Source organism: Capra hircus, chromosome 9 (assembly GCF_001704415.2).
Source record: "Capra hircus breed San Clemente chromosome 9, ASM170441v1, whole genome shotgun sequence".
Classification (NCBI taxonomy): domain Eukaryota; kingdom Metazoa; phylum Chordata; class Mammalia; order Artiodactyla; family Bovidae; genus Capra; species Capra hircus.
In genome coordinates, this window is record NC_030816.1 from 26,149,157 (window position 1) to 26,202,731 (window position 53,575).

Genomic DNA, 53,575 nt, shown 5'->3' on the forward strand with positions numbered 1-53,575 from the left:
AAATGAACTCGAGGACATGAAAAATGCAGCCAGAGGAAGACTGTGTGTGTGTGTGTTTTCTTAAAAATAGTCACTTTTTCATGCCTGTGGATGGGGTAAGGAATGTGTGTGTTGGGGTGGTTGGGGTGGGGTCGGGGAATGGGCAGTGAGTTCCCCCTTTGTGATTAAGAGCAGTAAATACAGTTAGAGACAGTAAGAAGTTTTGCTCCATACTCCTCCCCACGATCTGCCCCACCCGTTTCCTGCTCTGGAGCTGCTAATGAGTAACCCATCTTACCAACCCTCCCCGGGCACCGTCTCAGGCCTGGGTGCTTCGACAACCCTGAGGTTCAGGGAACATTCCTCAGCAGTTACTTAGCTGGGTGATGGGAAAAAAAAAAAAAGCAGCCTAATTGGCTAGTGGCCTTTTCTAGTGAATGAAGGTTTCTGTTTTAAGAAGTAAAGTGACTTCTCAGCGGCTGTTGATTCACTGCCCACAGGGAGATTTTTGAGCAGAGGCTTCCTAGCCTCGGTAGAAATTTGCATACAGCTTCCACTTCCTGCTTCGGAGCCTGTTCCACGGCTTACCTGGGCCGGGAGAGGGTGCAGGGAGGCCTGGAGCAACCCAAGGTAGAGAGACCCCGAGAAGGAGAGAGCGTGACCACCCGTGGCCGGTCTGTCTGTCCTTGGCGGCTCTAAGGTAAGTGGTTCAGTTGTCACCTGACCAATCTTACTTCTTAACTTCTGATCCATTTTCCAAAACAATGTTTTCTCCTTTACCGAAAGTGCCGTCTCACTTTCCTCCGCCTGCCTCTCCCCACCTTTCATTTGTTGGTTCGTGTACAGAGACAACTCCAGCTTAGAACATGACAGCTACGTGTCGGCTGTGAGACAGGGCCAGTGGTTTAGTATTTCAGACGGGAGAGCGAAGATTAACTCTTTGAGGAATAGACATCCACACCCACACACACACCCCTGTGTTTGAGGACTTAGTGTCCCCACAAGTTTTGATGAAGAAGACGTCCCCCCCTCTCCCTCCCTCACCCCCCTTCTCCAGGGAGGGATCCGGGGAAATAAAAAATGAAGAGTTTGGCTTCCAGCCCCACGATGCATCAGTGGCAGAGGTGGAAGGAGAACTCCCGAGTTTTCTTGATCCCTCTTTCACTCAGGGGAAAAACCAACACCCTGTTCTTGAGCCAGGAAGTCCAGCCCTGTTCCGTGCTGGCCGTGGCTCTGCCAGCCCCTCTGCCCCAGCCCTCCACCCTCCCATACCACCCAGGCATTTGCTGGCACAGGCAGCCGGCCTGAGCCTTCAGGAAAAAACAGGGAGAGAAGTGCTATTATTTGCTCTTAGAAGCTTATCAAGCTTCATGTGACTGTCAAGTTCAAGATGGTCTCTTAGTATGGGGGGATATTTTTAAATGAACAGGAAAAGAAATAATAAAAACAGAGGACCTGAAACTTGGTTTCAGATTCTCCCTTCTCTGCTTGCTGACTCTGTGCTGCTGCTGCTGCTAAGTCGTTTCAGTCGCGTCCGACTCTGTGCGACCCCATAGGCGGCAGCCCACCAGGCTCCCTGGGATTCTCCAGGCAAGAACACTGGAGTGGGTTGCCATTGCAACTCTGTAACTTAGGCAATTTACTTTTTTTTTTTTTTTTGACTCGGGCCTGGATTTCTTCATCAATAAAATGTGGATGGGGGTGGTGAGCTAAGATTATGTTGAAATTCACTTCTAAGAAAATAAGGCGACGGTGATGACAATCCCAGAGGGGCAGCCATAGTGGGCGGTCTCAGAAGATATGTGTTTTTTTTACTGATGATTCAAATATATGAATCTTACCTATCCTACTAGATAGTCCCTGGAGGAAAAGGACTTAATCCTTCTTTACCCTCTAGCACTCAGAATACTATCAGACACCTCAGGGGCGCTCAGGTTTCTTCCACATAAACTGCTCTGATTCGTTTCACTCATCTATAAAAGGTGAAGCCTTAGCCTGGGTGAAAGGCTGGGGGTGGGTAGAGGAGGGTACTGGGCAGCCGCATGGCTCTGTGGGAGAGCTGCCTGGAATTTAGATATTATTTTTGACTCTAGTTAAATAGGAGAACACAGGGGGTTTCTTGAATTAGTTTATGTCCCATTTGGGTTACCCAGGAAGAAATGGCCTGTGCACTTGCCCACAGAGTCCAGGCAGCGCCAGAGAGCTGGCACACAGGCCTGGCTCCAAAAGGCTGTGTTACTGACTTAGCTGGAGCTGGAAATGACTCCTTGGCTAGACCAGTCACTTTGTGTGGGGCCTTTAATGGGAGGTGAAAGGAAGCTCTGAGGCACATCCTGATACCATGTAAGGGTGATGACTAGGATCAGACACATTATTAGATGGTAAACACCCTGAATTCTTAACCTTTTCCAAACCAATACTTTGTTTAAAAAAAGAAATCGTTGTTTCTTTTGAGCTAATTCTCTCCCTCCATACAGTTCACACAGGCCCTGGCTGAGTGGGATGGGCTGACTCAGGGCTTTTGGTTTTGCTCAGCTGCTTCTGTGGAATATGAAGGCCCTGCTATGGTCCTCATCATGCTTTCAGATAGCTATCTCTCTCATCCTGGGATGAGAGGACAGGAATTTCAAGATGTTTCACCTGTGATGCGTTACTGATTTTTATTTTCAAATAACATGCACCATTATCTGAAATCAAGCCAACTGTAGTTTGCTGCCAGCCAAGCTTTGACCCAGAAAGACCACCCACAGACATTCTTCATCTTGTGTCATTTGTGATGGAGCGGCCCCTGCTTCGCTCGGTGCTTGGGGTGAGCTGACTAAGCGTGAAGTCTGGGCGTGTTGGGGAGAAAACGGTTAACTCAGGATACTCACTTTGGGAGGGTTCAAAGATGGAAAATATTTAAGCCTGCTTCTCAAAATTAAGGAGCTAGTGACTTTCAAATGCTCTGAAAATAAGAAGGCAGTCATAACTGCAGAAATTCAGAATCATAGTTGCAGGCACTCAGAAAGATCAGCTATGAGGGTAGTTTGCCTAAATTAAGTCTATGTTTTGAAGAGTTGAAATCTTGGAAATATCCTGAATTCGGATCATTTTTCCACGACAGACAATTTTCGATTAGCCTTTCAAAACACATATGAATTGCAGGCAACTGCTGCATGGGAAAAAAAGAGCATACAGATGAGGCATATTAAACTTTAAATTCCTTTCAGATCCAATGAAATGACCCCTAATGTTTGATCATATTTCCTTATCAAAACAACCCTGCAGTCCTTCCGTGAGAAAGCATCTGAGGATCAGAGTCAAGCAGCTATCCCCCGGGCCCCTTATGTTTCTCCTAGTGCATTGTCACCAAGGTATTTTTAGTTCTTGAAGCCCAGGCTGTCCCTCTCCCTCAGACATTCGGCATTCTTTGCGTCTCTTGCCCAGCAGGCCTCCTACTCACCCACATGTGCGTTGATGCCTGAGAGTTAAGCTCGCTCTGTGCCTCTGTGCATGTGTGTATGCAAGTGTGTTTGTGTGCATGTGTGTGTATATGTGTGTATACACACAGAACTTCCTGGAGACTTGAAGCTATAAACTGGCTGTGGGAGGAAGGTGAGCTTTCATCCCCCTCGTGACCTGCGAAGCTGCGCCAGTCTGGAGTGATTTCCTGACAAGGCAGCTGAGATCAAGTCGCTTGGGACCGAAGGGAGCCCCAGCCCGCATGACGCCCTTCCTTCACCCTGAAGACCCAGGCTGGCTGAGGTCTGGGCAGCTCCTCCAGTGATGATGGGAACTTGGCTTTTCCCACCTCCCTGTTTTTCCTTCTTCCTCTCCCAGGCGGGGTTCCCAGGTCTGCCTGCCATCACCCTCCCTCCTCTGTGCTGTTGGCCCGACTCTCCCAGGCTCAGCAGCCCCCCTCCAACACTCTTGCCTTCTACCTGCACTCATTCTCTCCCTCCCCTTCCGGCTGCCCCCCGTCTTACCCAGCAACACGTCAAAATCACAATTTAAGTGAGCCTTTGTCCTCCACCAGTAAAGGACAAAGTTTTTTAACTTTTCCTTCAGAGTTTCCCACTCTTCTGGCTTCTCTTCCATTTTCCTTTCCTCCTTTCCATCCCTTCTTCTCCCTCTCCGGATTCTTTCCTTTCTGCACTTTCTTCTCCTTCACTCTGGGGTCTGGACTGAATTAAGAATCACAAATGTGTGTTTAGAGAAACCGTATCTGAAACAAACAAACAAAAGAACCCATGGGCTGGTTTGAGGTTGTTCTCTAAACGGTTTTTACCAGCTTCCAGCACGGTGGAGTCAGTCCATTCCACTAGCCCCGTCAGCCAGTTAAGCAGCTCAGAGGAGTTCCAGGGCGAACTTGTAATCAGGTCAGGTCACGCTGCACTGCCTTCAGCCTGCTGTGAGCTGTACTGTGCAGGACACCTACAAGGGCCAGTAAACGTTCCCCCATCTCCAGGGCTCACCACTGCTTCCAGTCCTCTGGCAAACTAAGTGGAAGAACTTCTCTGTCTGGGAAATTCTGCAAGTAAACTTGGAAATATTTACTCACTGGAATTTGAACCTGAGCCACACAGTTCACTCAAAACCAACTTCCACTAAGCCAACTGACGTTGGGAAAGTTTGCATGCATTTGGGTAGTAAATGAAGAATGTTAATGAGTTTAAAGTTTTGTTGTTGTTTTTTTTAATCCAGAACTTTCAGACACTTATGAAAAAAAAATTACTCCCTGGAGAATGAAGTAAGACCTTGAGAATCTGTGATTGCAAAGATCTGATCCAAATTGGATCTGAGGCTCTTCCTAGCTGTAAATTTATATATTTATTAATATATCCCCCCAAAATATTCATGCTATGTGTCTCTAGGGCCTTTCAACCCTATGGTTGACCCAAAGAATGCTTTAAAAAAAAATCCAAGCAGTTGGTAACAGCAAGACTTGATCATTTAGGAGCTAGTAATGTGGGTTATTAATTACTCAGGCTGCTCACTCCTGCCCTTCCTCTGCTTCTTGCTCTGCTATTTGTCTTCTTCCAGGGACATAACACCTTCATTAAATCCCATCCGTCCTTGCCTCAGAGGCGTCCCCTGGAAAATATCCCTTCTCTAGATGCATCGCCATTTATCATCACCCTTTGTTTGTGCTCTGTCAACAAGTTTTCAATTTATTTTGAATTCAGTTTATGATTAAAATTTAATGAGATCCAATCAAGTGCTTTTCTCAAATCAAGATGCCTCGGCAGTCTCACCCATATCCTCTATTGTAGTGGCATGAAGGAAAGCCATCACAGGTTTCCAGCCTGGCCATTCTTCATAAAACACAGGTGGCAGGTATCCACGCCTCCTTAGCTTCAAGGTGAATGGTTCTGAAACCTATTTATTCCAGAAGCTTCTAAGGTTTACTCAGTTCCTGCCATCCCCTTTCTCTGCTGCCTCCAAAAGCTGTGCAAGTCCATGCTTCCAACCAAGAATCAAGAGGATTCGGTGCACAGGCTCTGGTGCTGAACTGCCTGGATGTGAACCCTGGCTCTGCTCTTTACTAGCTCTGTGGCCTTGAGAAAGTTACTTAACCTCCTTGTGTTTGGTTTCCCCATTCCTAAAATAGGGCTGACAGAGTGCCTACGAATAGGGTGTCTGTGAGGATAAGGTAATACATCCAAAACACCTGGAACAATATTTGACCTGTAGGAAACATTTGACAGATATTAACAATCATTGTTAGGAAGGGTTGGCTTTCTTAAGTATATCCATTTCATTAAGTTTATATTGATATATCAGTAAAATGTGTATCAGAGGTTGATAAACTAAAACCCTTGAGCTGTAGGTGGCCTATGGTCTATTTCTATACCTGCCTATTGCTAAGAATTTATATTTTTAAAGGGTTGTGTACAAATGAGCTAACTAAAAAGAAAGTATGAGACAAAGACAGTTTGTGGTCCACAGGGTATGAACTGTTTACTGTCTGGTTCTTTACAGAAAAGGTTTGCCAGTGTCTGATCGATGTGGTTTAACGGAAAGAGTTTGGAGATCTATAGGCTGGAATTGGCTGTGACTTTGAAAAAGCCGTGCCTAAGGCTCTCTATAGTAGGAATGGTAGTGATACCACATATCCCTCCTCTGACCCAGCTGTTTCAGGACCAGATGAGATGACGTACACCGAATCTGCCGAAAATACACATGTTGGTTAAAAAGACACAGACTCCATACACTTTGTTGTTGTTCGGTCACTAAGTGGCATCTCTTTGCAACCCCATGACTACAGCACGCCAGGTTTATGTAATAGTTTTAGCATCCAAGTATAAAACAAGCAAGCATGGTCTAGAAAAACAGTTCCAAAGCCAACTGTTTGTTGTAAAGATAATAACAAAATAACCGTTGTTTTTTGAGAGCTTGATATGGGCCAGACTCCACAGTCAGCACTTTATTTACACCTCTTCTTTTATCCTCGCAATACCCTCCTGTGGGGCAAATGCTGTTATCTCCCCTCCACACACTTTACAGATGAGAAAAATGAGGCCCAGAGAAGTTCAATAATTTTCTCAAGATCACACATCTGATCCTGCCACTTCAGTTTAGTTCAGTCGCTCAGTCGTGTCCAACTCTTGCGACCCCATGAACCGCAGCACGCCAGGCCTCCCTGTCCATCACTAATTCCTGGAGTTTACCCAAACTCATGTCCATTGAGTCGATGATGCCATTCAACAATTTCATCCTCTGTCGTCCCCTTCTCCTCCCGCCTTCAATCTTTCCCAGCATCAGGATCTTTTCAAATGAGTTAGCTCTTCGCATCAGGTGGCCAAAGTATTGGAGTTTCAGCTTCAATCATGCCACTAGCAGAGAAAGAATCCAATCATAGGGAGCTTGACTCTAGATCCTGTACATCTAAGTCCCGCATATTTTCCACATCATAGAAATATGTATTGATTCAGGATAAGCCTGTCTGGATGGCAGAAGCCATAGTTAACTGTGAACATGGACATCAGATCTGAAGGTGTGTGCTGAAAGAGACTTGTGTTCTATGCCCAGCAGGGTTAGGGTCTAATCTAACAGACCTGCAGAAAGACAGGCAGACATGATGGGAGGAAGAGAAGTTTTGGATGAACTATGAGAGGAGAAAGGTGGGACTATGAGATCAGACAGACTGATAATTGGAGGCAGAATGTGCTGGAGGAAAGAAAGGTTGCTGGGAACAGACGTGAGCAAAGACTTAGAGGCAACGAGAGAGAGAGAGAGAGACAGACAGACAGACAGACAGACAGACAGAATGAATGAATGGGAAATTCTATGAATGGGACACCAGGGAGCATTGCCACAGGGGATGTCAAAGCTGCTGATGTCTTGATAATTATCTGCAAACCGGGCTACTCAGGAAGGAGAGAAAGCAGAGAGGAAGCCAGAGAGACTGGGACAGAAAAACTGACAGATTTGAAGAAAGATGCTGGTCAGAATCTAAGGGCTAGAACCACAGCTCACAGTCCAAAGGGCAGTGAGATTCCAGAGAAGGAAAACTGCTGTCTCTTGAGTCAATCAGATTAAGAACCAGACCCACGTGCATCACTGGTTCACCTGGTTGTATGCACCTGGCGGCAGGGAGCGGCTTTCCAGGCGGCATGAGTGGTAAAGAACCCACCTGCCAATGCAGGTAGACATAAGAGACCTGGGTTCGATCCCTGGAATGGGAAGATCCCCTGGAGGAGGGCATGGCAGCCCACTCCACTACTCTTGCCTGGAGAATCCCATGGACAGAGGAGCATGGCGGGCTAGAGTCCATGGGGTGACAAAGACTCGGACACGACTGAAGCGACTTAGCGAGCACACACGTGGACCTGGAGCTAGTCTTCCGTTCCTAGCTCGTGCCACTCCAAGTCCACCCATCCCCACTGCGGACAAACATCTTCACCCTCTGCTGAATGGTCTTCTGTATTTAAAGGAACAGTTTACTCTCCCCTGGGTGGTCAGCAGTGCTTCTCTCTCACTGACTCTTAATCTTTGTGGACATCAGAATCACTGGTGGAGCGTTTCCTTTCCCTTTTTTATCCTGTAAGTAGATATACAGGCACTTGGTACAAAACTTAAAAGGTAAAAAATGCTCTGAAAAGCAAGTCTCCCGCCCGCCTCCACTCCCAGTCACCCACTTCCCTTCCTGGAGGCACCCTCTGCTCCAGCTTTCTGACCACCCAGCCTGGGCACAGACAGACTTAGATTGGACAAAGGGTAACATATACTCTACACACTGTTTTGCTCCTCCCTTTTTTAACTTCACGATAAATTTTGGAGATAGTTCCAAATCAGTTCACACAGCACTTCCTCAGTCTTTTCAAAAAGTTGCGGAGTATTCATTGCAAGGCTGAAACACAGTTTTTAAAAAGCAGAAGCTTTTTGGACGGGTGAGTCAGTTGCAGTCTTTGCTGTTACAAACTTTGCTGCATTGCCTATCTTCAGAGCCTCTTTGTTTTAACAAAATAAGTGCATCTCCCTATAGAGGAAATTCTTGGAAATGAAATTACTAGGTCCAAGGACATTAGATTTAAAAATCCCAATAGTCATGGCCAAATCATACAGATGACACTTCCCTTAGTAAAACATGAGAGGACCTATTTACCTGTGGGACTTGGTGGTGGTGGTGGTTTAGTTGCTCAGTCATGTCCGACCCCATGGACTGTAGCCCTCCAGGCTCCTCTGTCCATGGGATTCTCCAGGCAAGAATACTGGAGTGGGTTGCCATTTCCTTCTCCAACCTGTGGGACTTAAAAACAAAAGGGCTCCCTGGCCTTACCTCAGAATCTCAAGGGCTGGGGCCTGGGCATCTGAATTGTGAGCCTCAGAAAGCGCTTCTGAGTCAGAAACTCTTCTGAGGGCCATGGCTGGCCAGCCGCTCCCTTTCTCCAGTGATCTGAAGCCATGAGCTAGACTTGTCTGTTGCCTGCCTCCCCAACAGCCTCAGCCACTGCTGACTTTGTGAGCTCAGTGTTGTGCTGATGAGCTGAGACTGCCCACAGCACGACCACAAGTGGGGTTCATTGGTGGGAGGTCTTCTAACTGGGAGGTCTTCTGTCCCCCTGGGGTCACAGACTTCTCTAGATCATGGCTACAAAACAGGGCTTTTTTGCTTAAAGCCAATTTGCACCCTCTGAGGAAGATGGGAACATGGGCTGTGCCAGGGATACAACCACCTGGATAGCATATAGAAGAGGTCTGGAATAAAACAGGGGAAATGGAAATGGTTAGGAGAGGTGGGATACTGAGTTAATTTTTTTTAATGTCTAGTTATCTTTTTTATTACAATATTGACATTAAAGACCAAAAAATAAAACTGCCACTTCCGACCCAACCCACTGATCTGCTCATGGCCCTCTGACGTGGCGTTGTATTCTCCGTGACACCCTCAGGAGGGTGGCAGGGTTGTTCTGTCAGTTCTGGCTGAGGTCTAGGGCCAGAGGGGCCCTTGTGGTGACCGCAGGCCTGCCCCACCTGTGCTGAGGATGTAGGAGGAGGCCAGGTATCCCGTGTCTGAGCAGAGAGAGCAGATACCCCACCATGCTGCGGGGTAGGCTCACTGTTACGCTGCCAGCAAGGGTTCAGGTCAGCCCTGTCGTGGATGGGACCTCTTCAGGCCTGGCCTCAGGGCCTGACACTTAGTGGAGCTTAATACATATTTGAGAGGAAGAGGGAAGGGTACCCATGTGGTCTAATTTCAAGAACTTTGAGGACTTGGCCCACCAAATCCTCCCCGTCACCCTTCATGGACCTGACTTCCTCACAGTCAGGGATCCTTCCAGCTCCATGGATCTGTCTCCTCTCTATAACAGGCATTGGTCCTTCATTCATTCAACAAATAGTTATTGAGTGCCTGCTAGGTACCAGGTATAATTCTAGATGCTGGGAATACAGTTGTGAACAGAAGAGTCGAAAATCACACCCTCATGAAGCTTACATCCTGGAGGGAGAGGAGAGACAACACATAAGGAATATTGTAGTAGGTATTAGAATTGATAATGTCTCTTATAGTATATACAATGGTGACAATTGCTGAGAGAAGGATAAGGCAGGGAAAGGGAGACGGAGTGAGAGGAGCATGTGAAAATTTTAGAGGGTGACCAAGGAGCCCTCACGGAGAAAGTGAGAGCTGAGTAAAGACTTAAAAAAGAAAAAGAAAGCCATACAGATATGTAGGGGAAGAGTGTTTGAAGAAGAAGAAATGACAAGTGCAAAGGCCCTCGGTTTGTATTAGTGTGATTTCCTGTACTAGTCATTTACCTTCGGCTAGATTACAAACCACTTGAAGGTAGGAATAATGTTTTATGTCTCCAGAAATAATTTTGTTTACCTTTTACTAGATACCCTTTTGGACCTCTTGAGTTATGTGTCACTTGTAGGTATCAGCTGTAAAATAATTTTAATTGAGCTTATGCTTCAGAAGAGGGGGTTCACAGCACAGTGTCAGACACACAACAGGGATCAGTAGTCATTTGCTGTTTGAATATTTGTGGTGACAAATTTAAAACATCAGTGTTCACTGTGTTTGTTAAAAATTACTAATCCCATAGTTTTCCTGAAAGGCTGTTCATTGCCATGCCAGGTTTATTCACTGTCATCCAAGGAACCACTTGTTCTTTTTCAGACCAGTTTCAAATCTAGAATTCCCCTCCCTAGGACACGACCTCAGAATTCCAGTTATGTGACCACACTCCGGAGACAACCACACTTGTCACCCATTTTATTAGCTTCCTCCAAGTCCTTGAAATCTCCTCAGCTGGAAGAGAATTTGCAACTTTTTGAATTTAATTTTATAAGTTTTAGGGAAGCACTTCTAAGGCATTCACATTTGAAACCCAGGGAGAATATAAACAATTGTACCTGAAGTGTAGAAAATGAAAATGAATCGCATACCAAGAAATAGCCGGCAGCATTTAGTTCTTTTGCTAGCTGGTTCTCTGGCAGCTTCTCCACCCTCTCCCCGGTCCCCCTCCCCGACCCCCATCATTCAGCTGTGGGTCCACAGATGCTTGCTGAAGATTATGTAACATGCAGCCAGTCCTTTGGAAAATACTTTTGCTTTCTGACCAGCTGAAGAGCATGTTGTATGGCATATCCAATTTCAGAGCTGTAGAAAAACTGTGAGAAAGGAAGGAAAACAATGGTGAACATTTTTAAATGCTCAGTAGTTGAAATATGTGTGTTTTGGGTAGGTCTAATCAACTGATATCAGTGGAAAGGTGTGTGTTTTTCCAGGGTCTAATCCGTTTCGTTGATGAGGTCTCTTCTCTGCAGAGCCGTGGGGCAGAAACACACCCAGACTAGACAGCAACCTAGAAAGCCCACGGCAAGGATGGAGGGAAGGCTGGCGGGGACTTGGAGCCTGAGGGACTTTTCTCTTCTGAGAAAGTGGTACGAAGGTTGTTTGGAGCAGATGGGTAAGTCTGATACCAAGTGAGGGTCAGAGAAGTGTTAGCGGACATTCATTTGGCAGGGAGTGCAAGGAAAACTGGGGATTTCCTGATGGGTCAAGCGGTAAAAGATCCGCCTGCAATGCAGGAGACAGGTTCAACCCCTGGTCCAGAAAGATCCCCTGCAGAAGGAAATGGCAACCCACTCCAGTATTTTTGCCTGAGAAATCCCATGTGTCCTCCATACATGTTTATACACATCTGTACAAGCAGATGTGCACGCACACACACACACGCACAATCCAGGGCTACAGTCCATACAGTCACAAAAGAGTCAGACACTACTGAACACACATAGCAAACTGACGTCTCTATTTATAGGCCAGGAGGAAAAATGTGGGAAACCACTGATCCCACTTCTGCTCTGCGGGGCAGCGTTTTAAAATGCATGTGACTTCCCTAGTGGTCCAGGGGCTAAGACTCCAGGCTCCCAGTGCAGGGGGCCCAGGTTCCAACCTTGGTCCTTGTCAGGGAACTAGACCCCACACGCCGCAGCTAAGACCTAGTGGCAGCCAAATAAATAAAAATATTTTCTAAAGCATGTCACTTAAAATGCATGCAGTCATGTTGCCATTGGGTTGGGTACTAGGCTCAAGAGAAGGGGAATTCCTATTTTTCCGACTTGTCTTAGAGCAGGAACTGATGGGCATCGTGCCTTGGGGCACAGTAAGCCCTCAGTGAGTGAGTGTGGTTGAAATTCTACATGGATGAAAGAGGAATTTAAAGATCCAACCACCAGCACCACTCCTTTTCTCTGTATGGCATTTGAGGAATGTTATGTACGAGACCCTCGTGGAACAAACCGCTGGGGTCTTTTCTTGTGACTCCTTCACTCCCACTCTCCCTGCTCTGGCTCCCCATCCTCACTTCAGAGACGTCTTTTCCCCTGACCTGCCTCCTTCCTTCCCCTGGAGCCTAAGTATTCTGGGGCATCATTGCAACCAATCTAATGATAAGGGGAGGCCAATTTTCCTTCCCATTCTGTCATGCTGGTTAAGAGTTCTATTTCTATGGGTAAAACAGTATTCCCTGGACTATGGGCTGACTGCTGTGGGCTAAAGGCTAGTTTATTGAGCCTTGCCCATGGAGCTGCTACATCACAGGCCAGATGGTCTTGCAGGCATCATGCAAGAGGGAATTAAGTCCTCCAAATAACCTATAGCTGTAACTGGAAAATGTCACTATGACCTTTTTTCCAGTGCTTTTTAAACTCGGGCTTTAAAATTCTTTTTTTCTTTCTTTCTTTTTAAATTAGGCAATAGGTCACATGGAGCAATAGTTTAAAAGCTCAGAAGGTGAAAATTCTCCCTCATCCTCCTCTCCCTCAGCTTAGCCCCATTCTCGGAGGCAACCAATGCACCAATGTCTTATGTATCCTCCATACACATTTTATACGTGTACCAGCAGATGTGCACACACACACACACACACATACTCACACATTCCCTACTTCTAATATTTTCCCACAAAATAGCAGCACCATTTACACATTGGTCTGCATCTTGCCTTTTTTTTTTTTTAATCACTTAAGAGTGTATTTTGGAGGTCATTCCACATCTGTTACTGATATTTCTTTCATCATGGATTCCAAACACACACGAAGCAATCCACGTTCTGATCATTTCTCTTTCCTCGGAAACTGGCCATTGGTTTTCATCTGTGTCTTCCCCTTGCTGGTGTATGACTTCTACCACACGATGGTCCAGTCACATGCTTTGAATAGCCTTCCAGAAAAAATGATCTTAATAAGTCTTAGTGCCTTTCCCTGGAGGATAAGCAAATGATTTTACATGACTGGGGGCTCTGCCAGCACGTTGGTGTCACACTACTGTTAGTTTAAACCACATCTTGAATGGGGTCCCTTAAGGTCATGAAGTGGGGACTTCAAGAACTGACCTGACTCCTGAGGTTGTGGCATGTTTTCTCTTGTTCCAGACACTAGAATGAACCGAAGCATTCCTGTGGAGGTGGATGAATCGGAACCATACCCCAGTCAGTTGCTGAAACCCCTCTCAGAATATTCCCTGGCAGAGGAGTCAGAACCGCCTGCTCCAGATGCAAGGAACGCGGCGCCTAACAACTTGTCTGCATCCCCGACTGCTCAGTCTTCCTCCATAGACTTTCCTCAGGCTCACCCGCCCCTGCAACTATCAAATCTCCAGCAGCCTGTGTCCCCGAGGGTCACCTGCCTGCGCGCCAAAGTCTTGGCAGAGAGTGAAGACAGCTTGTGGAGGAGACACCTGGATCCCAGCAAAGACTTCCCCTCAGGCTCCTGTGCAGCCGGGGAGCCCGAGACTCAGTCTGTGGCTGGAGCCTTCCCCCAGGAGCACCAGTTTTCCGTTACGGAAAAACGTAGTCAATGGCTGGGATCTTGGCTTTCAGCAACTTCCCCCGACACCGGCCATGACTCTGAAAAATCCGACCAAAGTGTACCTAATGCCTCAGCAGCCCCCCAGAGTGGTAGCCAGGAGATGGTGCCCCGGCCCCACCGGAGCCGAGCAGCCCCAGACCCACCTACAATAGACACGGGGTATGATTCACAGCCGCAGGACATCCTGGGCATCAGGCAACTGGAAAGGCCCCTACCCCTCACCTCCGTGTGTTACCTCCAGGACCTCCCCAGACCTCTCAGATCCAGGGAGTTCCATCAGTATGAACCTCAGAGATACCCAGCGTGTGCACGGATGCTGCCCCCCGAGCCCTCCGGGGAAGCTCAGTGGAACTATCACTACTATTGTCCTGGAGACCCTGACCGCCAGGTGCCATGTAAGTGAGTTGCTCTCCTCTGGATGTCGTGGCCCAGGTAACTGAGTAAACGGGAGTCTCGTGTCAGTGTCTCGCATCGCTAGACAAGTACAGGCAGGTCAGAAGGCAGGGAGGGCATTCTGCTTCCTATGGGGCCCTCCATGTGTGTTTGGATTTGCAAGGGGCTTTAGAAATATGCTTTATCTTGGCCCAGAGCCTGTATCACTTGGAACCTGCCTCTCTAGGAAACGTTAAGAAGAAAACAGACTGCTCTCTAGGGTAGCTGAAGTGAAACTTAGCTAGAGGCAGGGAGCCATCCCAAATGACTTCTAGAAATTTTTGTTGTCCAAATTCTTGGGCATTCCTTACATGCTTGTTCTCCACCTTAGATTTTCCAGAGAAAAATCTCTGAATTTTTTTGCCTTCAGTCAAAAAAATCAGAAGGTGCCCAGAATGTCATTGAGCATTCAAATTCATGGCATTACATGAAGGTCCCATCATTCCTGTATTTCTGTTGCTTAAAGCCCTTTGGAGGTTGAACCATCCACACCTACCCTACGATCCAGCCACACTCAAGGACTGGCAGCCCCCTAACATGTCGAGCTCTTTCATAGACTCCTGCATTGTCCACATTCTTCTGTCTACCTAAGATTTTTCCCCTTCTTGTATACATTTGAACCAGTTCTATACCTTTTAGCTGTTTTCTCAAGTTCTAATGTGTATTCTGTAAAGTTTGCCCTTCCTCATTCATTGAAGGGTAGTGTATGTAGCCATCGCTACATACATCTTTTAAGACTTAGCTCAGGTGTCCCACTGACAGCCTCCCCAGATCACTCCCTTCTTCAGGCTCTCTGTTTCCTTATGCTCTGCCTGGCACACCTAATGCCAGTGTGGCATCTCCTTTGGGCCTTTTTTACTTCTCTTGTCAGACTGTAAGCTTTTCACATCAGCAAATTGTATATTTTCAATCCATAATTCCCCAGCATTTAGCACAGTGACCAATATCATACAAGACTCTCAACAAATTATGTCCAATGAACGAATGAAATGCATCAGGACAGTAAGCATCTCTGAAAGTGATAAACTCTTAGACTGAGATAGAAGGTCCATTACAGTTCTTGATGTCAAGTCTCCATGAGGCTGCTGGAAAATAGCAATAGGGCTTTACAGATGAAACACTGGCTGAGAGGCTGGGAGATGCAATATTTTTCTTAGCAAATAAATACCATATCAAAAACAGTTTGAAGAGTCTGACCAAATCTGATGCCTAGCTTTAAAATAATTATGGAAATAATCACGAATCCTATAATCAATCACAATTTATTCATTTATACATGTACATTTAATATAAAGCTTCCTAAAGCAAATTCAGCAGCAGGGTAACTCATAGTTCAGAGAAAGAAAATGTGAGGTAAAGGAATTTAACTTAGATGATGCCTGAAAGAAAACAGGGAAGAATGAATGTGAGTTAAGAGTGAGGCTAAGAGATGAGGCAGCTGCAGGGCTTTGGGAGAAAGAGCCCCTGAGATCTACAACTGGGACTCTGGTGTTGGTGTTGGATGCTGGGCGGTCAGCTGACTGTGAAGCAAGAACACCACTGGTGCTCCAAGTTCAGGAACAGGGTGAGTGTGCTGGTGAAGCTCCTTAAGCACAAATCACTGAACCTTGGCAGGGTCAGGATTTGCATTTTTTTTCTCAATGATTTTTAGGTTAAAAAGGAATCCCACAATACTTTTTTTTTTTTTTAAGGTTCTACTCTCTGCATTTAAAGGTAATTTTTCTGATCATAATATTTGTTCACTTTCAAAACTTAAATATGCCCAAAAGCCTAATTCATGTTTCTATCACCCAAATACAATTCCTTATTGGGGTTTGACATATTTACTGGGGTTTTTTGCATGTGTATATTTAATATGATATTAAAATAACTTCAGTACAATTTTCTAGCATTGTTTCAAAATGTTGCATAGTATTTCATCCGATGGATCTATCAAGTTGTTTTTAAGCTATTTTCTGTTGTTGGATATTTTAGTTTCCCATTTCTAATCCAATAAGCAATTATACGATACATCATGTACCTATGCTTTTATCTGCATTTCTGGTTAATTCCTTAGATTAATGTGTGAACGTATGAATACTTCATCAAGGGCTTTGTGATACTAAGTTCCAAGCAGTTGCCTTAAGCCACTAGCAAGAGAAAGCCTCATTGTGATAGGCAGAGAAAGCGTGGACTATTATCATTTGAGGGTCCCAGAAAGATCTTCCCACTTGAAGATATTTTTCCTGTTGAACCCTGAAATGTCATCATTAGCAATCTAGTCCTTGGAGGTAAGCACTGCCCTCCCAGGGCAGGCTCTGTTAAAATGCAAACACGCCCGCTGGGAATACTCATAGTCTGTAACACCTGCTTTCTTTATCCAGATTGCCTCCCCTTGTTCTCTGTATTATATCCTTCTATTGACTTGGAGAGGAAAGGGGGGGGTCTTAGGATCCTGGGAGTGAAGGCAAGCGATGAAAGGCAGAGAGGAGAAAACTGGGACAGGAGAAGGGACTAATTCACGGAAGGTGTATACACAGCCAATAAGTGTATGAAACCCAGCTTCATGTTACTGAATTTAAGAAATGCAAAAATTTTAAATATATATTTTTCCTAATCAGATACACAAAAATAAAAACCTGGGACAATATCTAGTGTTAGTGGGATTATGGGGAAATGAACATTCCCATCTACTCTTGGGTTTTGTTTTTTTGTATATTTTGTGATTTTATCTGTTTATGTTTAGCTGCGCTGGGTCTTAGTTGCTATGCTAGGGCTTTTCTCTAGTTGCAGTAAGCAGAGACTGCTCTCTAGTTGCCGCGCACGGGCTTCTCGTTGCGGTGGCTTCTCTTGTTGTGGAGCACAGGTTCTAACGCACGCAGGCTTCCGTAGTTGCAGCTCCCAGATTCTAGAGTACAGGCTCAATAGTCATGGGTTGCTCTGAGGCATGAGGGATCTTCCCAGATCTGGGATCGAACCCGTGTCTCCTGCATTAGCAGGCAGATTCTTTACTGAGCCACCAGGGAAGCCTCCATCTACTCTTGATAGGAGTATAAATTGGTACAGTCTTCCAGGAGGCAATTTCACTATCAAAATTTTAAACGTGTTCTATTTGGTCCAGCATCTCACTTGTAAGAATCTATTCTATAGACACATTCAATTAGCGTGTAAAAATACATGAATGAGTACGTTTATTAAAGAATTATTGCATTAGAGTAAGAATAAAAAATCTAAAATGCCTATCAATAAGGGGAAATTATTATAAATAATTATCAAATTATGTTATAAAGGATATAAATTATTGTAAATAAGTTGTGATTTATTTATACAATAGACTATTAGGTCCCTGTTACTACACTCTGACATAAAAAAGACTAAAGAAGCATGCTATGTGGATCCCATACGTGCTATTTTTTTTAACTATATATGTTTAAAAACAGCATGAAAAAGACTGGAAGATGGCCACAACCACTAACAGTGATCGTGACGGGGAGGGGAATAAAGAGTTAGGAGAGACAGGGAGATTTTTCTTCTAACTCTCTATACTTTTGTTAAATTTGTTATAGCAAACAGACATTGCTTTTTTTTTAGGGATTACTTTTATAATGTAAGTAAAAGTTAAAAAGAAAAGAGAAAATGGAAATGAGAACATGTGGGCTCACCCTAAATCACCCCGCGTGTGCCTTGGCCCTAACCTCCAGGGGCCCCTAATTACAGGGAAGGAGGGTCAGGGTTGGGCTGATTTTACCTGGGAAAACCAGTGCTAATATTTTGCCCTCAGGGCACTGCAAACCCAGAATATTTCTGAAGCCTCCGATAGCAGTGGCTCCCAAGAAGGTTGCTATGAGGATTAAATGAGATAATGTATTAAAGACACTAGGAAAGTGGTTGGCTTGTAGTAAGCTATCGATAACTAGCAGCTCTTAGTTATTATTGCTGTTATTTAAATAGATCCTGCAGCCCAGCCCTGTAGAGTGCCCCTCTGCTTCTAGATCCCTCTCACTGGCACAGATTTTAAGCATTCAAAGCAGGTGTACAAATGCTCCGTTTCGTGTCAGGGGTATCACTGCACTTAATTGCCAACAAAACCTCTTTAAAAGAGCTGTTCACCTAAGCAATGCTCTTGCAGTTGGAAACCATGGCTACATGATTCTACTTGGCTTTAGAAGAGCATTACTTCCTCATCTGCTAGCGAAAATATAAATAAATGCTCATCATGCAAATGGCACAGCTTAGCCCCTGCAAGTTAAAGCACATTGGTTACTAGTCACTGTTTTCCTGTAAAAAAAAAGTTATCAAAGTAGGTGAAAACAAAAAGTGGAAAAGTCTATTTCTTTCCTTCCCCATCATTCCCCGGAGAAGTCAGCCTCTTACTGCCTCAAAATCCTTCCTCTGAAGGTCACCGGAATGGAGGTCATGGCTCTGCAATCAAATAAAACCCTTGACGCAAATAAATTGGAAAAAAAAAAAAAAGAATGTATTAAGTCTAAAGTGCTCTTATCTTACTGTAAAATTCTTGCTTTCTATGCCAAAGAGACTGAATAAAATAAACCCGTGGACACATGCCCACTATTGCTCGTATAGACCCCCAAACATGATTATTTGTGTGCTAGAATGCATGCGCAGTTAAAAGTAAGGAAAAAACAAAGCAGATGGAAGAGATGATAAAGAAAGGCAGTCCCTTTCAGGAACTACAGCTGTTTACAGCTGGGGGAGTTCCTGTAACAGTTTATGTTGGCCATCTTGTCTTCCTGGCTAAACTGTGTTATATCATCATGTTTTTTTTTTTTTTTGACAACTTGAAAATCATATTTTACTTTCTCCCTCATAAATTCTTTTAATATCATTCTTAATAAGGAAGAAAAATGTTGAATGTTTTCACTGATAAGTGGAAAACCTCGTTTAGGATTTGGTTTACAAATTCCAAGTGGTCAAAGCCCAGTAACACGAAGACCGTGTGTAACTCAAGCCAAGAGGATCATAAGATTGACGAGTAACATACAGTTCTGGGCACCCATGCATGATTGTGCAAGATTTGTATTTTTGTTCGGTGATGAACACTGCATCAGAATCTAGGAGTTACTCTGCTAACAAATCACTTGTCTATCACATCCCCCACCACCTTCTAGTCTCCATCTTCTTGATGGAATTCTAGGCGCAGAGCACAAGTCTCTGGGGGAGATATCTTGGGGAGAGGTTCCTAAGTCTACCGTGTAGGTGGCTGCTGGCTTGCGTGTCTCCTACTCATACGCTGACTAGTGTGGGTTTATGTTTCAAAACAGACATCCACAGACAAACAGATTTTCTCTTTCTCTCCTGATTTATTTTGAGCAGCTCAGGAGAACTATAGCCTATTTATCTCTAGTCATCGCATGCCTCGCCATAGAAGTTCAGTAATATTTGTTGAATGAATAAAAAGAAATCTGTTCCCTGCTTCCTAGAAAAAGAAGTGATTCCCTAATTATGAGTAGAGGCTTTGTGATCTCAAGCCTTTGAAAGGCCATCTCTTCACTTGTCTTATGGGAGGGCAGGGGAAAGAAAGGAGGTCCCTAGGATTTAGAAACAGACCTGCTCATTTGTTCATCAATTTATCCAAATATTTGCCCAGTTCTATGCTAGGCACTGGGTGTACAGTAGTGAATACAACACCCTGTCTTTGTGGAGTTCATAGTCTACTGGAGATAAGTCTACTGATAAGTAGAAATCAGCAAACAAAATAACAAAGAGTACACATTATAAAGAAAATAGCCAGGTGTCAGAGCAAGCATTAACAGCATGGTGAGAGGAGGCCTCTCTGAGGAAGACACATTTGAGCTGAAATCTAAAGGATGAGAAGGTCCAGGAAGCAAGGACTTTAGTATTGTTAATGTACTGAAAGCAAGTGAATGGAGACACAGCAGAGTGAGGAGTGAGAGAATGATGCTAGAAAATGAAGGAGGCAAGGACTGTGATATGGGATTTGGATTTTTTACTCAGTTTAACTTCATCTTCAGGAAAGCAAAAAATTAAACTCTATAATCCTGAATAAGGAATTTAGAACAGTACTTGGCATGTAACAAGTACTCAGGAAATATTAGCCATTATTACATATACCATACCCAACTAAACTAGCAAGCCTTGGTCAAAATAGTAGAAGGAAACTATCAAAACTGGAGCAATGAAAAGACGTTCATTTATCTGAAAATGTAGATTTTTTTTCTCAACTTCTTCACACAACCAGCCAAATTCCAGTGGAACCAGTCAAGTTCCACTAAGGAAATCTGATTTTTAATTGACCCTCTAATATTCAATATTTCTTTGTTTTAAACAATCAAAAGACAGCATAGAGAACTATTTTGTCAGTACCCTAATTTTAAAATTGAGGTGGATCATTTTCATCTGCTCACATAAACCATTGTAAGATTTTATCACAGGTGGCCATTTCAGAAACAAGAGTTACAGCTAATCAAACACTTAGTCCTCATGCCTTAGTGATTTTAATGATATGATTTGTTGCTATGAGACAAAAACATGTTGTGCGAGAAATAATCTGTTTGAAATCATATGACCTTGCTTCAAAGGCTTTTGATTAACAGCACTAACATACACTTTCTGGAAAAGAAACAAACCCTATGATTAGAGCTTGGTAGTCCTTTTAAAGCAAATAAAACCTTATTAGGCATTTATTAATGGATATGGGAAGCAAGAATGGCTCCAAGCATTAAAAACTTTCAAGGCCACTAGCAAAGTTGCTCCTCTTTTGCCTTATCTTTCTTCTTTCTACCTCCAAAGGAGACACTGAAAAATACCCCAGATGGACAGCAGATGAGAAATAGACTCCCTAGAAGACCCAAGACCTAGCAGGCAGATTGTGCCATCCCACATGGCGTTGCTTGTTGTGCGTATGTATGAAGTTGACTTTGTCTCTTTCAGTCTTCATTCATAGGCTGAGCATCCCCCAGGTACTGGCACTGTGCTTTAAGATGTGGTGGCAAACAGACACAGTGCGTACTTTTACAAAGCTTAGAGTCTAGTAGGCAAGGCAGGCAAGAAGTTGACAAGTAGGAGTCATGCTTACTTACACAAACATGAAAAGTGCTAGGAAGAAAGTAAAGTGATGAGATGGGATAAGTAACTGGTGAACAGATGATATCGCAGCTGAGCCCTGAATGTCAAGAAGGTGATCTGTAAAGATACAGGGCAAAACCCTCTGAGCGGAGGGGATGGCAGACTCAGGCTCCCAGAGGTGGGGACCAGCTAGGCGTTCAAGATGAAGAAAGACAGCCAGGGTAGCTAGGGCTTGCTGGACTTTTGAGAGTATAGTAGGAGATAAAATCAAGAAGGGCAGGGAGCCCATTCATGCAAGGTGGATTTTAAATGCAATAGGAAATCTCTGAAGGGCTGTGTCTATAGCTAGCTTTGCAAAGGGTCTGTCCATACAAGACTCACCTAAAAACATGGCTGCTGCTGCTGCTAAGTTGCTTCAGTCGTGTCCAACTCTGTGTGACCCCATAGACGGCAGCCCACCAGGCTCCCCCGTCCCTGGGATTCTCCAGGCAAGAACACCGGAGTGGGTTGCCATTTCCTTCTCCAATGCATGAAAGTGAAAAGTGAAAGTGAAGTTTCTCAGTCTAGTCCGACTCCTAGTGACCCCATGGACTGCAGCCCACCAGGCTCCTCCGTCCATGGGATTCTCCAGGCAAGAGCACTGGAGTGAGTTGCCATTGCCTTCTCCAAAAACATGGCTAGCCCTTGCCTAATGACCTGATGGCATTGGCACTTTTTGCTCTGTTCTAGCTGGGAAAGGGCCTTTCCTGGTGGCTCAGTGGTGAAGAATCCGCCTGCCAATGCAGGAGATATAGGTTCAATCCCTAGGTCAGGAAGTCCCCTGGAGAAGGGAATGGCAACCCACTGCAGTATTCTTGTCTGGGAAATCCTGGGGACAGAGAAGCCTGAAGGGCTATAGTCCATGGGGTCTCAAAGAGTCAGACAAGACTTAGTGACTGAACAACAACTGGGGCAAAGAGCAGCAAGAGAGACCAGGCCTATAGCCCTGAAACTCCAGCTGGTGAGGTGGACCCCTTGGAACTTATCTGACCTGACCCAGGATGGCCATAAAAACAAAACCTTGTTTTATCTTGTTCTAGATCATAGGGGTCTCTGTGGTCCTGTCTCCCCATTCTTAGAGATGCCATCCAAGTCCTGGTCTTTGTCAGCCAGCGGGTAGGCCCAGGCAGATCCTTTTATCCTCTTCCCCTTCCTTAAGCCCCAAATATCATGACCAGGCCTAAGCAAGAGCAGGGCAAGGGTCATGGTCAGGGCCACAAGACAAGCTGTATTCAGAGGGATGTGGTCAGTTTTGCCAGAGGAAGCATGACCTGGTGTCATGGGTCAAAGCAGACAATAGACTAAGTCCAGGGAATCTGACCAAGCTTGAAAGACTGGCTGGGGCACATTTCCAGGGTCACCAGTCACGTTTCCTGAGCCCACACAGTGGGGACCCGGTAGTGGCCACACTAATGAACACACATATTATTAGTCTTCTGTACTTGAGGCCATATTCCTCTAGACAGTTCTTGGCTACTTAGCAAACCAATAAAAATCTTAACCACATTCTCACCCTCCACATCCTGGTGCTGCTGACCTGCTTCTTCTGTTATTTCTAGCTCACTTGCAAGTTTTGTTTTACCCTACTTCCCTGCAAGTATCCTACCTAAACGACAGGCAAATTGGTTAGCACTTTTGTAATCAGAAGAAGAATAAAGAACAGTAAAGATCTTTTGAATATCAAGGTTCCTTCTTGCCCTAACTAGCTATGCCTGCTTGATCATCCAAGTTCTTACTTGGGCAGAGGTGGCAATACTTGGATCCCCAGGACATGCTCGTGGGGGAATCCACATGGCTCTTTTTGCAGGGTTATACATGCCTCTCTCCAGTCCTTCTACAGGCTGAGCTCACCCCAACATGCATCCAGCCTCTCAGACTTCCCACACTCGAGCCCCGTTGGATCTGGACAGTTCCCTCAGAGCCTTCCTCTCCCACCCTTCCTGGGTTCCTTGAATCCCTCCTCTGGCCCTCACTTCTCTTCTCTCACTGGGTCAGCCTGGTTGCCTTTAATCCTTTGGGATTCTGTTACTCCTGGGCCTGGCTGGGGCTAACTTTCTCCCAGGTTAGAAATTCATATAAGTTGATGCGAAGACTGGCTTTGCTCGAAGACCTGCCCTCTTCTAACTGCCTGGCCCCAAGTGCACATGGCCTTTAGCAAGAGAGGACTGACACAGTTGTGAGGTGTTGCCAACTGCTTGGCTACTTCCCAGGGATATGAGCCAAGTTTTCATTCATTTACTTCTTCCTAAGAGGGATTGAAAAAGCTGACTTGAAACTCAGCATTCAAAAAACAAGGATCATGGCATCCATTCCCGTAACTTTGTGGCAAATAGAAGGGGAAAAAGTGGAAGCAGCGACATATTTTTTCCCCCTTGGGCTCCAAAATCATTGCACTGGTCATTATAGTCATGAAATTAAAAGACACTGCTCCTTGGAAGGAAAGCTGTGACAAACATAGACAGCACATTAAAAAGCAGAGACATCGCTTTGCCAACCAAGGTCCATCTAGTCAAAGCTATGGTTTTTCCAGAAGTCTCATACCGATGTGAGAGTTGGACCACAAAGAAGGCTGAGTGCTGAAGAATTGATGCTTTCAATCTGTGGTGCTGGAGGAGACTCTTGAGGGTCCCTTATATGCAGAGTATATCATGAGAAACGCTGGGCTGGATGAAGCACAAGCTGGAATCAAAATTGCCAGGAGAAATATCAGAAACCTCAGATATGCAAATAACACCACCCTTATGACAGAAAGTGAAGAAGAAATAAAGAACCTCTTGGTAAAAGTGAAAGAGGAGAGTGAAAAAGTTGGCTTAAAGCTCAACTTTCAGAAAACTAAGATCATGGCATCCAGTCCCATCACTTCATGGCAAATAGATGGGGAAACAGAAGAAACAGTGGCTGACTTTATATTTGGAGCTCCAAAATAACTGCAGATGGTGATTGCAGCCATGAAATTAAGAGACGCTTACTCCTTGGAAGGAAAGTTATGACCAACCGGGACAGTATATTAAAAAGCAGAGACATTACTTTGTCAACAAACGTCTGTCTAGACAAGGCTATGGTTTTTCCAGTGGTCATGTATGGATGTGAGAGTTGGACTATAAAGAGGGCTGAGCACCAAAGAATTGATGCTTTTAAACTGTGGTGTTGGAGAAGACTCCTGAGAGTCCCTTGGACTGCAAGGAGATCCAACCAGTCCATCCCAAGGGAAATCGGTCCTGCGTGTTCATTGTAAGGACTGATGTTAAAGCTGAAACTCCAGTATTTTGGCCACCTGATGTGAAGTGCTGACTCATTTGAAAAGCCCCTGATGTTGGGAAAGATTGAAAGCAGGAGGAAAAGGGGACAACAGAGGATGAGATGGTTAAATGGCATCACTGACTCAATGGACATGAGTTTGGGTAAACTCTGGGAGTTGGTGATTGGCAGGGAGGCCTGGCATGCTGCGCTTCATGGGGTCACAAAGAGTCGGACACGACTGAGCGACTGAACTGAACTGAACTGGACTGCAAGGAGATCAAACCAGTCAATCTTAAAGGAAATCAATCCTGAATATTCATTGGAAGCACTGATACTGAGGCTGAAGTTCCAATACTTTGGCCACCTGATGCAAAGAGCCAACTCATTGGAAAAGACCCTGATGCTGGGAAAGACTGAAGGAGAAAGGAGAAGGGGGCGGCAGAGGATGAGTTGGTAGATAACATCACTGACTCAATGGGCATGAATCTGAGCAAACTCTGGGAGATAGTAGAGGACAGAGGAGCCTGGCATGCTACAGTCCATGGGGTCACAAAGAGTCAGACATGACTTAACAACTGAACAGCAGCAAAGAGGGACTGGTGTATGTGTGTGGAGGGGAGGTATGTCCAGGGAAGGAAATGAGCAAGTAGTGATTCTATAGCTATCATGAGGATAATTTCTCCTAGCCTTGGGTTTTAAAACTTGGGGAATTATGTTAGGAATAGTGGTGACCTGGACCCCTTGGAATGTATGTGACCTGACCCAGGAAGGCTGTAACAGCAAAACCTGGTGGTATAGCGCATCCTAGACCAAAGGGTTCTCTGTGGTCCTACCTCCCCATTCTTAAAGATACCCTCCAAATCCTGGCCCTTATCAGCTGTGGGGCTGGAATCAGCTCAGTTTGGGTTGTTTTAAGCATCTTATTTAAATGATGCTTAAACATTAAACTCACCATTTCACAGATGTTTTTGTTTAGGAAAACAATAAAGACAATGACTCAGTTTAACGAAAACTATGAAGTAAATAATAGTACAGAAATGTGGCAAACATCTCGGAGGTGGTAAATGATATATAGAACCCTCAGTTGGTATAAAGACAAAAATTTGCACTGAGCTTACCTCTGCTTTCATGCAAAGGAGCCACAGTCAGTCTTCCCTGTTCTCTTTGCTGTCTTCACCTACAGATGGCCATGACTACCCTCGAGCAGCCTACCAGCAAGTGATCCAGCCAGCTGTACCTGGGCAGGCCCCACCTGGAGCCCATGTGAGAGGCCTGCACCCTGTGCAGAAGGTCATCCTGAGTTTTCCCAGCTCCTGGGACCAAGAAGAGAGGCATCCACAGAGAAACTACTCTCCCCCAGGTCTCCCCAGGAATCAGTAAGTACACCTCATGGGGCCAAATTTCAGAAAGTTTTAACATGAAAAAGAATGACGCCAATGCAATCAATATGTATCAGAACTCTATTCCTTTGCCACACAGGCTGGTGACCAAGTCTCACAGCTGAACACCCCACATAGACTTTTCAGGTCAGGAGGAAACGGAAGCTGTGTGATAAGAATCTGTTCACCAGACACATGAAACCCTTGAAGGAAAGGCTCTTAAGATGCTAAGTCACACCTGCTTTTACTTCCAGATCTCTGGGCCTTTTGAATCAAGAAATAGGTTTTCATTTTCACTATGACTGACTTCCAAGGCTACAAAATTCTTTTTTTATATCCCTAGTCTCTACATCTGTTTAAGTCCATTTCTTACTTTGAAATTTTGAATTCACTTGGTTCTCAACAGAAATTTAAAACAACTGTTATTTTGTAACAAAACATTCACTCATGTTTAACACCATTATTAGGTCTTTCCAATATTTCTTCTAGAAAAATAATTTTGGCTTTTCTTGACTTTTATTGTCCAATCTTTTACTCATATTTCTCTTCATTGTTCTTTTTTGACTCCTCAATTTTTTTTTCTCTTCATTTATAGATCTAAAATATACAGGGAAACCTCATGTAAATGGAGCTTCCTAATTTATGACAAAATTGGAAAGAGAGTAGATAAAACATTTGCTCTTGCTCAAGCACAACTTTTATCTATCACTCAAAGTAAATCTATATTCCATTTTGAGAACGGAATGAGATATGAACCTCTTATTGATGCAATTTTTTTCAGAAATGGAGAAATAGGTAATCAGCTCAAAAAGTGTATTGAAAAAAGAGCCTACTCTATTTACAATGGCAAATAAGGTGCCTTTCCTCTTCACTCAAAAGCCAACAACCCTCAGATTTTCTTTGCAGACAGATGCCTTATTTTTTTTTTTACAAACAAAATAGAATGAAATTTAAGGAATGGAATTAAGTAATGATTTTATAGTCAGATCAGCACTCTTGCAGAAAGCAATCTAAAATTTCAAGAAAACAAAATTTGAGCATCTCTATGTGTAGTGTTGAATAGGAGAGGCAATAGTAATTTTTAAAATGAACTTTTATTTTGAAATAATTTTGGATTTATTTATTGTAAATAGTACAGAGCAATCGCTTTCATAACATCAATTAAAGCTTGCTATGGTCTCCAAGGATTTATCATTTTAAGATAATGAAAAGTAAGTTCAGGTAATGAGATTAATTCTCTTCTTACTGATCTTTGGAAGGAGAACCTTAATACAGAAAGATTGCTCGGTCATTACTCTCCATGATATTGTTTACATATGAAAGGTTTTTTTTAATAGTATCAAGGTCCTAAGATTTCTTTGTCAAATGAGCATGCATGCATGAAGTCACTTCAGTCATATCTGACTCTTTGTGACCCTATGGACTATAGCCCTCCAGGCTGCTCTGTCCATGGGATTCTCCAGGCAAGAATACTGGAGTGGGTTACCATGCCCTTCTCCAGGGTACCATGCTCTTCCCAACCTAGGAATCAACCGTGTCTCTTAGGTCTCCTGCCTTGGCAGGCGCGTTCTTTACCACTAGCGCCACCTGGGAAGCTTTGGCAAATGAGCAATCATCTTTTGTATACAACTAAGTAACTTTTTTTCAACATTCAGAAAACGAAGATCATGGCATCCAGTCCCATCACTTCATGGGAAATAGATGGGGAAACAGTGTCAGACTTTATTTTTTGGGGCTCCAAAATCACTGCAGATGGTGACTGCAGCCATGAAATTAAAAGACGCTTACTCCTTGGAAGAAAAGTTATGACCAACCTAGATAGTATATTCAAAAGCAGAGACATTACTTTGCCAACTAAGGTCCGTCTAGTCAAGGCTATGGTTTTTCCAGTGGTCATGTATGGATGTGAGAGTTGGACTGTGAAGAAGGCTGAGCGCCGAAGAATTGATGCTTTTGAACTGTGGTGTTGGAGAAGACTCCTGAGAGTCCCTTGGACTGCAAGGAGATCCAACCAGTCCATTCTGAAGGAGATCAACCCTGAGATTTCTTTGGAAGGAATGATGCTGAAGCTGAAGCTCCAGTACTTTGGCCACCTCATGTGAAGAGTTGACTCATTGGAAAAGAGTCTGATGCTGGGAGAGATTGGGGGCAGGAGGAGAAGGGGACGACAGAGGATGAGATGGCTGGATGGCATCACGGACTCGATGGATGTGAGTCTGAGTGAACTCCGGGAGTTGGTGATGGACAGGGAGGCCTGGCGTGCTGCAATTCACGGGGTCGCAAAGAGTCGGACGCGACTGAGCGACTGAACTGAACTGAACTGAAGTAACTTTGGGTACAAAGGCACTTAATGCAAAAAGAATATGGAATTGGATCCCCATTATATGAAGGCATATTGTGGAGAAATTTTTTACTATATTAATATAAAATAAAAATAACTTCCTCAAATACCACAATTAGAAATATATTATTAATAGCATAGTTGAGATTTTGTATAATTTTAAATCTGGTTACACAGGACTTTCAGAATTTTTTGATTATTCTTTTGGGTAAAAATATGAAAGCAAAAGCAATAATCCACTAAAACTAGGCTTATACACATAGATATTACATTCAAAACTTTTTAAAAATTTATAATATAAAACAATTGCAAACACATAACAAGTAACATTCCTGTTCCCGCTACCTAGATTTTTAAAAATGTTAACAATGCCACATTTACTTCATATTTTTTTGAAGAAATAAAATATTATAGATACAGTTTTAGTCCCCCTAGCAGTTAGAATTCAGTTACCAAAAACAGAAACAACTCTAGCTGTTGTAAACAGAAAGGATTTAATATAAGGAATTGAGTGCTTATGACGTTGGAGGTTAGAGGTTTTAGGTTGGGCTTCCAGGAATGGTCCCAGGGCAATATCACAGACCTGGGGAACAGAGGGGCTGCTTCCTCTGGCCTGGTCAGAGAGGCAGAGGGCCAGAAAGCCACCACAGGGCTCTCCATTCTAGGCCATGCTGCCAGCACCAACCAGAATCGGGAAGCTGCCACCGCAGCTATTGGAAACATTCCGTGCCTACAAGATCTGCACTGGCGAAATACCGATGCCCATGCCCTTCTCTTGACACTGTGAAGCTGTACTGGAACACTGGGAGGCCTCCTCAGCACCCCATGGCAGCACTTAGCAACAGAAACCACAGAAGCGGCAGAAGCATGGCCTGCATGTCCTTCTGCCTTCCAAATCTCACACGAGTGCATCTGATCATTCTTCTCAGCAGACTGTTCATAGGAATACTGGTGACCAAAATAATAAGAATGACGCCATATGATAATATGGTAGAAATGTCTTTAGTAGGTCTTCAAAATTGGATTCGTTTGTGAACTATTAGCAGCATAGATACTTTTTTTTTGGCTGTGCCATGCAACATGCGGAATTTTAGCTCCTGGACCAGGGATCAAATCTGCACCTCCTAGAGTGGAAGCAAGGAGTCTTAACCACTGGGCCAGCAAAGAGGCCCCACAACACAGATACTTTTAAACCTACATGGTCTTTTCTACCTTTTAATACATCAATAAATGTTATCTGTTGTTGTTGTGTTAGTTGTGACTCTTTGCGACCCCATGGACTATAGCCCACCAGGCTCTTCCGTCCATGGAATTCTCCAGGCAAGATTATTGGAGTGGGTAGCCATTCCCTTCTCCAGGGGATCTTCCAGACCCAGGGAGTGAACCCGTACCTCCTGCATTGCAAGCAAATTCTTTATTGTCTGAGCCACCAGGGAAGCCCAAATGTTATCTATTATGAGCTTAAAGTCCTGTCTTTTTATCTGAATGCCTAAACATCAAACCTTCTATGTCACCCATTATATTACTTTGTTTTGTTGGTGGTCTTGTCTGATCTGAACATAAGAATTATCTTCCCCATTATACAGTCCTTAAATTCAGAAATCAAATCCTGCTTCCCTCTTTGACCCCAAGCACAGGCCCTTACAAATGCCAGCTGGCTGAACTGCTTATTGACAAAAACTCTGCGGAAAAAAAAAAAACACCAAACCTTTGTCCTTCTGGCTCAGAAAAAAAATGGAGGCAGAAAGATAGCTCACTGGTATTACCCACAGTCATTAAAGGCTTTCTGTCCCTCTAGGGTTTGCCTTTATGCAACATGAACATTTACTGCGAATGTATTCCTTTCCAGGGACCAGCTGTATAACCAGGCACCTAATAGAGGTGGTGCTCCTGAGGGGTCCTTGGATTGTCCTGCAGAGTTGAGGCCACAGGATCCCCAGGCTCCATCGCCAGCGGCTGTCCCTAGACCCCCGAGTCACCCTCTAGCCAGAGGAACTCTGAAAACAAGCAATTTGCCAGAAGAATTGCGTAAGTTGTTTGCAATGTTGTTTTTTTCCTTCTTCTTGGTCACGTCTTACACTTGGAGAGTACTTGATGATTCTTCATCTATAATCTTGGATATTTCTCACATACTACACAGTGAAATGAAATGTCCTCTTTTGCTTTTCGTTTAAAAACTAACCAGGATTTTGTGTGTGTTTGTAGTGATTCTGACACTACCTGCAATACTCCCAAAGTGCTTACCACTAGATTTTCTGCAACTGTACTCCAACAACAAATAATCCCCATGCTTTCTCCCTCTTCTAAATGATTCTCTTGAGTGGACTTGTCCCTGGATAAATTGATTGGATGTCCATGTGGTATTGGCCAGGGACCTAGTGTCTCACCATAAATTAGCAGCAGCCTTCAAGAACGAGGTCATTTCCTGTAGGAATGAGCAATCGTGTTTGGAAAAACCAGTCTCACATTCTCCATACTGCTGTACAACCAAATGCAAACTAAGCCTTTTATTTAAAGAAACATTCGACTAAGTGTCAGGTGATGATGCTTTTTCCACATTTTGCAGCCAGAACCAGAAATGTTGAAATATCACCAAAATGTTCTCATATGAAGGTCAGTCAGGACAGTAAGTTCCAGAAATCTTAAGAAAACAGTCACCCGTTATGAAATTGTTATATTCTGTTGTGCTTGCCATAATTCTAATAAGCCCTTTACAAAATCTAGGCACTGCTTTGAACTAGACTTAAAATTAAGCCCTTTGCATTTGTTAATTCCAACTGGGGAATCAATGTTCTTTAGTAATTTAAGGCTCTGAAAGATTTCTATGACAATGGTTTTTTATTTTAAAAATTTTGTTTTAATCTTAAAATATTATACATTTAAATTTTGAGCATTTCTGGAGAATGGATACTGTTGAGATACAGTCTGGATATCAGTGTATAGAGCATGTTAATTTTACCATAACCTATAAAGGGAGTCCTAAAATTCATACAGACGAATTGGATGAATAGTATGTGTCGAGAAGAAAATATATTGAGTGCCATCAATATGCCTGGCTGCTTAAATGAGTCGATATGACCACTGAACATCCTCTCATTTGAGAGAGGTGCTTCAAAAACAAGAGCCTAGGTCCCTTGGAGGAGGGAATGGCTACTCACTCCAGTACTCTTACCTGGAGAATTCCATGAGTACAGGAGCCTGGTGTGCTACAGTGCATGGGGTCGCAAAGAGTTGGACACGACTGAGCAACTAACACTTTCAAGCGTAGTAAGTGGGTTCTCTCCAACCCGGCCCCACTGTCTTCTCCACCCTCTGCCCCAGAGCTTCCTGAGATGTAGCCAGCTGATTTCAGACTAAATGCCAACAGAGAGAGATTATTCATCTACTACGTTAACACGCTAGCCAGATAATTTACCCAAGACGTTAGCCTGGGAAAACACTGGTTCTCATCCTGACTGGGTTACGCTTGTGGGCACAATGCCATCTGCTGCTCTAGACTGACTCACAGACAAGTAAGGGAGTCAGTGATGCTGGACTGCCCAGAGGCAGGGTCTCTGCTTCAAGCTACTGAAGTTCTTAATAACATTTCTGAGCTGCCCTTCAGTCTACTTTAACTTCCTGGCCAGTCCCTGACCAATAAGTAGTGAGGGGAAGGAGGCAGTGGAGAACCACTTTCTCCCTCCCCTCACTTGCTCTCATCAAGTTCAGGGTAGCAGAAAGCATCACATCATGAGATCAAAAGAGGACACGGCTGGGTGGCCTCTTAGGCGGGCTCAACTTCCAGGCCTGCTGTGAGAGTATTTTCTTGGGCACAGTGCCAAGTGTGTCTCATATACCCGGGGTGGCCTAACCTTAAGGCCCCGCAGGTTCTGGATGATGGATTTTTTTTTTGTTAATGCATCATGTGGTTTTCCAGAAGACCTTCTCTGCTTGTCTCAGCTTGCCAGCACTCTCTCTGATGCACCCTGAGCAGTCTGCACACCCTGGGGTGGACCCCCTGCCTCTTTGGGCCTGCAGATCTATGTCTTGAGGACAGTTCACCCTGCTGCAGCTATAAGCCCTTAGACCCGCCCCCCCCCCATTCTGAGGAGTCCCTTCACTTTTCTAGAAGGCCGAAAGACACTGCATACGATTTGCAAGTGTTGTTTAGAGTGGAATGATTTGACTAGTTTCTAACAATTGACAAAAATCTCTCTTTAGGGAAAGTCTTTATCACTTATTCTATGGACACAGCCATGGAGGTGGTAAAATTCGTGAACTTTTTGTTGGTAAACGGCTTCCAAACTGCGGTAAGTATTTTACCAAAGAAAAGAACAAACAATTAAAGTGAGTATAATGAAAACAAAAAAGCAAGAGAAACGTGCCAAAAGTTGTTGATGGCTTAAACTCTATTATTTGATTTATGTGATCATAACCTAAATGCTTATGGATTTAGGTAACTGTTTTCTAGAATTCAAACTATCCAAACTCTCCAGCATGTTTTTCCTGCATGCCTTTTGAGTGACCCCAAGTGCCTCTGAGGACTTCCCTGGTGGCTCAGACAGCAAAGAATCTGCCTGCAGTGCAGGAGGCCAGGGTTCAGTCCCTGGGTTGAGAGGATCCCCCGGAGGAGGGCACGGCAACCCACTCCAGTATTCTTGCCTGGAGAATCCCATGGACAGAGAAGCCTGGTGGGCTACAGTCCATGGGGTCACACGGAGTTGGACACAACAGAAGCAATTAAACAGCAGCAACAAACAAGTGCCTCTGAACAGCTAGCACGGTGTTAATGCCCAGCACGCATGCAGCTGGTGCCCAGCCTAAAGGAAAGCCAGCTCTCACTGCACTTGGCACCTTTGCCCTTCCTCACCAATCATGCCCACTTTGGTTGTGCTTCTTGTGGTGCAAGAGGCTTACCAGGTCACCTGCTCATTTGACAAGATCCTTTCATTCTGCATTGGGTTGCACGGTTTGCAATGGAGGCCCGGCAGCCTGGGGCCCCCCACCCCACTGTGCACAGCTGGAAGTCCACACTTTGCTGCCGCAGCACCAACAATTCTGAACAGGGAGCCAGGTTCTGCAACCCAGGGCCGGGTTCTCAGTTTGGTCTAGGCTAGTTCAGGAAGGTAGACACCCCAGCCCTGCAGTCCACTGTGATCTTAGGCCAAGAAATTTCAGGAAGCACACACTCTTCAAGTGCCCTGCAGTGCCTTGGAAAAGCACAGCTTACACCCATGTAAGCCTTCCTTAAGATAAATAGAATACCGCAGGAGGCTACTCGGAGGACTGGCTTTCCTCAAACACTGATATCACTTCTCTTCCTTCCCCGAGGCCTCCTCTGGGTATTTAGTAACAGCGGATTCTAAAGAGTAGTGAAAAATTAAGGGAAATATCTATGAATACAAATGTTGAAGAATAAAGAAAGAATACTTAGTAACTAAATGTCCATTTTAAGGATTATTTAGCATTTCTAACAGAAGTTTTATTCAAACATTTCTTTAGTCTGTAATTATTTTTAAATGGAAGTATATGAAAATTTTTACAAGTATACACTCTACACCCCAACTTCATGACCATATAGATATATGAATATATAGAGATCAACATTTCAATTTCTCGTTTCTGGGATAAGAAACACTGGGGCAAGTCATATAAAATCAAATTACAGGACATAAGGCCAGCATTGTAGAAAAGATCTTACTTTTAGTCCTTTCCACATAAGCATACTGATTGCCCCCAGTGAAGAGGACGGGTTTTTGTGAACTTAACAATTAGGGGCTGCTTAGGCCCCATTTAAATTTGTCCCTAAACCCTAATCCTCATCATTATGAAGTGAAAAGTGAAAGTGTGAGTTGTTCAGTCATGTCGGACTCTTTGTGACCCTGCGGACTATAACCCACCAAGCTCCTCTGGGAATGGAATTTTCCAGGCAAGAATACTGGAGTGGGTTGCCATTTCCTTCTCCAGGGGATCTTCCCAACCCAGGGATCGAATCCAGGTCTCCTGCATTACAGGTGGATTCTTTACCATCCAAGCCACCAGGGAAGTTCTTAAAGCTTGTGGTAAAATCCCAGAGCCTCATCCTGGATAGCTAAATTATTGTATCTATACACCAAAATCCCCTTAGTGGATAAAAATTAATTTAATGGGTAATTTAATAAATGGATCACTTTCAAAGTTCTAGGTGAGTCACAGGAAACCCATAGAGAATGAGGAGTGCAATATCCCAGGACTAGCTAAAGCAAGGAGAGTCTACCACCCTGAGGCCTAAAGAGGCAAGGAAACAGTGACTCCTACAACCTAAAGGGGGCGCTATATTGGTTTACTGGGTCTGCCACAGAGTACCACAGGCTGCTGCTGCTGCTGCTAAGTCGCTTCAGTCGTGTCCGACTCTGGGCGACCCCATAGACGGCATCCCCCAGGTTCCCCCGTCCCTGGGATTCTCCAGGCAAGAACACTGGAATGGGTTGCCATTTCCTTCTCCAATGCGTAAAAGTGAAAAGTGAAAGTGAAGTTGCTCAGTCGTATCCGACTCTCAGCAACCCGGTGGACTGCAGCCTGCCAGGCTCCTCCGTCCATGGGATTTTCCAGGCAAGAGTACTGGAGTGGGGTGCCATTAGGGAGCTTAAACGGTCCTTTATTTCCTCAGTTGTGGAGGCTCATAGTATAGGATCAAGGTTTCAGCAGGGTCGGTTTCATTCTGAAATCTCTCCCTTGCCTTGCAGAGGACCATCTTCTCCCTCTGTCTTCCCCTGGTCTTTCCTTTGGTCTTTCTTTATAGTCTCCTCTTATAAGGACACCGGTCATACTGCATCAGGGCCCACCTAGGAGACCCCTTTTATTTTAATCACCTTTTAAAAGCCCTATATCCAAATACAGTCATAGTCTGGGACACAGGGGGTTAAGACACATACTGAAACATGAATTTGGAGGGACACAATCAGCTCGTAACAGGAGCTGGGTGGAAAAGTTGGCCTGACAGAAGCTGTATATTTTAGTAGATGTCTGGAGAGATCAGTGGAAGACCGCCAGCACATTGTTCCTTCCAGAATGCCTACCTCCATAGCAAGGAAGGATTGAGGTGCTGGGATAATGATAAGAATGACCATTTATTGAGGACTTACTTTATGCCTGGCATTATGATGTGCCTTTTCCACTCTAACTCATTATAATCCTCACAAGCACTCTAGGAAGTAGGTTTATTAACCACATACTAAGATGAAAATAGTAAGACTTAGAGAACTTCAGGAACATTTTCAAAGTCTTCCAAGTGGAAAGAGGAAAGCCACGCTGCCGGTCTCTTGTCAGCCCTGACATACATTGCTTCTCTCTCATAAAACAGAAATGGATAACTGATGCAGTCTCAGAGAACTGCAAAGCCTCTCTCAAGGTTACCTAATGTAGTCATTGGCCATTGAACATTTTAAAGCAGGAATCATCCAAACCAAAAGGAAAGCCATTCCATCTTTTATGTTCCGTCAGTCTAAAAATACATATTCTAAATTCATATTCTATACTGTTTATATCTGAGTTTGGTGTAGAGCAGGATCTTGTTCCATAGGAAGCTTAGAACCCGGCTCAAGAGATAACCCAGACATCCATGAGACATTCAGTACATGAAAGAATGCCATAATAATGTGCTTGTTGTCCAGTACCATCAGTAGTCACAGCGGGGTAGAGTTCATTAAGGGGAGGAGGAGAAAGGCAGTGAGTGGGGAGGATTCACACAGCAGGGGGGCTTGCACTGTGCTTTTATGGTGCAGGGAGCGCAAATGTGGAGAGTAGAGTAGATAGGATATTTGTGGGCAAAAGAGGTGGCGCTGGATCATGGATGGCACGGAAAGCTTGCTGAATGGCTGGAACTTGACTGGCCCTAAACGGCAGCATGACACTGAGGACAATGGATGTGGGAGCAGTGTGGCTGAATCAAATCACCCCCTTCATGTACCCTCTCCCTGCATCACCCATCCCTGTACATAATCCATCTTCCAATCAAGAGCACCTTGTGCAGACACACACTCCTCTCTGGCTGCAGGACAAGTCTGAGCCCAAGAAAGGTCTTGTTTGGGCTTCTGTAAAATGGAAAATAACTGGTTTTTCTCCCCTTCAAAAATTTGATATTTAATACCAGTCTTTTCAAGGCCCAAGAGTTCTACTTCTCAACTTTCATCATAAACCTTTCCCCCACTATCTCAGTAATTGTTTTTGTGACTGTTTCTTGGATTTGCTTCAAGTTTCACACAATCCTTCTTAAATATATAGGTCAAAACTGGATATAATACCATAGTAATGACTGGCTAATGCAAGCAAAGTACCATATTGTATCTCAGTACTTGCATACAACACATCCATTAAAATCCTCCAGAATCATGTTTGCCTTCAAATGACAGATATACATATATATATATATATATGCATATGTTTTGTGTATATATATAATGCATATGTTGCTGGCTTACATCCAACTTGGTGGTCTACTATGTCCCTCAAAATTTTAAAACATAATTACAAATATTAAATACTCAAATGCCTACTAATCTTGAAATAAACATTTTAAGAAAATTACATCTTGATTTTTAGACTTTCAGGCTCTTCTTTGCAAAAAAGCATTAGTGACTTTTTCAGCCTTAAATGTATACAGCCTCTTGTTCTTTCTCTTGCTTTGCATCTAGACAAAGCTTCTCATTATGAGCCACTTTCCACATCTTTTTTTCTTGTAGATTGACATATTTGAAGATAGAATCCGAGGCATTGATATCATTAAGTGGATGGAACGCTACCTTAGGGATGTAAGTACATTCCAAAATTCTGAGCTTGTTTGCTGGTGAGAAAGACAATTAGCTCGTGGAGTTATTTTATGAAAGAAGCACTGGCATACCCACCAAGGCCAAAGCTGACCAAGTCCCAACAAAGCTTCCCTTGTTGGCAGCCGTGCAAAGACTTGGAAAGGAAGGATGGGGTCACCCTCCTGGACATGCACAGGCAGGAAATAACTGTCGAACCAGACACAGGTGGTTGATAATAATCAGAGCAAACAATTTTTTGACCAGAATAGGAAAGGAGGAAATGAAGGCGGGGAGCAGGGAGGGAGCAGCAGAATTCAATTTAATCTGAGGCCAGCACCAAGTGTTCTGCAGGATCAGCCAGCCTGAAGAGGCTTCCTGGGCAGCCTCACAGGCAGGGCAGCACGCCGCCCACCCCCCACCCCAGACGCCCCCTCACAGCCTTGTGATTTGTTTTTCACGGACAGAATCTATACCGGCCACTGGGACACGTTGTGCTTTAACAAGATAGAAATTGATTGCCGCCAGCCTGTCCGCGTCAGCCAGTGGGGGACGGAGTCTGAGCTGGCTGGGGTTTTGAGGCTTTTCCTTTTGTCTGCAGCCTGATGTTTGCTTTGTGCTGAAGGGTCTGCTCCTCCCGACTGGGCTAAGCGTCAGCGGCAAGCAGGGCAGTCAAGGGTGCAGTAACTGACAGCTTAGATCCCGCTGCCGGAGGGAGGCACAGCCTCTCTGCCACAATGCAGATTTACTTAGTCATTCTGGGTTTCATTAGACCTTTATTAGTGATGGTTGTGGAAGATAGTGGGCAGAACCGCGTCCATTTAGGAGAGGCTCTTGTGTTTGAAGGGAGCTGGGGAGGGAGACAAGGCGGTGGGGAGTGGGGAAGGGGGTGGGGAGCCAGGAGTCTGCCTGAGTTGGGGCCTTGCCTTTCACTTTCCGTGGATGGGGGCTGGCCCTCCACCCTGCAGTATATCAGAAGATGCTCACAGTCTTGCTGGCCGGTTTCCAGCCTGCCTTCCCCAAAAGGACCACACGCCACACTTCCATAAACATGCTTTCTCCCTCTCATTAACAGAAGACAGTGATGATAATCGTAGCAATCAGCCCCAAATACAAACAGGATGTGGAAGGCGCTGAGTCGCAGCTGGACGAGGATGAACATGGCTTACATACTAAGTACATTCATCGAATGGTGAGTGATGAAACCACAGTACCTTGCCAGCCCTCGGAGTCGGGCTTCTGCTTCTGTGAAAGCCTGTCCTTCACTGGATACCCACTGAGGTTGGGGGCTGATGGTTGAAGAATGAGGCAGGAGAGGCGGGTGTTGGTTCTGGCTCCATCTACCTTGGGGACCTGGGGTAAGTCCCCATGCTTCTGGGACTCCCTGTTCCTTCTCAGTAACAGGGAGATTAATCTGTGATCTCTAAGTTTCAAGATTCGGGAAAGCAGAACTCTGCTGGTTTAATTGTTTACCCACAGATGTGAAGTTCTGGGAGGGCAGGAGACAGGGCTGTGAAGAGAGCAGACTCCCTGCATCTGTCCAGTTCTGTCCTCTGCCTTTTCAGAGAGCCAGAGTAGCACATCCGAGAAGACACACATTGTCAGATAGCCCGTGTTCAAATCTGGCTTCCTCCTGTATAGGGTGTATGACCGTGGAAAGTGAAAGTGTGAGTCGCTCCATCGTATCTAACTCTTTGTAACCCAACGGACGGTAGCCTGCCAGGCTCCCCTGTCCATGGAATTCTCCAGGCAAGAATACTGGAGTGGGTTGCCATTTTCCTCTCCAGGGCATCTTCCTGACCCAGAGGTCAAACCCAGGTCTCCTGAATTGCAGGAAGATTCTTTACCATTAAACCTCTTTGTGCTTCCATGTCACTATTCAAAAAATGGGTCACTAAAGAGGAGAGTGAAAAAGTTGGCTTAAAGCTCAACATTTAGAAAACTAAAATCATGGCATCTGGTTCCATCATTTCATGGGAAATAGATGGGGAAACAGTGGAAACAGTGTCAGACTTTATTTTTGGGGGCTCCAAAATCACTGCAGATGGTGACTGCAGCCATGAAATTAAAACACACTTACTCTTTGGAAGGAAAGTTATGACCAACCTAGATAGCATATTGAAAAGCAGAGATATTACTTTGCCAACAAAGGTCCATCTAGTCAAGGCTATGGTTTTTCAGTGGTCATGTATGGATGTGAGAGTTGGACTATGAGGAAAGCTGAGCACCGAAGAATTGATGCTTTTGAACTGTGGTGTTGGAGAAGACTCCTGAGAGTCCCTTGGACTGCAAGGAGATCCAACCAGTCCATCCTAAAGGAGACCAGTCCTGGGTGTTCATTGGAGGGACTGATGCTGAAGCTGAAACTCCAATACTTTGGCCACCTCATGCGAAGAGTTGACTCACTGGAAAAGACCCTGATGCTGGGAGAGATTGGGGGCAGGAGGAGAAGGGGACGAAGAGGATGAGATGGCTAGATGGCATCACTGACTCGATGGACGTGAGTCTGAGTGAACTCCGGGAGTTGGTGATGGACAGGGAGGCCTGGCGTGCTGTGATTCATGGGGTCACAAAGAGTTGGACATGGCTGAGCGACTGAACTGAACTGAACTGAACAGTGTTGTTGTGAAGATTAGGTTAAATAAAGTCTGTAGAGCATAAGGCCTAGATCAGATGCTCAGTCAAGGGAAGGGATGGTTCTAGGTCATGACAGATAGGCAACACCTGAACTCTGGGGGCCTGGTCAAACTAAAACCAGCAGAGAAACCTTACAGGAAGTTAGACTTAGCATCTGACAGAACATTCTGGCTGAAAATATCATCCAGTTTTGAAATGGACTGTGTTATGGGCAAGCAGCCTCCCTGCTTTCTGTGATCATACTGACCTTTGAGGAGACGGCGCCTGCTTGACTGGGATACCAGACTAGGCTTATGACGGTCACATTCTCCTGTGAAGCCGCCCTTGTGCCCATACCTGCTGGGCACCTCCCCGAGAGCTGTCTGCCTTTTTCAGGCTTGTTTACCAAGGATTCTGAGACTTAAAAAGGCTCGAAACTCACTGGACTAGAACTTGTAAGCTCCATTTCAGTTTGAACATTCCATAAGGCGGGGAAGGCCCCTGGAATGGGCATAAAAGGTCCCTGATTAAGACAGGAAGATGGGGCAGGAAGCAGAAGTGGCTCAGATGGAATAAGTAAGCAGCACAGGGCACCAGGGGATCAGTAGGGGCAAGGACACGCAGCTTTACCTCAAGGGAAGTGGACTGAAATCCTGTGGCTCAGGAGGAGCATAGGAGGAAGGCAGGCTGGATGCGTGGATATCCCCATCTGGTTCTTCAGAGTCTCCGGTTCCTCTTCTACCAAGTGCTGACCCCTTACTTGAGCTCACAATCAACCCAAAGTAAAAGCCAAGGCAAGGTGGGGAGATCAAAGAGTGAAGCCAAGGAGTAAGATGAGTATCCCTCTTATTTCATTCTTACCCAGCCTGGCAGCCCCTGGGTGGAGCCCAGAAAGGGGTACTGTTTCTGCCCTAAAAGGTCACAGCTGGCTCTAGGTGCTGTTCCCCTTCACTGTCTGCCAAAGCACTTCATGGCCCCAAAGCACTCCATCTCTAGGAACTGCCAGTCCCCAGGCCGTCAGCTCGTGTGTGTTGAGGGCCCCAGGTCGCTGCCAGTTCCCCAGGAAACCTGTCAAGCTCTGCTGGTGTGTGGTGTCGCCTGGCAGTAACAGGCAGCTGAACCTCGGAGCTTGTCTGACAGCGCCCAGCCATGAACCAGACTGTCTCCAAACTCCGTTTCTTGCAACAACAGTGTCTCAGGCCCTTCCTCATCGATGGAGGGATCGAAGAGGCCAGATAGGAAAGTGCCTTTCTGCCCAGCTGGCTGACCTCCAAGCAGAAGAAAACTCCAGGGCAGAGGGGTCAAACAGAAACCCTGGAATAACTGCATTCTAGGGCCAACAGCTTTCCAGAAGGTCTATCTCTGGAAACATGAGAGAGAATGAAAAAGCGCTGTCGCTGGGGTAGCCTAGTAGACAAGCAAACTTTTACAGGATGCCGGGTCCTGGGAGTCAGAGACTGATCCAGTTCTTCACGGTTATCTTAGAAGCGCTATGCCCTTCCTCTCGCCTGTTTGTACTCGTGTGGTTGGTGCTTTTAAGTACACCGCTCCAGCGCCCTTTTAAAATAGGCTTTTGGAGTTATCTTCTGATTTTTAACAGGAGGTGATTCTGAGAAAACACCTCCTGGAAGATTTGTGTGTGTGTGTGTTTATGAGGGGGTTTCTATGGTGATTTCAGTCGTTACCACTGTCACTTTCCTCTCAGTTTTGTTTTTACTCCCATGCATGGTGAAGATTTCTCAGTTATAAAATTCAGTTGGAAGATGAGAGAGTTGGGAACACATAATTCCTCATGTCCTTTGTCATCAGATGACTGAAAGCTTTGTGCTGGTCACAGGATTCGGAAGACTCTAACTCCTCTCATGCTGAAATTTCTGGTTTTGATCGAGTTCTTGGCAGCTAGATCTTTTGGGGGCTGCCGCTGTGTCAGAGTGGTGTGGGGAACCTAAGGCTTGGCAGATGGAGCTCATCTTATTGACCTCCAGCTTCGCTTCCCTCACCCTCCCTGGCCCCCCTGCATTCCTAACCAATCCCAGCCCCCAAACATTCCTTCACACCTCCAGACATTTGTTCATATACTATTTCCTTTGCTGAGGCCGTCCTTCCCCCACCTCCCTCCATTTTCCCTACCTGAGCAAATTCTTCTCTTTTAGTATCCAAATGACACCTCCCTTGTACCTCCTTCAGACCATTGATGGAGAAAAGGATGGCCCCATTGGGCTACCGCAGCAATTTGTTCATTCTTTTCACACTGCACTGTGGTCGGTAATTTTCTTTCTGCCTGCTCAGTAAGCTGCTGGCTTTATAGCTGTGGTACCTGGTAAACTGGTCCTCAAAAAGCAAAAAGGAGGGAGAATCCTGATTTGTAGCATTTGTCCATTTCCATGGTACAAATACACTCACAGGACTGACTTCACTGAACACAGACTTGGGAAGACATGCACACGAGGCTTCTGTGAACTGCTGTGCGGCAGCTCAGCACACCTTGGAAAGTATCCTAGTCCTTGAAACCCCAAGTCTAACACAGAGCTTGACTCTTAATAGGCTTTCAATACGTGATTGACGAATGAGCCTAAGGCATGGATGTGCGATGGACAGCTTAAAATTAGGAGTGTGCGGCACTGACGGGAAGCAGAACAGAAATCCTTCGTGGGCTTGCATGATTGTGAGAACCATTAATTCCTCATCCTCAGTCCCAAAATTAAACCTTCAAGTGTGTTCTGTTCCAGATGCAGATTGAGTTCATCAAACAAGGAAGCATGAACTTCAGATTCATCCCTGTGCTCTTCCCGAATGCTAAGAAGGTAAATGAACAAACAAACGAGTCTTTAAGTCCAGCTTTGGTTTAAAATCTCCAGGATTTTAAGTGGGAAACCTTGTCAGCTCTTTATCAATCCTTAGCAGTGTTGCCAGGAAGATCAACAAGTTGTAGCACTCGGTGCAAAAGCCTGAATCAGGAAGATTTTAAAGCTTTATCTGATAGACCATCGCTGTCCTAATTGTTCAAACAGCCATTACACACAAAGAAGTAGTTTGCGTTTTTAGTCCATGAGACAAAAAGAGGCTGTTCATCTGATACTTCTTATCTCTTGTACATAAAAGTCAAGATGTGAGCATTTTTGGCTGGCTGTTGCAAGGAAATGTTTTGTTGAACATAGCTCAGTGCTCAAAGCTGTAGAATACAGGAATTAAACCTACACAGTTACCAAAGGGAACTTTGCTGTGGCTCATAGGAGGGATTGTGTTCACTAGAAGGGCAGGCCAGCGGATTTGGAGAACAGGGACGAAAAACATCTGAGAGCCTGTGCCAGGCTTGGAGAAGTGATGGCAGCTGTGCAGTGAAGGTCTTGGGAGCAAATCCCAGCACCCTGAGCTCAGGCCCAGCCCTGCCCTGGAGTATCCCTGGATGTCAGCACTGCATTGAGACTTCTGCCCTGGATGAAGGAGGGTCCAGTTTATGGGACCAGGACCCCTGGGCTGGCCCAGTTCACAGCCTGCCCAGCAGCGTGCCTTCTGTCCCTTGCCCAGCCTCTGACTGCTCTCATTGCACGATCTCCTTGCTCGCTGTGCTGTGTCCACTTCGATTCTGTACCAGCCATCCTCTGCTCTGCCATCAAAGAGGAACATCCGAAATGTAGATCTGATCTATCTGTCTCCAGCTTAGAAGTGTCGTGGTGGGTTTCCTACCGACTACAGATCGCACTCATCTTCCTTGTGTGGCATACGAGGCCCTTGAGAAGAGGGCTCTGCCTGTCTGCTCAGCTTCCTGCCTTGCCACTGTGCACACAAATGACACTGTGCTCTGGTCACTGTGGACCATTTCAGGTGTCCTGCCGCATGCCACCCTCTTCCTCTGTCTTTGTGCTTGTGTCCCAGCTGCTTGCAGCGCCCTTCCCCCGCTTGCCTGTCTGGTGAGCTCTCAGCCCTCTAGCACCCAGTCTCTTAGCCTTCCCTGACTGCTTCCCCTTCATGCCCCACATATTGAATAGTCCCTCTCTTGAGAGTACCTGGAGTCAACAACGGTATGTGGCTGGGGGTGGGAGTGTTGGGAGTAATTGTTTAGAATTGCTGGAGCATGGTGACAGAAAAAAAGCAGACCCACTTTTAGTTGGTTTTGTTAATGTTTTTTAAACTTCTTCAAACAATCCTCTTATTACCCACACTCAGGACAGACTGCTCCCGTCTACCTGTCCCCCTGGCATGCTACTGCCTGGAGAATAGTTACATTTTGACTCCATCATAAGACTATGAACTCCTCAAGGCAGTAACTGTGTCTTTTTTTTTTTTTTTTTAATATATTTGTTTGTTTGGCTGCACTGGGTCTTAGTTGTGGAGTCAGTAGTTGCCCTACGGCATGTGAGATCTTAGTTCTCTGACCAGGGGTCAAAGCTGGCTCCACAAAGTTTCCTCACTCTACTTTTAACATCTTTACTTGTTTTCTTGGTGAGACCTTTCCCTGTGTGTGTTCAATCTCTCAGTTGCATCCAACTCTTTGAGACCCTTGGACACCAGGGGAGCCTGGCGGGCTACAGTCCATGGGTCTCAAAGAACTGTGCACGACTGAGCGACTGAAAACATACAAGGAAAGGTCTCACTGAGAAAACAAGTAAAGATGTAGAAAAGCAGAGTGAGGAAGCTTTGTGGAGATCTTTCCCTAGTGCCCTCCTTAAAACCGCAGATGTTTCCTCCCTGCCCATCACTCCCCACCCCTTTATCTCTGTTTTATTTTTCTCCACGGCCTGCGTTGCCATCAAACACACTACACCTCTGCATCCTCTGTCTACCCCCAACAGAATGTCCACTCCCTGAGGGCAGTCTGAAACTGCGCTCTCTTCGATCCTTGGCTGACAGGTTCGGCTTTTGCCGGATCGCTGGGATCTGTGGTGGGGGAACCTCCTTCTTCTGCGGGTCAGACCTGGGGCTGGAGTGAAAGGATAATGAGTTGGATGAATGCCCACAGCCTTGGCACACTTCTGCTGGAGCCACTGGGGAATTCACGTGGCTCTGTGTGACCTCTGTCCTACCCCTTTCAGGGGAGGGTGCTGAAAAGCATGCTGAAAGGCGAAGGGCAGGTAGCCTGGGAGACTGATGGGACATGCTGTGCACATGTGCTTACTGTAATGAGCTACACAGCTGGCACCCGGAGCCAAGAGCATTTCACACGCAAACCCCTTCTGAAAGCAAAACAGCACAGCCCCCAGGAGAGTTCAGCAGGAGATGCCTGCGAAGGGAAAACCGCGGGTGTTGGGGAACTGAGCCCGGGGTCTGGGATCCAGGTTTTTCTCTGATGACTTTTGCTTGTCATTCTCTCCTTGCCCTAGGAGCATGTGCCCACCTGGCTGCAGAACACTCACATCTACAGCTGGCCCAAGAATAAAAAGAACATCCTTCTGCGGCTGCTCAGAGAGGAGGAGTACGTGGCCCCTCCTCGAGGGCCTCTGCCCACCCTTCAGGTGGTCCCCTTGTGACCCCGCAGCCCCACCCCCAGATTACAGCTCTTGTGGCTGAGGCCAGCTGGCAGCACTCAGGGCTGTTGTTTTCCGTCCCTCGAGGGGCCTTCCAACCCCCAGGAAACCTGTTCTGCAGGGGCCGCTTCCTCCTGAGAACTTGAAGGACCTTGTCTTTGAGATGGAGGCCGTGACTGTTCTGCACTCCCTGCTTCTTAAACCCACTGCTGTGCACGTTCCCCCAGCACTCTGAGTATCCAGAATGGGCCCTCAGCACCTAGCGCGTAGACAATACAAGTGACGTTACTGTAAACACCAGTGACCACAAACACTCTCTGCTTAGGGCAACAGTTCTGAGTTCGCCAGATGCGGTGTGTCCTCAGACCAAACTGATTCATGTACAAATAATAAAAGGTTTACTCTTTTGTAAAACTGTGTTTTCACTTATCTCAAAGGAGATAGATATATTAATTTTTATGGGCAGTTGCTTCCAGGGACATCAATAAATCTACTTCAGTATAACATTAGACCGATGTAACAGACTGCTTTGAATTAAAAGATGAAGGCCAGATAGTTAAGCATCCCCTTTTAACTTCATCTTGAAAGTTTTATTCCTTTAGTAGAACTTAATAACAATACAACTTTGTACCACATACTACCATGATCCTAAGTAAAATCATAGCTCTTAGGGCTTGGGCTACATATATAAAAATGTCTGTGAATTGTATGAAGAGATGGGGGGACGTACAGTGCAGGCTAGAATTGTGGATTGGGAGACCTGAGTTATAGTCTTGGGTCTGCCACTAACTACCTATGGTTTCATGCCACATGGCCTGAGGGACGGTTCCCTGTTCAGGGATCAAACCTGTGCCCTCACAATGAAAAGTGCCAAATCCTAACCACTAGGCCACCAGGGATCTCCCCTGACACTAACGAGCTGCATGACCTTAAGCAAGTCCTTTCACTTTTCTGAAAAACCAGAGATTCGTTTCTACAATTATGTGGACAAAAATATTCCTAATGATCCTACAAGGTTTACAGCCTAGAACCTAAGTTATAAATACTCTTGAGGAGTAACTGAGTTTTCATTTTCATAATAATCTCCTAACAGACTGAAATTACATTTTCTCAACAGGGATATTTTCTTCTTCTTTTTAAAATACCTTCAACAGTACCTTCACATGAATAATACCTTGCTCATCTGGTCTCCACAGAAAGCATACAGAAGCACACCCACATATGAAATATATATGCACATATATGTATGTGTATGAATATATATAGTATACATAGTCTGCTACATAGAACAAGGTGAAATTAATCATGGTCCAAGAGAATAAGCCGATATGAAGACTTTTGGCAGGCCTGAGAGCCATTGCTTCCTCTTCTCTGTCTATCTAACCTCTTTGTTGCTGTTATTTAGTCCCTTAATCATGTCCAACTCTTCACAACCCATGGACTGCAGCACACCAGGCTTCCCTGTCCTTCACCATCTTCCGGAGTTTGCTCAAACTCATGTCCCTTGAATCGACGATGCCATCCAACCATTTCATCCTCTGTCATTCCCTTCTCTTCTTGCCTTCAGTCTTTCCCAGCATCAGTGTCTTTTCCAATGAGTTGGCTCTTCGCATCAGTGGCCAAAGTATTGGAGCTTCAGCTTCAGCATCAGTCCTTCCAATGAATATTCAGGGTTGATTTCCTTTAGGACTGACTGGTTTGACCTCCTTGCAGTCCTAACCTCTCAAACAAGGCTAAATTGTATTACAATATAGGTCAACCCTTATATGTCACCATGAAAGTGAAAGTCACTCAGTCGTGTCTGACTCTTTGCAACCCCATGGACTATATACAGTCCATGGTATTCTCTAGGCCAGAATACTAGAGTGGGTAGCCTTTCCCTTCTCCAGGGAATCTTCTCAACCCAGGGATCAAACCCACATCTCCCATATTACAGGTGTATTCTTTACTAGTTGAGCCACAAGGGAAGCCCTAGAACACCAGAGTGGATAGCCTAGCCCTTCTCCAGTGGATCTTCCCGACCCGGGAATAAAACTAGAGTCTCTTGCATTGTAGGCAGATTCTTTACAACTGAGCTATCAGTGAAGCCCATGTGTCACACAGGAAAGAAAAATACTTATCAATTAGAAGTAAGGAATTTTGCTGATGAATTGCAAAGAACACTAGTTTTCTTTACATTATAACCTAGATATCTACTGTGTACAGTGAATGTTTTTAAAACTAGGAAAAGAAAAGCTCATATACTGGAAGTCCTCGTTCCTAAGACCCTCTGATGAGTACCTTTAGCATCATAGCATTTGAGACCTGATAAAACTGATGTGCTTGTTTAATTAACTCAAATTGCCTGGAAAACACCCCACACACAAACATTAAATCTTCTCTCTCTCCTTTTATTATCTATTTTTTGGAGGTGACAGCATCATCAAGGATTCTACACACAGTTTTAAAAAAAAAAAAGGCATCAGCAAGGATTACTCTGAAATGTTTCTAGTTTGCGGAGGTTTAATAATGTGATGTTATTATCTTTCCCTCTCCTTGGAGACCTGTCCTGAGCCCTCAGCCACTATTCCTCCCCCTAGGTGAATGATGAGGGAAAGTCCCTTGTGTTCCGCGAATAGTCATTAAAGTGTTACAGCTGGTAGCACTGGTAATGAAAACACACACACACACACACACACACACACACAACAACTAGCCAAGTGATGGATATTTGACCCCTGGAGTTTCTATGAAATCTGATAGAAACATCAGAGGAATTACAGCAACTATTTTAGAGCACCGACACAGAGATTAACACTTGATTTATTTAGACACTACCCTGGTCCTCTTGCATTCATCTGCAGATATTTGTGGGGTGGAAGTGGGGTAGGTCTGACTCAATAAAAAAAAAAAAACCTCTTAGCCTCAAGGCTTTGTTCAGACCTGACCTGAATATTTAAAATGTAATGTTTAGGCAGTTCCCTGGTGATCCAGTGGTTAGGACTTGCCTCTTTCACTGCTGTGAACCCAGGTCCAATCCCTGGTTGGGGAACTAATGTCCCACAAGCTGCACGGTGGCCAAAAAAACAACAAACTTTTAAATATTTTAAATGTAATTTTTAATGTCAGTGACTAGTTCCAAAGCATCTGTTTGACTTCTGTATTATTCAAAGACATCTCAGTTCATGGCTATAGTCAAAGTATTAGACTATAGTCAAAGTCTTTCTCAGCTCAGTGCTCAGAAAAATTGTTGATACCCTTTTTCTTTGCTTCCTATTAAATAAATCACCTATTTAAAGACTGGGTTTTTCTCAGAGTCATGTCAGCAAGAGAGGCAAGCTCTCCATTTTGAACATTCCAGAACTTGGTTCATGATGTTTTGCCAACAGCATTCTTCTCAACCTCAGTCACTTCATCAACCACCTCATCCACTTTGCCAAATGCCCCATTGTCACCATCATGTTTGCCAAATGAATTGCAAAGCCCTGTGATCACTGGGAAATAATCCAGAAAGTCTCTCAAAACACAGGATCTTTCTGTTTCTTCTTAATTAACCAAGAAGAATCAGTGAGACCCACCTCCTAGTGGCAAATGAAAGAGAAGGAAGGTGAGACTGTGGGAAAATGTCCCACGAAGAACAAATGCCTCTTCTCTTGAAGAATCATGCAGTGTTTTTCAAGATAAATAGTTCTGTCCAGGCCCACCAACCAATAAACAACCACCCAAACCAAAAAGGATGAATGAAATCACCAATACAAATTTAATTCTTGTATCATTTATTTCTGCCCTGGAGTCATTGGTCTGGAAAGGACCTAAAACTCACGCACCTCTGCAGTTTTGTTTTATGCATGAGAAAATGGGGTACAGAGAAACCGTGGCTCCACCAAAGCCTCATCCTTGGGCTAGAAGCCAGATAACCCTGGCTGCACATCTGCAGACATTTATTCTGTGAACCTAGGACTTTTCTAGGGTTTGAAGGTAGATTTATTCAGCAAATGACCCAGTATCTCCTGGAGGTAAACTGAGCCTCATGAACATAGGCGGCCTGAGGGAAGCTGCACCTCGGTGGCTAAAGGATTAAATGATCACGTTGCAACTTGTTCTGTGGGAAATTCTTTGGGGAATTAATTATAGTTGTGATTACACGGAGTGTGACTTTTCTTGAAGTCGTTTGACATATTTATTTTATCCTGCTTGTCCAGGAAACTGAGGCACAGTTGAAAAGACCTTGACACCTTCCAGAAGCCTACAGACAAAACCTGCTAGGAGATTGGTTTCTTTTTGTTGTATCTGTCAATTTCCAAAACAACAAAGTGAAGATTTTTATTTTTTAATACTGTGATAGTCATCTTGCCCTCCCTCCTTTTTTCTTTTGTCCTCTCCCCTCTTCTGATTCTATAAAAGTGACCCTGGTTGGAGTGATATATAACTGTTTGGAACACCTGCACTACCTTTCAGATGAAGCAATGAGAAATGGATGGGTCTGGCTACCTCTCCTGTGGGTAGTGGGGAGGCTTTGGGAAGAGATGAACGTCAACAACATAAAGGAGCCCGGCTCATTCAATACAGCTGGCATTTGGGAAGGCCTGGTGCCCAGGCAGGACAGCATGTTCCTAACGTCATACTGATTTGTTTCATTTTCTATTGCAAAAGGCTTTCAGATAGAATCATGAGATGCTGGTGGGAGGCTTTCAAAGACCCTGGGCAGTCACGTGCTGCCAACCCACCCACGTGTGCCACAGCCCCTCCATCTGTGCCATGCTTTTACTCACAAATCTTTAGCCTCAAGCCAAGCAGGTGGGACCTGCAAGGGGGATGCTCAGTGTAGTTCAGTTCTCTATTGAATCTCCCAAGGACTGTCTGAGTCTGGGGCTCAGTTACACTTACATAGGTGTTTAGGAAGTGATATTTGAGCCTTTGGTAAACAATGGAAGTCTTGGATGGGCATGTACCTGGGCAAAGGTGACCATGGTCTGGACCTGGCTGCTCTTTTCCAGAAACACTTGTATGGAAGGCGTAATTGCAGCCCCTGTGTCTCTCAGGACCTGTGAACCAGGAGGTCCTCCTGTAAGACCAGGAGGGCGCAGGCTTCTTGCCCTTTGCCTGACCTCCCTTGGCTCCCTTCACCAGGAAGGTGCTGATGGTAGATGGCAGCGGGGGAGAGACAGAGGGAGGGCGAAAGAACTCATGCCTGATGGATCCCATTAGGCTTAGTGTGCAAAGCAAGTTGAGATGAAGTAGCTGCTCTGGTATGCGGCCAAAACTGCTGTTCTATTTTTAGTCCCTCCCGCGTGCTTCTCAGCCCCGCATTGTAAGCCTGGGCACCTGGATCGGCAGCGAGACAGGGAACTGAGCCACTCGTTTGTAAAGCTGGAAGGAAGGAGGCCATTGATGCGGGGCTTGTTTATCGCTGACAGGGAAGGGGGAGCTGGAATGTTAATGAGGACGGCTCTCTGAAGCACGCCTTCATGGTGAGCTAGGAGTTCAAAGGAGGAGGCAGGCTCAGTCCTGTGCCCAGCAAATGTGAACTGTTGATAGAGGGAAGGAGAAATCAATTATGCTGTCGCAGGCCTCATGTCATTGTGCTGGAGTTGTTAGGAAAGGTAGGACAAGGACCAGATCGCAAAAGGAAACAAAGCCACATGGCCTTGAAGTATAACGAGTTTGCCATGGCAACTGATGGAAATGAGCCTCCGGGGCCCTGAGCAGGTGTGTTATCTTACAGAATAAACAGACTTCTCTCACTCCCAGGTTTTTATAATAAAACCTGTGTTTGGATTACTTTCCCCCTCCTCTTTGTTACCGGGAGAAGCTGGCTGTTGCTCAATCAGCCCAAGGCTCTGGTAAGGGAAATGTAATCAGTGTTATCAAAAGGGCTGTTTTTGAAAAGCTGGCACTCGGCTTGGCCGCCAGCCTCATCGCTGAGCAGCAGCTGGGCTACAGGTACCTGTCTGGCCTTTGCCACCTTCCAGGTGATGCCTGGCCCAGAAATCCGCCTGTTCACGCGTTCAACGGTGTGATGGGGAGGTGGGGCTCTCATGCTGGTGGTGGTCAAAAGCTGCAACCTTCCAGGGAGAGGAGAAATGTGTTTAGGTGAGTCTGGGACCCAACCAGTTTTCAGTATCTTGCATTATCTGGGATATGGGCCAAGGGTTCCTTGGGTTCAGGGATTAACTGATTCTATCTCCCAATCTGTTGCTATAACAAAGTTCAGTTACTCAGAAACTTGCAGAGAGCTGCTGTTTCTCTGAGCTTTAAATCCATCTGAGATGGGGTCTGAGGTGACAGATTCTCATGTCCAAAATGTACACAAAATATGGAGATTTTGTAAAACCCTCCTAAATCAGAAAGAAAAGTTGACACTCTATTGTTCCAAGGCCAAAACCAACACAGCAGGATGGTCCTATTTTCATTGCTCTCACTTTGTGACTAAAGGAAAACTTCCATTCTGGCTTCAAATTGAGTTTCAAAACAAGACGCTGTTGTTTGAGTTTCAAACAAGATGCTCAAGAGTTTCATAACAGGCTGTTAGGACAGGGACAATTCTATTCTGAAAGTGAAGTAGTTGCTCAATCATGTCTGATTCTTTGTGACCCCATGGACTATAGCCCACCAGGTTCCTCTGTCCACGGAATTCTCCAGGCAAGGATACTGGAGTGGGTTGTCATTCCCTTCTCCAGGAGATCTTCCCAACCCAGGGATCAAACCTGGGTCTTCTGCATTGCAGGCAGATTCTTTACCATCTGAGTCACCAAGGAAGTCCAGTTTTACACTAGGTTTGGGCAAAACACATCCAACCCAAGAAGAACTGTGCCACCAGCTGTGTCTAAAACTCTCAGGCAGCAGTTACTGCTCCACAGCACTACACTGCACCCCCTGCTTCTTTCTTTCCTCCAATAAGATGACCCACATCAGCTCCTGCCCCTCTGTAGAGACCTATCCCCCCAGACAACGCCCTGGCTGCCCCTCCATGCATCGCCTGATCTTTAAGCTTGGTAAGAAAAAAGTGGCCTGAAGAATGGATTTAAGCTATGGTGTCAGTGTGGAAACGATTTCATGCACAAACCGTCTCAGGCAAAGTGGCATCACCAAGGCCAGGCACTAAACCATGCTGTGAGGCAGGCTTAAGGGTGGGGGGGGCATTCCAAAGTGGATGGGCAGGATGGATGTACTTCCCACATTCAAACTTTTGAAATTCAAGATTCTAAACTAGGTCTTTGGATAGCAGCATATACTTACTCTTTGAAAAGACACACAAAGCGGAAGTTTCTGATAACCCAGGGTAGCATGAGAGTTCCAATGCATCATGTTACCATTTCTAAAGAAACTGTCCTGCAAAAGCTAAACCAGAAGGGTCAGGGGTGTGGTGGGGGGATGGCGAGGTTTAAGCAGCAGTCACAGATTGGCAACCAACCTCCAATTACTTATTAAATGTCTACTATGTGCAGGGGGCTCTGCTTGGCACAAGGATCGGTGAGACATGCTGTTGCCCTCCAACTATTTAAAATCTAACTGAGGAGCTAGGCCATCCTGTGAGAAGAGAAAACCCAAGGCAGCGTACAGTAGAAGCTGAGCAAGTTGTTGGGCCAGCTGGTCCCTTTTCCCTGGTCCTCATATGACCGGGGACTGAGCTCTCATTTATGCAGTTTCAAGGTCAGATCTTCAAAGAAGTGTGAGATTGGAGATTTTTCCTAATAGGAGATGTGCTCCCTCCTCCTAAACACATACACCTTTTAGATTATAATATTCAGAGTCCCTATAAATCACCATGTAAATGAGATCTGAGTTAGGAGACGGAATGTAAGAAATGGGAAAGTATAAAAACGCATCACAGTGTGCACATTAAGCCAATAAATGACAGTGCAGCCACAGGGCATATATCAGTCCTCTGTAAAGAGCCGCCTAGACACATGCCTCAAGGAGGGCCAGGCAACACTGTAGGTAGTGGCAAGGTGAGGAAGTGCTACTTACATCTGGGGCTGGGGGAGAGACCTAGCTAGTGCTGGGATCACCTTAGAGAGAGCAAAGGGATTCATGCACTCTGTTGGGTAGGTTGTAGAGAATGTTTGAAGCTGATCCTATCAGCTAAATATACAAGTAACTGAGCCAGAGAGCAGAGAATGATAACGTGCTGGAATGGACAGAGAGACTCTCCATGAATGAGTACAGGCATTGTCCGAAAGAAAGAAAGTGAAAGTGAAGTCGCTCAGTCGTGTCCGACTCTTTGCGACCCCGTGGACTGTAGCCCACCAGGCTCCTCTGTCCATGGGATTCTCCAGGCAAGACTACTGGAGTGGGTTGCCATTGTCTAACATGCTCAAACAACATCTGTGGCAGAAAACACTGACCAGCTTGGTCTGTGATGTGTTTTGACATGTTTTGTACTTGAGTGAGTAGTAATCAGACACACCTGAGTTTGAATCTCGGCTCGCTTACAAGTTGTGTGTTCTTAGACACAAGTTATTTTATCTCTCAGAGTCTCAGCCACTGTAATGGGGACAAGAGGACAAC

At 45.1% G+C, this 53,575-nt stretch overlaps 1 protein-coding gene and 1 long non-coding RNA gene across 5 annotated transcripts; one reads left to right on the plus strand and one right to left on the minus strand.

Moving 5' to 3' along the window:
* TRAF3IP2 (TRAF3 interacting protein 2) lies at nt 211-45,499 on the plus strand. Of its 4 annotated transcripts, XM_005684565.3 has the most exons (9): nt 211-679; nt 13,350-14,180; nt 25,706-25,898; nt 30,092-30,270; nt 32,443-32,531; nt 36,942-37,010; nt 38,080-38,196; nt 42,350-42,424; nt 44,942-45,495. In XM_005684565.3, exons 2-9 carry the CDS (start codon nt 13,358-13,360, stop codon nt 45,086-45,088), a joined length of 1,692 nt encoding a protein of 563 aa, XP_005684622.2. In that variant the 5' UTR covers nt 211-679; nt 13,350-13,357; the 3' UTR covers nt 45,089-45,495. The 4 variants fall into 4 exon arrangements, with proteins under 4 accessions (XP_005684622.2, XP_017908546.1, XP_013821884.1 ...); XM_018053057.1 differs by lacking the exon at nt 211-679 and having other exon boundaries at nt 13,323-14,180; nt 44,942-45,499; XM_013966430.2 differs by lacking the exons at nt 211-679; nt 13,350-14,180; nt 25,706-25,898; ... (1 more) ...; nt 32,443-32,531; nt 36,942-37,010 and adding an exon at nt 37,339-37,398 and having other exon boundaries at nt 44,942-45,499.
* LOC108636722 lies at nt 12,922-42,343 on the minus strand. The gene is made up of 2 exons (XR_001918527.1): nt 40,251-42,343; nt 12,922-13,138 (listed from the first exon to the last, which is right to left on the minus strand). It is a non-coding gene; the product is annotated as an uncharacterized LOC108636722 (long non-coding RNA).

What these genes read in the sequence shown, in the direction of transcription:
- TRAF3IP2 (XM_018053057.1), top strand. Translation starts at nt 13,331, where the DNA reads ATGTTTTCTCTTGTTCCAGACACTAGAATGAACCGAAGCATTCCTGTG. An exon ending in TGGAACGCTACCTTAGGGAT is followed by an intron (nt 37,011 to 38,079) that starts GTAAGTACATTC and finishes TCTCATTAACAG; the next exon opens with AAGACAGTGATGATAATCGT. An exon ending in CTAAGTACATTCATCGAATG is followed by an intron (nt 38,197 to 42,349) that starts GTGAGTGATGAA and finishes GTTCTGTTCCAG; the next exon opens with ATGCAGATTGAGTTCATCAA.